General features: G+C 42.2%; 6 protein-coding genes across 9 annotated transcripts; 2 read left to right on the top strand and 4 right to left on the bottom strand.

Annotated features, from left to right (window-relative positions):
- Positions 1-2348: 2348 nt before the first annotated feature.
- her11 (hairy-related 11) lies at positions 2349-3503 on the bottom strand. Its single transcript, XM_027013013.2, has 4 exons — positions 3483-3503; positions 3294-3389; positions 3052-3145; positions 2349-2965 (listed from the first exon to the last, which is right to left on the bottom strand). Exons 1-4 carry the CDS (start codon positions 3501-3503, stop codon positions 2349-2351), a joined length of 828 nt encoding a protein of 275 aa, XP_026868814.1.
- Positions 3504-5890: 2387 nt separating this feature from the next.
- her5 (hairy-related 5) lies at positions 5891-6927 on the top strand. Its single transcript, XM_027013050.2, has 3 exons — positions 5891-5941; positions 6172-6267; positions 6385-6927. The coding sequence occupies exons 1-3, from the start codon at positions 5891-5893 to the stop codon at positions 6925-6927; spliced, it is 690 nt and encodes a 229-aa protein (XP_026868851.2).
- Positions 6928-12828: 5901 nt separating this feature from the next.
- Positions 12829-14328, bottom strand: pfdn6 (prefoldin subunit 6). Its single transcript, XM_027013011.2, has 4 exons — positions 14156-14328; positions 13625-13695; positions 13356-13480; positions 12829-13107 (listed from the first exon to the last, which is right to left on the bottom strand). The coding sequence occupies exons 1-4, from the start codon at positions 14217-14219 to the stop codon at positions 12987-12989; spliced, it is 381 nt and encodes a 126-aa protein (XP_026868812.1). The 5' UTR covers positions 14220-14328; the 3' UTR covers positions 12829-12986.
- A 371-nt stretch (positions 14329-14699) lies between these two features.
- Positions 14700-48512, top strand: mrpl11 (mitochondrial ribosomal protein L11). 2 transcript variants are annotated; one of them, XM_027013041.2, is made up of 6 exons: positions 14700-14797; positions 24695-24859; positions 38906-39001; positions 44217-44310; positions 45063-45222; positions 48366-48512. In XM_027013041.2, the coding sequence occupies exons 2-6, from the start codon at positions 24737-24739 to the stop codon at positions 48448-48450; spliced, it is 558 nt and encodes a 185-aa protein (XP_026868842.1). In that variant the 5' UTR covers positions 14700-14797; positions 24695-24736; the 3' UTR covers positions 48451-48512. The 2 variants fall into 2 exon arrangements, with proteins under 2 accessions (XP_026868842.1, XP_026868841.1); XM_027013040.2 differs by lacking the exon at positions 48366-48512 and adding an exon at positions 46917-47182.
- On the bottom strand, positions 26699-31538 carry tmem265 (transmembrane protein 265). 3 transcript variants are annotated; one of them, XM_027013038.2, is made up of 2 exons: positions 31178-31538; positions 26699-28088 (listed from the first exon to the last, which is right to left on the bottom strand). In XM_027013038.2, exon 2 carries the CDS (start codon positions 28084-28086, stop codon positions 27040-27042), a length of 1047 nt encoding a protein of 348 aa, XP_026868839.2. In that variant the 5' UTR covers positions 28087-28088; positions 31178-31538; the 3' UTR covers positions 26699-27039. The 3 variants fall into 3 exon arrangements, 2 of the variants coding, with proteins under 2 accessions (XP_026868839.2, XP_026868840.2); XM_027013039.2 differs by lacking the exon at positions 31178-31538 and adding an exon at positions 31158-31169; XR_003410848.2 differs by lacking the exon at positions 26699-28088 and adding an exon at positions 28107-29368.
- Positions 48513-51183: 2671 nt separating the features above from the next.
- On the bottom strand, positions 51184-57314 carry npas4a (neuronal PAS domain protein 4a). Its single transcript, XM_027012969.2, has 8 exons — positions 56852-57314; positions 56216-56379; positions 55976-56078; positions 55550-55850; positions 55334-55443; positions 54936-55071; positions 53065-54824; positions 51184-52951 (listed from the first exon to the last, which is right to left on the bottom strand). Exons 1-8 carry the CDS (start codon positions 57024-57026, stop codon positions 52923-52925), a joined length of 2778 nt encoding a protein of 925 aa, XP_026868770.2. The 5' UTR covers positions 57027-57314; the 3' UTR covers positions 51184-52922.
- Between the last annotated feature and the right edge of the window lie 10048 nt (positions 57315-67362).

Consider the following 67362-nt stretch of genomic DNA (forward strand, 5'->3'; position numbering starts at 1 on the left):
TGCAAATGTAGAATTTGAAACTTAATCTCCCCTAATTTAAGAAGGTTCTTCTAGGCTGGCATGTATTTGGTACGTAAAAAATGTCAGGACTATCAAAAATGTATTAGTTCTTTAAATTATAGTAGGTGTTCACTAATATGGCCAAGCAGCCAGAAAGTAGATGGATTTTTATTTTATACATTTTTTAGTTATATACATTTTTATATCAATTATTCTTTTCATTTTTATGCAAAGACAATATTTTTTAGTGTGTGTGGATTAGGTTCAAAATGTACCTTATGGGCCAGAACAACAACAACAAACTAATAAAGTATGTGGATACACCAACTAATTATTGTATAAAATCAAACACGTACCCACACTGTCTCCATAGGTAAACATTGGTAATAAAATTGGTTGTAATAAAGAGTTTGGTAGCATTTAAACATGCCACTTTTGTAAGATATCTTTATTGCTACAAGTCAGTTTGTTCAATATTTTGCTAGGTGTGCCCTGGTTGATGGCATTACTATTGTGCTATAATATTATTGTGAAACTGACGAGTCTAGGAGCAACAAAACCTCATCCCTGTAGATGTAGACCTCACAAATTCACAAAGCAGAACTGCTGAGTGCATAAGCACATAGAGCAAAAGAACTGAAAATTCTCTGCTGCATCACTTACTGAAGAGTTCTAAACTGCCTCTGGAAACGTCAACACGAGAGTTGTGTATTCGTGGCTAAATGGGTAGCCATGGCCATGGAGCTGCACACGAGTCTAAGATCACTATGCAAAATGTCATACATCGGCTGGAATGCTGTGCAGAACACCCACTGCTGGACTATAGTGGAAACATGTTCTCTGGAGTGATTAATCATGCTTCACTGCCTTGCAGTCTGATGGACAAATCTGAGTTTGAAGGGTGCCAAGAATATTCTACATATTGGACAGTGCCAACAATAAACTGTGGTGGAGGAGGGATGAGGGCTCGGGGCTGTATCAGGGTTGGGCTAGGCCCCTTAGTTCCAGTGAAGGTTACTGTTGATGCTACATCATACAAAAGCATTTGTATGATGAGCCAATTATATGCTTTGTGGCAATAGTGTGGGGAAGGCCCTTTACTGTTACAGGATCACTATGCCCCATAGCACAAACCTTTGTAGACTTGTCCAAGACATGGTTGAACAGGTTTGGTGTGGAGGAACTTCAATGGCCCTGACCCCACTGATCACCTTTAGGAACGTTTGTGAGCCAGGCCTTCTCGTCCAACATCAGTGTCTGACCTCACAAATGCTCTTATGACTGAATGGGCAACAATTCCAACAGACACTTTACATTTTTGGCACATCCCAGAATACTGGAGGCTGTTACAGTTGTGAGGTGGGGAAACTCCATTAATACCTATAGTCTTTGGAATGGAATGGTGAGCAGAACATATATTTGGACTTTATGGTGTAGGTTGCTATACTTAATGACCTACCTGCATTGATGTAAGTTCCCTTATGTAATGACCACTTATCACATTAGACTTGCCCCACTTGTTTTGGCACTATATCTTTTTTGTAGATAAATCAGCATTAGCATGACACAAATTGCAAGCTAGAAGTGAAACAACTAAGTCTGATAGTAAACACAAAGTGCCAGTAAATATCAATCCTACATGATTACTAGACACTAGATTTATGGTTCGCATCAGCATGATTTGCTCAGGCAACCTGTGTTGCTATGATGTAAGAGCAGGATTTGATGGAAAGGTATTTATTTCCAGCTGTGTTAAGAAAATTGCATTAAAAAACTGAACTGATCGCTTGAAATTGAAAAGTCAAACATCCAACACCTTGACTAATAGCTTTGTTTCAAACTGTAACTATTTTATTGTCATTTTAGATGTATAGGGTATGTTTCAAAATAATCTGATCATGAGATTTACAAGAAAAGGACAGACTCCTCAGATCCTCAGAGTTTAATCGATTATGTTTATAAATATAACATTTTGTAAAGGAGCAACCTATAACTAATACTGTTTTGAAAAACATTTAAATATTTATAAAACATACACTGAATTATAAAACAGGGGTTCCAGATGAACAAAGGGGTAGTAAAAATTATGCAATATGCAATACATATAGAAGAATCCACATTTACATTATAAATAGATATTGTAAGTACATGAATCAGTAAAATGTCTTTTGGTGGCACTTGCTCCCATTGCTGTTAAAAAAAGAATGGAAGGTTGGTCACAAACATTCCTCCTTGGTGTTCTGCACATGTCTACAAGGGGTCTCTAAAAGAACCGTGTTTTTCTGGCTTCTTAGGATGCGAACGTTTAAAGTTGTGAGTGTTATTTAAAGTAAAGCGTGCCAAAGGCTTCAGCTCCATGGTCTCCATGTCAACTTGGCTGGGAGAAGAACAGCCTCTGCTCTCGTATCCAGGAAGGTACAGGGTGCTGACAGGTGACCTCCAGAGATGTGATGCTGCCATAATTGAGGCCATTTTACAGAGTTACTGATAGAAAATGGCACAGCGAAAAGAGAGGGTGGAGACAGAGAAGAAACAAAAGGTATGTGATGGGTGACAGACAATGAAGGAGGTGTGGAGGGGGAGGGGAGCAGTGGAGACAGTGTGGGTGAGAGGTGGTTCAGTGAAGCTGAGTGAGTAAGAAGAATGGGGTTTTGGTGGGTAGATGTACAACTCTGTAAAGTTGACTCTGGGAAGGATAGATCTCGCTTATAAGCATGGTATGATGGTGAACAGGGCTTAGTCCCACGGGTGGCAAGCTTAGCGTCTGTTTCTCCCCCCGCCCTGGAAGTACGGCCATGGTGACTATCCAGGTAGTATTCCAGGCTTTGAAGTAACATCTCCCTCTCGGATGGGTGCATGTCACCTATAAAGGAAGCGACGTCTGCAATACACTGGTGGTGTGGAGCACAAATGGACTTTGGTGCCACCTTGAGCTGAATTTGTGCAGTATCAAGAGTAGTGGACCCTAGAAGAGTGGAAGTTATATATGAAATTATGCATAATTATGGTGATACGTCCACATAATATATGAATATATAATATATGAATTACCTTGCTTATCTGTACTACTGCATGTGTTCTTGCGTATATACTGAACGGCCAAATCTAAAATTTCAGCTTTCTCTAGTTTAGGGTTTTGTAAACGCTGAGAGAGAGAGAGAGAGAGAGAGAGAGAGAGAGAGAGAGAGAGAGAGAGAGAGAGAGAGAGAGAGAGAATGTAATAACTGACTTTTCGTTAAATACATTTATGCAAGAAGCGTAGCTGTTGGGTTCCACAGAATCCGTCTGCCTACCGTATCTCTGGTGTTCCTGAACAGCAGCGCTCTGAGCGCGTCTAGGTTGCGATTGATTCGGTCTCTTCTCTTCTTCTCCATCACAGGCTTCAACTTCTAACAATAAGTGAGAAAATAGAAAATATAATTTGAAATACTGTTAATAGTGTTGCTAAGGAAAATGAAATTAAGAGAATAAATAAAACTTACTCTTCGCACGGTTTCTGCCATGGTGGACGTTCAAATGTTATTTTGAATGCTCCCTAAGTCCTTAGTAAAGCAAAGTGAAGAAAACACACGAGAACCTAATTTATATGGGACAATGATGTCGCTCCCGATTGGTGGAGAAAAGATGGTGACGTTAACAGCATGACCAAAACTTTACACCCTCCACCCTCTGAGCACGGGTCCTACTAAAAAGAGATTTAAGATAAATCACATTATAATAAACAGATCTGTTGTTGGAAGTTATTAAGTAACGGTTACATTTAGTTTCGAGTGAAACTAATGGTATATTTAATGGAAAATTAATGAAATATTTTATTATGGGTTTGGGCCTAATCGGTGTTTGGGAAAACAAGTCGAGGCCTCTGTTTTGCATATTTGATTAGTTTGTTTGATTTGTTATTTACGAGAGTCTATAAAAGGTTTACGGGAATTGTTTATAACATCTGGGAAAGTCTGCTGTCAGTGCCATTAGGTTATTCTGAACATTCGATTCAGAATTTTTACATAGTCTACCTAGCATGCTAAAATAGCTAACAAACCCGTCTCTTCAAATTCAAAGCCATTTTATTGTTATCCGTGAAATCTTAACCGTAAAATCTTCAACCGCTCCTACAGTAGGCTAATTTGAGGCGAGTAATTGGAATTTTTTGGACGCGTCACGCAAGGACGTGAGAATTTCGTGCGTGACCCCAAGGAAAGGATCAGTCTAGTCTCGGCAAGAGCTCTACTAACTGTTTACACTGGAGAAGGGATATACAAGAGGTGTAATGTCCAAGCATTTGGCACCAGTCTGTTAAGTGTGCTTCTATGTGAATAAATTGTTTTAAGAAAGCCGTGGTGACACGTTGGAGTGCCATTAATTTCCGGGTTTAAAAAACATAGTATGCTAGCAATCTACTTTAGAGAAAATACTTATTTTTATAAAATATTTCTCATTAAACAATTCCTTAAAAATCGCATTTTTTTTTTTGTCATGGGCACGGCTACGCTGAGAAGTGTTGCCAACACCATGTAGGCTACATATTTATTACGTGCTAAAGCACCTACATTGGTGTGGTGGGAATACGTACTCTTGGTGAACGTTATGCGACCAGTTGTGCAGCGAAAATTGCGCCAAAAGCGAGACTAGGTCAAAAGTTCAAAGATTAACAATTAATTACGTGTAGCCTATATCAGAAACCACACAAGGCCTGCATCAGAAATAAACAATACGCCTACCTCCTTTGCAAACCCTAAATTTATCGTGTGTGTTGTTCACAAACTGATAAACAACAGAACATTGTTTCTTTAATGCAGAAAGTGAGTCAAGTCAAAGGCCGAAGTGTGAAGTGTGGTATGTGTATTTAACCTCTATTGATGTGAGAAATCGGTGATTGGCGCCGTTAAATGATGGCCTATTAACACGTCTACGCATGTTTCATTAAAACAAGCTCAGCGTCTGCGTTTATTGGTCTGCCTCAATAATAATAATAATAATAATAATAATAATAATAATAATAATAATAATAATAATAATAATAATAATAGCCTTAGTATGTCCTCCTGAATTGTTTTTTTTTTCTTTTCGTTTATTTTATATAGTAGGCTGTAAGATGGCCACTTGACACAAGCAGAACCCAGACAACGAACACCCCGGTCCGTTTATCAAAGAGCAGGCGAACACGAGTTCAAAGACTATTCATCGGTTTTCTAATCACGCTCCAGCGAATAAGCCAAGGATAAATACAAAGAAAACGCTCCTCTCTCCTTTGTTGCAAAAAAGCGCTTAGTTCTGTGAACTGATGTGATATATTCACGTCAGATAATGTCCAAGAGGTGAAATACTTTCCAATGACAGTGATGGAAGCTTGTGCATGTTATAAGCTTGTTATATTGTTATATAATATTTGTTCATAAAGTTTCTTTTATATTTACTTTTATGTCACACCTTAAATTATTTTATTAGTCATTTGATTATATGTTCTTAATAAACAAATCTACAATATTTGCTATATGAAAATGTTTGAATAATCAAAACATTTTGTTCCCCTAAGAACTATCGAAATACTTTTTAAACCATATTAGATAAAAGAGAATTTGGGAATTGCTCTTCAGGTTGTTTTTTTTTTTTTTAGACATACATAAATAAAACGGCTAACTAAACTGAAGAAATGTATTGCCACACTTCCAGAGTGATCAAGGTTCAACGTGTCAGCATGTGGATGAATAATAATGAAAGGGTGTGGCCTTGCGTAATAGATTTACTTCAGGGACGCGATTTCTACAGGCCTAGAAGGCCCATGGGCGGACCCTGGGTGTGGTCCCATAGTATAATAAAACCTACAATTTCAAGGTGTTCTTAGAGATTTGATGGTGAAGTAAGGCTGCTGGCCTGCTAATTGTGTGCCGACATGAGTAAGATGTCTACGGATATACCTGATCAAAAGGATATGATGAGACGGGTAAGAAGCTGCAAAAACTAGATTTGCAAAAAAAAAACAAACACTTTTTTGAATGTTCATGGACGCCTGCTATATGCAGTCTGTCCACATCCAACGCCGTTCCTGACACCACTCACCGTTTATCATGGGTTCTTTGTTATTTAGCATTTAGTTACTAACTGTAGCCTACACTCAAGGTACCCATGTTGGCCATACTTATAGTGATTTGAGGTTTTTTCTCAATTCTCAAGGTTCCCAAACCTCTCATGGAGAAACGGAGGCGAGACCGTATCAACCAAAGTTTGGAAACTTTGAGGCTTCTGTTACTGGAGCACACATGCAATGAGGTATGTTCTGAGCTTATTGCTATGTTCCTATAAATGAATACTTTCCAACTGTGATAAGAAAATGCATTTGTTTGTATCTTAACATTAATGTGAATCTGCCTCTGCTTTTCTGTTAAGAAACTAAAAAATCCCAAAGTGGAAAAAGCTGAAATCTTGGAAAGTGTTGTTAATTTCCTCAAGGCTGAGCAACACTCAGGACATCACCCATATTCAATGAGAAGAGGGAAAAAACCACACACAGAGTATGAGGATGATACGGTGTCTCCTTGCAAGCGTCAGAAAAACTACCATGATGGTATGAGAGCCTGTCTACTCAGGGTCAGCCATTTCATTTCAAGCAAAAACCAAGAGTTAGATGAAGGGTTGGAGACCATGTGTGGCACCTTGAAACAGAACATACAGGATAATTCCATTCAGAGTCATGTAGTGCCTACAACCCAGCTTCAAAGTGGAAACCAACTGCACCTCAAGCATGACTGCATGTCCATTTCAGGGCAGCCATCATTCAGTCATGGGGGGCCAGCCAGTCCCTGCACAACCCTGGGTCAGCTTGAGCTTTCTCCAAGCATTGCCATGTATGAGCCTGCAAAGAAGATAGGTTCCAATTCTAAAGATCCTTTGATGTGCAGTGATTGTGTATGGAGGCCTTGGCCACAGTAGAGTCACTGATGATTATGCCAGCCAAAAATCTAACCATGAAGGAGTTCAGATCTGTACACAATATTTTAATAGATTGGATTATCAGCAGTCCATGATGCCAGTGAGTCAATTGGCCCTCAGGGAGCAATGACTGCACTGCATGCCAAACTGGGGCAAAAAAAAAAAAGAAAAAAGGGTGAAAGACTGCCAATTTTGTAATTGTGCAGCATCTGTAAATATATGGACTTTGTATCTATCACAAATGTGTCATGATCTCAAATGCATGCTAATACATTTTTACTGAGATGTATATATTTTTGTAAAAAGAATAACCCAATTGTGTCAAGTGATTTAGGAGAATCTAAGAATTTGGTCTGGTCCCACCTTTTGAACACTAAAAATCTTGTAAATGACTCAGGAAGCATGAACTCCATATTTAAATGTACAGGTCTGCTGTTTGTGGGGGTTTTTTCCTAATGAGACATATCCACAAAAAAATGCTTCTTTTAATATTGGTTTGTTTTTCCACATATGATGTTAGGGACACCTGTGCACTATATGTGTACTGTGGTAATTTCTTGGTAGGATTTTTTTTGTTGTTGTTTTGGGTTTTTTTTTTAACTTTGTCATTGCAAGTTAATTTTTTTTTTCCAGTCAAATGTGGACCATGTAATCCATGCGTGTGTGGGTTTTGGGTTTGGTTTTTTTTTCATATTGATGGAATAAACCTCTCTAAGGATATATTCTCGATGTGATTTTCTCTTACTGGTTCACACTGCTATCCATTTCCTGAGGTATTTTTCTGTGTTCAGGTTTTGTATAAATGTTTAGAGGTATTTACCTGCAAATGGGCCAAACATTTGCAGGCTTTCAATGATCTAATGCTCCATTCTAACTCATTGTTATCTCAGTAATATGCTCAAAAGGCTGTAAATGCCTGGACCACAGAAAACACGCATATGCAATTAACTGATTAGGCTTTCTGTTCTCATCTGAACTGCAGCCACTTCCCACAGCAATTACACATTCAAGTATTCATGTATAGTCCACATTCCATGACTATTCTAAAACATTCCATTCCAGTGATTTTTATAGAGAAAGTTATGTTTTCACTTGAGATTGGGCATGGTGTACCACTTTAAGCACACAGACTAAATAGGGTTTAACCTATTGCAGCATCCAGATTAATGAATATACAGATTCATTAACATAGAATACATTTTTGCATGTGTTTCGGCTAATAATAACTTTAAAATTGATTACATTTTGCAGTTCTGATATATTATGCCATGCATATACCCATTTTCCCTCTTTGGTATTAACATTATCTATCCTAGGAGGACTACACCTCATGCACTGTATAGACTCGCCTGGTGTTAGTGGAGCACCCTAGTAGGCTTAAGAGAGCTCAAAACCCATGTGGAAATTTCATTTCTATGGTAACGGTCTTTGGATCAAAGAAAATGGCTTAGTCTAACTAAGGCGAAGCCTAAACAAAACCAGCTTTTATGTGTTGCCTTGCCTGGTATTGTCACTTTAGGATTATCTTTCCAATAAAAAGAGTTTCAATAGAAATCAGATTAGAAGGAAGGAACAGAAGGAAGACTCCTGGCAAACAAGTGTCTGATGATTAAACTAACCATTACTGAGGGATAATTCTCCTAAATGCAATTACTAGTTTGGTCGTAAATGGATTAGATTTGCAAAAGACTTAAGTTTCCACACCGGATGTGTCCTCTTAGCCGCCGGCCAATCCGAACGAACAATAGAATAGCCTATATTTACTGAGCAGTTCAACACGGTGCCTACCAAACTATTTTAATAATTTTAAAGTAAGTTATTTTTAAACACTTTTCATTTTATCATATTACTTTTGTTTTAACTGGATTAACTCCCAAAGGACAAATCTCATAGTACTTTAGGATTGTTTGCGTTTATCTTCTTACTGTGTGTTTGAAGATTTAATTATATTACCACTTATTATTTTATTGGGAAGCAAGGTATAAATGTATAAATAAAGCAATTTTTAAAAACCAATAAAACAAATTTGGCGGACCTAACAGTGTGCCGTGGACTGGCTCGGAATAGCGCGTGCTGAGATGGTGTCACGCAGGTGTAAATCCATTACGGAGGCTTTTCGCGTTTGTCCCGTAAAGAGGTGCGTGAAAGACACGCGTCCATGCACCCGTGGCCCTCTCGTGCCTTCACGGGAAAGACCAAACACAGGTCTATTTTGCTGTCATCTCAATTTAGCTCCTTGTGATGGCTTGGAATATATTTTTAATTTTGCATGGTGGGCTAACAGTTCAGATTGGATACGTTCGCTTATTCTTTACAGGGTTAGAAATAAAGTTAGTTAAATGTGAAATTAGCGGTTTACCATTATGTGGCTTTCCACTATGACATAGTAAAGCCCGCTTAAATCTGCGAGGCTTCCCAATTAACATGTTTATCTTGTCGCAGTACTTTCTGTGGGATATGAAGTAGGGATTGGTTCTGATGGATATTTTTTAAATATTTTTTTGTCAGTAGCCTGTTCTGAATAAAGCTTGTTTCCGGGTGCTGTCTTCAATTGCTTAATCATTCTTTATGTGTAGCATGTTAGATCCTTCATAGATCCGGACATGTTCTCATTTTGGGACCTGAAAGCGTAAACGTTTTTGCCTTTCTTTGACCACCTTCTTGGGCATGATTATTGATCGATCATCAATTGTAACCACTTGGTTGGTTTGCTTTTCACATTTACGGCATTTAACTGACGCTTTTATCCAAAGCGATTTACAATTCTGATTGAATACAAGTTGAGCAATTGAGGCCTTACTGAGGGGCCCTAACAGCGACAACTTGGTGGTGGTTGGTCTTAAACCAGCAACCTTCTGATTACAAGTCAAGTACCTTAACCACTGAGCTAACACTGCCCGACTCTGGTGCAATTCTCACCACGTGTGGATTGCAAGTCTACCTTGTTAAAACGGTGTTTCGTACCTAAAATAGATTGATGTTCAGGAAAGTATACATGGATACAGCAGAGCTACTGAAAAGTGTCTATTGAAGTAGTGGTTATGTATGGGAACTGTATGGCAATTAATTTATCTCCCTCCACCACCCTATGTTGGCCATTTGTGGTGCCCAAAGTGTTAATCGTTTCCGCTATAAATCCTTGGTTGTTGAAACTAAAGCTGGTCATAGAAAACTTCGTCTAGTGATTTTCAAAGCCCATTAACCTGGATATCAATAAACCTGGGTAGCTATAATCAAAGCAAGCAAGTTCAAGTTGTAATTCGTGGGTGTTTTGCAAAACGTCGTCGTTTTTGGTACGGCCATTTGATTGTGTATTCCCGAACACTTGGTGTATCTCTGCAGCATTTATACTATGGTTCTTTACACAGCTGACCCACACACATAGTACCTAAAACAACAACCTTTGAGACTTAAAACTTGATTCATTTTAATTATATTCCTGTTGCTTCTTTGGTTTCTTGAATCGTTCATCCTTATACAGGCTTTTCGCTACAACTGAGGATGCTGGGTTTTTTGGGGGTGATCACCCTTTGAAAACGCAGTCCTTTAAAATGGCTTTTATTCATGTCTGTTTAAGTCCCCGCGGGAGGGAAATGGAGGAGGACAAGTCCCCTTCTACGGGATATTAATTAGAGGTGCGCGTCAACAATACGGGCGTATGTGCCTCAACAGTTCCTCATTCTCCATCTAATGGCCTGTTGCGTAGGGGCGGTGGCAGAGCCTTTAGGACGGGGACAAACCCTATTGACTGCGCGCAATACCTGCGCGGCCTGAATGACATTACTTGGTGAACAGCTGGCCCCATGCACCACTTGCCTGCCTCTGTAATTAGACCAAACGGCCCCACATCCTTGATTTAATGTGTGCCTAGTTCACTCACTACTCTTAAGACGAGCAGAGCACAAATGTTAGCTCAGAGGTTTATTCAAAGGAGTTTTAGTCTATCGCGTAGCTCAGCTGCATTATTTATAGGCCTATAAAATACTAATATTTTTACTCTCCGCGTTTTGTCTTTAGGCTTCAACAGCTCTTCTTTAAATCAATTTACACTTGGTATTTCATCTGTCTTGTACAGGCTATGAACTGTATCCTGATAAGATTTCCGTCACGTGCATTTACATATGTAGTCAGATAGGTCCTCGGTTAGACGGATTGAATCTGTTTAGCGCAAAAAGATGCAAATTCTCTCAATCTGACAACCAACGTTCTGTATTAATCATCTTTTATTGTTACGCTTTAAGCAGTTAACCGCTTTGGAAACCGCAATTGGTGTTTTTTATTTTTCCTAAAGTTAGAGGGAAACGCCATCTTTCACATTTAAATTGAGCTGGTTCCTGGATGGTGTGGGTGGGAGTCTGGGTTGTTAATCGTGGCTCGCACCGTTTCAATCGCCCCCAGTTTTCCGCAATGTTAGGATCCGTCAGTGTTCCCATCTGTTGTAGATGAGACATATTATTGCAACATACACCACTGCTGACTCTGATTTGCGTCTCTTATTTGCAGGAAACGATAACGGTAACGTCAATACATACATTTGCGCTGAAATTACAGTTGTATAAATAAATAATATTTTACTAAAAGTGTCAGTAATTGTATGAAGTGGAAACAAACATTTTTGGTTAAAATGAGACAATTTGCGTTAGCTATCATAGTTACATGGAAAGTCAATTAGACACACAATCTTGCAGAGTCCAAAAAAGGTCACGGGGATATTCCACTAACGTTGATGTTTTTATATTTCTTGATATTTGTTAGATATCCCACATTAAGTCTCAGTAAAGTGTCAGTCATTGTAGTGATGCACGTGAACATGTTCATGATAAAGGGCATTAGTGTTTGATTGTGAAGTGAAAGCTGTTTTTTTATTAGTCAGCTTTTTTCAGCTTTCATTCACAGTAAGTCGTGAGCAAGAGGAAGGGTGGCAATGACCTTCAGCATTTATTGGGGAAACCTCAGGGAAAAAAAAGAAAATTAATTTGTAAGAAAATAAATACTAGTCAAAAAAATTGAGTCAGCGTTTACTGACATAATTATCAATCCTAACATATTGAATAATGTGTTGACAGTAAGAAATGGTCATTAATCTATTCATGAACATCATGGCAAGAAATATCAATTGTTTATAATATTTCTTTCATGTTCACTCTGGATTATTCAGATAAAAGAGAGAGGAGTGTATGAGGATGCGGACAGATCAGGCAGAGTAGGTGACTTAGCGGTGAGAATAGGAGCAAAGTTTGATAGTGCAGCTCACATATGCCATTATAAGTCTCATCCTAACACGCAGACTCCTGTTAGCTTTCATATATGTATCAAGATGCTTTGCTGTCACTCATTTAGTGATGATAAACTATGGTTCATTCAGAGTAAAGGGAGAGTGTGAGAATACAGGTCAGGGAAAACAGCAGACATAGAACTGAGGGAGTAAAAAAAGGAAATATGGATGGTTAAGACCAAGTAGTGAGGATGGATGGGAATAATAAAGGAGAGAAGATGGTACCAGAATAGAGGATGAAAGATATGTAGAGCAGAGAAGAGGAGAGACCTGGAGAGGAGAATGGAGATTAGAATATCAGAGGAGAGAGGGCTGGAGAAGATAAGAGAGGAGAGCAGATGTCCCTGATGCACACCTAAGGATACTAGTAAGTAAATAAAAACTAATTTCTTAAACCTTTGTCAAAACATCTAGACTTGTCTTCAGATAACAATGCATAGATTTCTGTTTATTTGATTATGATCATAACCCATATTTCATCTAAATAATTAGCAAATCATTTATTTAAAGCATAACCGGTTATTTTTGATCACCCAGAAAGGTGTGCTAAGATATCTTGCCTGTCAATCAAGTGATTTATCAAAATTAAGGATATAACATGCTACACATAAAGAGTGATTAAGCAATTGAAGACAGCACCAGGAAACAAACTTTATTCACAACAGGCTACTGACAAAGAATGCAAACATTTTTTTTTGGTGAATGATGAAAAGCATCTGTCTGTGAGGGTGGGAGGAGTGACGCAGCAAACTGGACCAAATAATGTGTAAATATAATTAATCAGTCAGACTTTCCCAGCAGGAATACCCTGGGCACGCTGATACTCCTGCTGCAGGCTGGCGAGAATTTCACGATGTTGTTCAGACTTTCTCTCCAGATCCTTTAGTAACGTCTCATGACGCTGGCTGAAAGCCAAGAAGGGTTTCCCCAGACACAGATTAAATCTGTTTATGGACTACATTTCTCTCCTAATGGTTCTTTGCAAACAAAAACAGCTTTCAACCCACATAATCTATACTTGTTTAGAAAACCAAAAGGACCATAACTGAGTTTGTAGCTCTATTTGCTCATGTTATTGAGAGGACTAATTTTAATGCTGATTGACTTAAAACTTTTAGCAGTAGCTTACACAAAAAACTTTTGTAATACTTACATTTCACCATTTATATACTCCAGCCTCTTAGTCACTGTTGCCTTGGCTTCATCTAGCTCTTGCTTCACGAGTACTGGTCCGATTAACTTGTAAACTGTATTTTGACTGTCCAACAAGTCTAGCTCCTGAGGAACAAATTAAATATATGGGATATACCATATTATAGCCACTACAGCTCTAGACCCACAATTTATTCCAATAACTGAGTAGTCCATACACGGAACACCCAATTGCATATATTCAAGTTGATTCCACGTTATTTTTCTTACCTCTTTAACTATATTATTCTCCGTCAGCTGAGCCTCGAGTTTCTGTCGAGCCGACATGCTTTTATTGACATCTGCAATGTGAGGCGTTCACAGATCATCTACAAATGGTTCAGTGATCTCTGTATCTTTAAAACTACGTTTTGAGCTCCAAAGGCAAAGAATACATATCAAGTTTTGAAATAGCTGTAAATGACAAAGTTAAACAGCAATGCCTAGTGTGACTGTTGTGTTGTCTAGTAGGTAGGTTAGACAATAAAGGTAACACTTGGGTGTTCCAATACTTGACTAGCTAAAAGCTCAATGAACCGTGCAGTTATAAGCTAGTTATTCAAGCTATAACTAGCTAATCACACACCATACCGCTAGAATGCGCACGTTGATAGACGAGATATCAATTATATTTCAATCCATAACAAACATTTAATACAGTGTCCACATAAAATCACTCCCTGCTAGGATACCTCGGGTACGTCTAGGAGTGCCACAGCGGGGATAGTGCATTTACGTTCACCTTTTTAACGTTTAGGTTACCTTTTTGCATCTGTTGGTATTTTTCCAACTCAGACTGCAATTTCCTTTGAATCGCTTCTGCCATGCCAGTGCTTTCGTAACCCAAATATAAGTGTTTGAATTCACAAAATAACGCAGCCCACCGATCTAGCTAGTTCGCTAACTCCACTCCATGCAGACAATCCTGGCGCAGCGAAAATGACGAAATCGGTTTGCGACCAGAGAATCATAGCGCCACCTACTGTTCTCATGCAGTAAATGCAACCTGTAAATGCAATATCAGATATGCACAACTTGCATCTAGACGTGTACTTTAACCCAGACATGTTCAATTACATTCAACTTTATGCTACATATATCCCACCACTGTTGTGCAAGAGATTTAAAAATCACTTAAATGAGTTACATAAATTAAACATTTTTGAGAATTGGTCTGTATGAGCAAAGAAACCGCGCGGTTCTTCGTAAGTATTTCGTAAGATTGCTCGTTTTTTAAAAACTCATGCAGTTTCTCCTCCTGTCCGCTCGGGGCATTTGGTTTAAGGACAACCAACAAATGCAGGGTAAGAGTAATTTAGCAATATGGCAGCGCACATGGGTAGACTAGAAAGCTAACGTGAAGGTCTTTTAGCGTTTGTATTAAAACGGATTTCGTCCTGCCAGGTAACGATAAACTTATTGCATCTTTACAGAATAAAATGCATAGCATGTATTACTGTGTCAGTAGTTATCTAGCCAGCCGTGCAGGTGAGATACACACACACACACACACACACACACACACACACGCCTGCTGATAGAGGACTGTTATAGGTTAGCTAATACGATGGCTCTGTTTGTGCCACACGTGGATTACTACATGTTCAATGGCAGTACAAATGTATTTGTGTGTGAGTGTGAGAGAGAGAGAGAGAGAGAGAGAGAGAGAGAGAGAGAGAGAGAGAGAAAGAAAGAAAGGGGATAACTGAACAACCGAGGTTTCCAGACTGTTCTGTATGAGGAGTAAAACAGCTGTTCAGTAGACTAATGGGGTTGTGCTGACACACATCACTATCTTGAACCAGCATCGTTATCGGTCCGTGTACGTTTTGGTCTTTTGATTTTCGTTTCAAAATAAGATGGGAAATGCATAAGGTCACGTTATCCGATTTTTTGTTTCCAAATAAGAACGTGGAAAACGGGAAACCACGTGTTATGCGACTTCTGATTTGGCTTAGAAAGACGGAGAATGAGTTACACGCAATGTTTTCCGATTTCCGATGGTCTGGATGCGAAGGAGAGTGACAATTTTTTTAAACATCACATTACGCTATTTTTACATAATGTTTGGCTACCATTGATGACGATAAATTGGATGTATTGCACTAAATCATAGTTGATACGTTCTGGCTGGGAATGTGCCACCAGCTCTTTGGAATCCTGTAGAAGCAGCAGGGAGTGAATTAAGCAGAAAAGGGTCACCAGCGCTGGTGAAAGTACTGAAAAATATTTACATTTACGGCATTTAGCAGACGCTCTTATCCAGAGCGACTTACAAAAGTGCTCTGTCATTTACTCATAGAATATATCCAAGTACAGTATAGCAGATTACAATTAAACATACCAATGAACTAGAATACTATAGAATACAGGGATGAATGCTGATACCTAGAAGTGCAAAAAACATACGGTCTATCTTAAGCAGATATTTTGTAGCACTTATCATTGTTTAAGTCCCAGTAGAATGCTAAAATATGTCAAAAAATGCATCTGTATTCGGTATGAAATGTGTATATATTACAGTAGTCTCCGCTCTCATCCATGAGTGGATCCAGTAGCCCACATTTCAGCAGATTGCCCTGGTTCCACAGCATCTGACACAGACACTCACAGCATTTAGCTGACACTTTTGTCCAAAGCGACTTACAACTATGAGAGTACAACTTGAGCAATTGAGGGTTAAGGGCCTTGCTCAGGGCCCCAACAGTGGCAACTTGGCAGTGGTGGGGCTTGAACCAGCAACCTTCCAATTACAATACCTTCACCACTGAGCTACCAAAACCAGTATGACTCTTCTTTCAAACTCTCATTGTTAGTGAGGTCGGCAGGTAGCATCAAGGACTTTGCATAAGGGACCAAGCTGGAGACACCCTAATTCAATCCCCAAACTCCTCTGTCAAAGGCAACAGTGTAACCCATTGAGCTATCCAGCTGCTCTGTGGTAAGTGTTTTCCATAATAATCAGACCACTAGGGGCTGTGGTCTACACACCTACAGCAGGGCTCTTGCTATAATTCGAGTCTCTTCTATAATGTAGAAAACTGTATTACTCATTATTTACTCAAAAACCAAGCTGTAGAACTGATGGAGATGTATAGTAATATGTAGTCTTTAGTCTTTTCAGTGATCCACACCACCTTTTTGTGTAATCAGCTTTTTTTTTTTTTTTGTGCAACCTCATTAAAAGTCTACAATATTCTTTATTAGACTTATCCTTCATTCATGTATAGGAATTTGAAACTAATACTTATAATATTGCTTTACATTATTGTTGTTCATTTTATAGAATGTATAATTCTAGTACAGAAATCAATTTGTGGCACCAAAGATAAGGTTTTTCCATGTGAGCATGCATTTAAATACATTTAATTTAAATGCCTAATGAATGGGGAAAAAAATGCTTTATTGTGACAGCATCAAGCTGTGTCATGCTAGGTTTAACTGACTTTTACAAAAATGTCACATGGTTGGTCATTGCAAGGGCTCAATGTCTTAATTAAATAGTCATTGAGGAAAAGTGTAAAAGAGTCTTACAAAGGTAAGACTAACACCCCTCCGCTCCCCCACCCGGCCCATGGTGTCATCGTCTATGTGTTTCCCCATAGACATTGTCGTATGCCAGTTAGGTAGACATCCAAATTTTATATATATATATAATTTTTTTTTTTTTTTTTTTTAAATTATTATTATTATTTTTTTTTATATATATATATATATATATATATATATATATATATATATATATATATATATACACACACATGACATGCCAACCCCAGCCCCCTCCACGCTCACTTTTAAACCAGGCCACACCTCTTCAGCACTTCGCCACTAGCAAACACAAAATGTATACACCCAGAGATAAAGTTCATTGTCATGCTTGAAATCTGTGGCAAGTTGGACTGAAGATATGGAGGTGTATTTATATGCCGTTTTGTTGTGGACAGCTCAATGGCATCACTTCAGTCTTGAAAAGTAAACAAAGGTGCATGAAGCGTGTACACACTGAGGCAAGTTGGCATGCCAATGTCTAACCCAGCCTCTTTCCTTGACCCCAAAAATCTTTTTGACAAGGTTGAGCTTGCCAACCTTAAGAAGGGAAGGCATTTGGACAATTTAGAATTCATGGAGCTAAGACAATTGTTTGTTGACACAGCCATCTTATCTGTGATCTTGCAGTTTTTTTTTCTAAAGATAGGTCAGTGTGGTGGTGGTGTTTTTTTCCCCAGATTAATGCTTGCAGTTTTCCACATGCTTGAAGTTGCTTTGTTTTTGTGTCAGGATTTAGGCTAGGCATACCTGATTGAATCAGGCTTCACAATGCTCCCCGCAGGTAGAGTTAATCTGATCCATGTATTCAAAAGGATCCCATTAGCTAGGTCTGCCATTCTGTTCAGTCAGAGTGTGAAATTCGTTTGAGCTTTTCCACCATCACATCCAGGAGCTTAGTGAGGTTAAATCTTGTCTTATCCAGTTGTACTGCCAAAACTGTTAGATTTCTGAGGCACCATGGCTATTTCAGGTATAGTCAAGACCACAGGTAGCTTGATCATGCTGTGATGTCTGGAGTGTGTTCTTTTTTTATCTTTAATAAAAACTTGTCTTGAGAATGCTAGGTGAATATGGGCATTGACTGACTAACTGACTGACATCCTATCATTCGGTTTTTTTGGTGTAATATTTGATCTCAGCCAGAGAGTATCAAGGGCTACTAGTGTCACTTGCTAGTGTTGCAGTAATCTAGACAACTGGCACGACCACATATACATTGGCTTTGTTTTGTGATGCTCCCTGGTGTTTTGACTTGGTCTCAAACATCGGGGAATCAAAGTTTCTTTGATCCATCAAGACCACAAAGTAGTTGTAGTAGTACTAAAGTTAAAGGTAAAATAAAGTATTAGAAGTAGAATTCATGTCTAGTTAATGCCAAGATTATGATTTGATGGAATTAATTCTTTTCTTTTTCTTTTTTTTTTTCCATTGTTGCTTGGAGTTTGATATTTTTTCTTAGTTGTGAAAGGAAAATAATCTCATAGAATGGCTTTGTGCTGTAAGCAGTGGTCAGTTTATAGCTGGCATCTAAATTCATTTGTGGTCTTGAAAAGGGTCTTGTTCTGGTCTTGTCTCTGCCTTGCCACTCTCTTGGTCTTGGTATTGACTTGTCTCAGAATTGATTAGTTAAGGTCTCTTTCACTCTGTTTTGATTAAAGAGGTCCAAACACAACACTAAGTCTGGTCCTGGATTCATGCTTGGGTGTGTAATGCCAGTGGTTTTTCTAGAGCTATGTTAATATGTTAATTGAGTACGCAGTGAGTTGGTTGTGTTTGTAGTAACAGTACAGATAAACAGGATGAGAAGTTATGAATACATTCATAACTTCTGCTGTTACAAATTCATTTTCATTGACTCTAACTGATCAGGTTGAACAATTTAACTCCTTTTATCAGTTAAGAGCTTTTATTTAGATGCCTGCAACTCTCCTATTACAGTATCTCCACTGATTTTAAATGGATGAATGCACTACTTGTTCCAGATTGGACTTCAAATTAACTCTTCTTGATGCTACAGTGTTAGTTTAATTGGCTGTGCTCAGAGTAGATTGGCAGCATAAAATTGATTGTGCTGGTGATTTAGCGCAAGCATTACCTTATATAAATGGGTTTTTTTTTTTTCTTTTTTCTTTTGGCCTCCAGACTGACTTTTCCTCAGTCCTGTCGCCATCAATATCTATCTTCAGCGTGTTTGCAGCAGATGGACAGAATACATATGAATGCTCCCTGAATCCTGATGTTCCTATAGACTGTGTAACTTTTGAATGCTAATCTTTGGATGGCACAGTGGGGAGTGAGAGCAAAGCAGGAAAAATGGTTCTTCTGAAGCATCACGGTGTGTTCTGTTTTTCTTTTGGTCTAGGATGGTGGCAGAACTATATTGCATATTGTCAATCACCGTGCCGTTTAGTGGCAATAGAGCTGCACGGTCATCTCCTGCCGTGAGAGAGCAGGCAGAGGTAAAAGGGGTGCAGTCTAGCCTTTCCTGTAGTCAGCCTTAAAAAGGGTAGGAAGTGTGATTAAAACAATAGCAATGGCACTCTTATAAGGGATGTATTGCACTGTTAAAAGGCTGGCTCATTCCATATCAGCTCTGAAGCTCTGAGCGGCCAGGCTACAAATAAAAAAAAACACATTTGTGCACCAGAGCAATTTTTGATGTTTCCTTCACTTGCTTCATAACCATGACTCCTTCTATAGAGTCATAGGGATTCTGAGTTTCAAGCTTCCAGACTTGCATGTTTTTTAGCATTTAGCATTTTATTTCCTTAGGGACATGGCGCTTCTGTATTAAATTTTCTAGGATATGCTTCTTCTCTGAAACTTGCATGGTTATTTTTCCAATTAATGGCTTAAATCTTGAAGAATATCTCAGCTAGCAGCTGCTAGGCCTGAACATATTGCAGTACAGTGGGTGAACCTTCAAAATTTAAGCTTGTATTATGTGAGTCATTTCACCCAGAGACAAATATTGAGACAAGTGGCTGTTTCTGAGATTAGAAAGGGATAGTTTCTGGTTTAATGATATAGCACAGCATAAAGTCCCATGATAAATATCAAAGTCATATTTATTTATATATCACTTTTTACAACAGCTGTTGTCACAAAGCAGCTTTACGCATGTCCGAGCCCAAGCCCCCAGTGAGCAAGCCAAGTGCCGCAGTGGTAAGGGCAATCTCCCTAGAGCACGGGGAAGAAACCCTGAGAGGAACCAAGACTCAAACGGGGGACCATCCTCCTCTGGCTGACAACAGGCACTACAATGGTAACAATATAAACCATAAAGAATAGTATAAGTAGTGAAGGAGCCATGGCACCTGAGAAAGGTCAAGGCTCAGTAACATGACATCAGGAGTAGGTGCACCTTGGCAGAAAGAGAGAGTAGATTATTAGGCATGTCCAGGTATGAGGGTGTGTAAATTAGGGAACTATAATGTGCAAAGATGGACTCCGGCAGATCTAGCTATGGCAGCACAGCTAAAAGGAAGGAGCCAGAAGGAAACACAGGCATGAGGGCACCCTGGAACGTCGGCAATCTGCCGCTCTCAGTCAACAAACGTGAGTGACAAAAGAGAGGTGAAGTAACAGCATTATAACATCCCAGTTTACCATAACTCTCAATGCCCATGGACCCCCAGATCTGCACCTTTACCTAAGATAAGAAGTATTTAAAATGCCTGACTGTACAGATAGATTTTTGGCCTAGCCTTAAATATTGAGACTGTTTCTGAGTGTCAAATATTTACAGGATAGTTTGGGAGCTTTATAGGGAAAGGCTCTGCCCCCTGCAATAGATTTTCTTATTTTTGGTACTAGTAAAAAGAGCCTGCACCTTTTGATCTAATTGGACGCAGTGGGTTGTAATGCACTAGGAGTTCACTAAGGTACTGTGTGGCAAGGTCCTTAGAAGTTTTTTATAATCAATGCAAAATTTTCCTGGGAGCCAATGTAATGTAGCTATGATAGGAGTAATGTGATCAAACTTTTATAGTTCTAATGAGAACTGTGGCTGCTGCATTTTGAACAAGCCGGAGCATGTTTAGACACTTAGGGGTACAGCCAGATAGTAAGGCATTACAGTAGTCCAATATTGAAGTGATAAATGCATGGACTACCTTTTGTTCCTGAGGTGGAGAGAGGCTGTCCTAGAAATATTTACATGAGCTACGGATGAGAGACTGGGATCCACAATCACTCCAAGATCTTTAACTGTTGAAGAAAATGTGATTTGGATACCATTGAGGTTCATTAAATAATTAGAGTGCAAGGTCCTAGCTGCCTGTGGGCCTAATAGAAGCACTTCTGTGTTGGGATTAAGTGAGAGTTTCTCAACATCCAGTGTCTGACGTCCTTTTCACCCTTCCCAATAATACCAAGATGATATGTGTCCTCTGGTTTGGCTGAGACATATCTGAGTATCATCAGCGTAGCAGTGGAACCTAGCACAATGTTTATGTGTAATGTCACATAGATATGTATAAAGAAAAAAGCGGAGACACTAGAACACATCCTTTTGGGACACCATAGCTAACCTTGTTGTATGCTGAAAAGTCTCCATTTCTGTTGACAAGCTGATTGGCTAGATAAGATTTAAACCAGGAAAGGGCAGTTCCCCTAATCCCAACAATATTTTCGAGTCTATATAGTATATCTGCACTCGGATTATTGCATATTTATATGCAATTAATATGCAGGTTAAAATTTTAAGAATTCTCACAAATATGTCTGATTTGCCATCTAAAATGTCATTGTGGAAGTAAAAAAAAAATTTAGGTGCCTTACTATAACAAGTCATTAAATCAATTAAATTGTATTTTGATGCCTTTTAAACATTTTCAGTAAATTTATATACCGATTACAATGCAGAAAATATTTATATTTAATTTTTTTCAGGCACTCTTATCGAGAGCAGGTCACACATACTTTATTATTATTATGGAACCTTTCTGCACCTACTCCATTGGAGATGCAAGAGAATAACACCAGAATAATTATAGTCAAACATCAGGGGTATGTATAGCGCTTAACTAATGATTATTCAGGGGAAGTGGCAGTTTATTTAGGTCACTGAAAAATATTTTTTTAAAACATGATGTCAAAAGGGTTAGTAAAGCTAGTAAAGTATGCCTGAGATGAGGTTGGCACAATTTAGATTTAAAATAATTCTGCAGAACATTAAGAAACAAGAACACCCCATTGAGTTTGGCAATGAAATCAGCCTAGCACATAATGGAGTCTTTACAGCCTCATAAAATGGAAAGATGTGGCACAACCAATAATGGATACCCTTGGATTAAAACTTCCATTCTGCACTTTAACCTGATAGTCATTGTTTCACTCGAAATCAGATGTAAGGGTCGGTGTACCGTTACTTGGAGACTACATTGTCGTGTGTGTTTGTTTCCTTTCTCCACGAGCCATTCATTTCCACTCTGCTGTAAGTGAATTCTGTAAGAAATTTAAAATATCCTAATGTCTATAATTGTCACCTTGGCTATTATTCCTAAACTGGGTTTGGAGTACTTTGCCAGGATTGTTTCTTGTTGCTTTCCAAGAGTACACGAAAGAAGCCAGACCATGACTGCAGTGGCTTCTACATGACCTTTGGTGTACTTCTGTGCCTCCTGCACCATTAATATAATGGTAAACCTATCACAATGCACTTTTTGATATGCAGATATAGTCTATTTTCATAATTGTTCATTTACCATTTATTTTCAGCCCGTTTTGTAATAAAATGAAACTGCTTGCTCAGCGGTTCTTGCAGATTGGTTATTTTTGCGTCTCAACAAAGATGTGTACCCGTGTGTGCAGCTTCAATTTGTCTCAAACTAAAAATAAATATATCAATAGGAGGAGAAACCTGATGAACTGGCTGGCTTTCAAAATGTCCTGCTGTAAATCTATATATGCAAATGTGTAGGTGCGCTGGGACTGATTTTGAGCCTTTTAAATTACTTCATAGGGAGAGTGCTTTCAATGTTTGTCATCCTTGGACTACAAGCTTATCGATCAAATATCAAGGACTGTGCTTAATACCATAGATTAATTTAAACATTAATATTTTTGCCCATTTAAAACGTTTTGATCAACTGAGAAAAATTTACTGCAATTTCAGTCAAAGCATTTGTCGAACGGTGCAATGTTGCTTGCGCCTGGCTAAAAGCTGTCGTCATGTCTAGAATATTCTGTAAGACTAAATCCGGCTGCAAACAGTGGCCCTGTACCTTTTATAGTATGCCAGACTTTAAGAGATTATTCTAATAAAATCTTGATCACATAGAAGACTATATGAGATTTGTTTAATATCATTGCTGTCCTCCTGTGCTGTGTTAGATTATAAGATATAATACTTTAATTATAGCACTACAGTGCGAGAAAATAATGGCATTCTGCTTGGGCCATCCTTTTGAGATTTATTTATTTATTTATTTTTGTCGTTCAAAACTTCCTGCCACTTCACAACTTTCATAGGCGCTCTCTGATTACAAAGGCACTGAATTGGGTAAAGTGGTAAACAGGTAAACTGCGCCTCTTAACCTGTAGCAATGCTGATTGGCCTCTTGGGTTCTGCGTATACATAAAGGCAGAGACAGCAAGCTCTCGCTCTCTGACTGACTCATTTAAATTGATTCAAACTGCACAATACCTCTTAAAGAGTGCAAATGTGTTAGTAGAGCAGCGTAAAACAGAAATGGAAATAAATTCCCCAACGTGTCGAGCATTTTTAGTTGGAGACAAATTTCAGACACCGTCCACGTCCCAGTGGTATGCAGTATACACACTCTGCCTAGCTGCAGTTCTTCGTCTCGCCCGTGAACCCTGCGCCGCAAGGTGCTTGTGCCGCCTCGGTGCTCTTGAGAGGTTTAGTTTGCTCATGTCTCTTCATTTTGTGTGTGCTTGCCTGTGTGGACACACTTGAAACTTTAAAACGGACAGCATTCTGCCTGTGTCATCTCCTCAGCATGCTCCTGTGATCCAAGTTCAGGCCAGTAACTAGACTGTGATAAAGAAGCTGTATTGAAACCTTTTAAAGCCCTCTAGCGATGAGAGCATTTCACTTTGAAGTGAAAGTTAGCTATTGGGTGAAGTCTCCCATTGGTCGTAATGACCCATTGGCATTGCTTTAATGTGCCCATTCCATGGATTAAAGGGAGGGGAACTTCCCGTTGGCCTAATTATGAAGTCCCTGTTCTGTTCTGATTAGGTAAAGGTTTTTTATGACTTGTGCAGGACCATCACATCACACTGAATCGATCAATCGAATCTGTTACTTAATTCAGTCTTGAATGAACCCCCAGGTGTCGTTCCACCTCCACAACCTCAGCACCCTCACGTACGATACTGTAGAACCTTGACGCTGCAACATCACTGCGCCTTCCTGTGACCCTCACTGAACGGAGGGCACTGAGCTATGCTATGCAATGCGCGATTGTTCAGCCAAGCATGAGAGATCAGTGTGCACTGGAGCAGTATGAAGCAGCCCCACAAGAACACACGTGCGCGCGTGCACACACACACACACACACGTTTCTTTTCTATCCATTATCTCTATAGCCCAAAAGGTTTCACTGCTATTTACCTCAATGTGATATACACACAGAGAGCTTCAGATAGCATTAACACGCACGCTTAAGTGGGGGCAGCTGAGACTGTGATACGCTCTCCTGTGCCTCCAGACATGTATTGATTGTGCAGCAATGAATTTTTAATGCCTTAAAAGAAGACAATAATTCCCTTTCTGAACAGGGAGGCCCACAAGCAGGTGTGGTCCGACAGCACTCACTGAGGATGTCGAAGATATCCAGGGCTGCCAAGGCGGTCAAAAAGGTGGATGTGGGCGGTGTGATCAGAGCAATCGTGCGATCGGGACAGGCAGCCCCAGGACCTCCACTGGGACCCATCTTGGGACAGGTAGGTGTTTGTCTCTCTCCATGTGAGAGAGTGTCTTTTAAAACACAAGCAATCTTTTTGTTTTTTCCCCCTGCTCATCATGAGCAGTTGATGTTTCAATGGACAGGGTGTTGACACAGGCTTACCTCTGTTTACCTGTGCATCACCCTTTATAATGAAGAGTGTAATTGATGCCATAATGATGCTGTTAGTCCACTGTCTGTCCTAATGATAACGAACGATGTCAGTGTTCCTCTGTAAAGGCACGGCTGCCAGGGCTCCTGGGTGGGGTTTTTTTCCCCTGCTTAAGCAGGCTGTTAAGGCTTGGAAAGGCAAAGAAATGCACAGCAGTCAAGCAAGCCGTGTGTGTGTGTGTGTGTGTGTGTGTGTGTGTGTGCACCAGTATTTCAGAATGGTCACTGGATCTGTTTAATGCCTTTTATGCTGATCCTTGGTCTCTGCTGCCACGACACCGTGTATGCAAGTGTGCGTGTGGAGTAAACTGGAAATAAATTGCACTCAGCAGCCTTTGGCTTTAGGTGCTGGACCCTTTAATCTTACCCCCCTCTCATTTTTTTTTTTGCTCCTCTGCCTAACCAGCCCTGACAGTGTAAGCATGAGGAGTTAGGCTGCCTGTCGGCCAGGGGGCAAATTTAAACAAACGAGAGAAATAAAAGCTCACAAGAAAACAAGCAGGAACCGACAGCTTCAGCCGAGGAGAATTATTACGCTCCGGACCAAAATTGGCACGGGTGGGTGGGAGAGAGGAGCAAAAGGCAGACGAAACCGGGAGGATGAGAGATGGTTCAGTCCAGGTGTCTGACACACCGTGACCTAGCGTACTGCTGGGTTATCTTAGGTAAGCAGGAACGCTGTGCATGACGGTGCTCCGGAAGAAGCAAGGGTTCTGCTACTATCACGTTTTTTTTTCTTCTCCTGTTTCCTTTCCTTGGACATGGAAGTTGCCTGCCAGGGTGGTGCATCTCTCCGAGTATTTGAAATGGAGAAAAGGGCAAAGATGAAAGCTGGAAAGATGGCCAGTTTATACATCTAATTTCTCTGAAATCTCTCTGAAGTGAGCAGCTGCTCTTGGGGGAAGTGCTCGGCAAAGTGCTGCAATGAATAGCCCCCTGCTCTCTGGAAAGGCGTCGGGTCGGTTTGCCGCCTTTTAAATCTGGCCCGTAAATACTCCCTCTTAAATCACACATGAAATCATGACTGAACTCTCACATAAGCACTCAAGCCTTTGATGAATGAGTCCCATTTCAATTAATAAGAGTAATAATGGTTTTCGGGTTAGGGGGGGGTGGTGATGATTGGCGAGTGCATTAATGGCAGCTGATGGAGACTGAATCAAATCCCTGACTGTTCTCCAGAACACACTGTCACCACCTCCTAGAGTTCGGCGTTCCTGGCCCTGCAGACTGACAAGCTCGTGTGATAATTGCACGTGTGCTTGAGCTGCTCTTTGTATGCTGTGTAATTGTGATATAGGAGAAAGTTTAAGTGAATTGGCCGTCGTTTTCTTCATCATTTTATCCAACCCAGAGATTTGTCTCATGCCCTTTTGTGTACAGTAATATGGTGTACTATGGATACTTATGGTGTGCGCTCTGAAAGTGTTTAGCCCACAGTAGAAGTTCCCTTAAAGTAAACAGCAGAATCTGTTTTTAAATACCAGTTCGACTAACTGCGTTTTGAAGGAAATTCTCAAGCAGTATGTAAATAACATGTGGACAGTCTCTGTATTCTTTAGGTATGGTGGTTAACATAATGTGCCCATGACCATATCTAACAGTGAGCAAACAATGTTAGACACCCTTTTTTTTTTTTTTTTAATCAAACATTTTATTGAAGTCGGGTACTAATGGAGGTCATGCATCACAGTACATGGCAGAGGATAAAATTCATGATGAAAAGAATCAGGGGGGAGGGGCAACAACTTTAGTTTTAATTGTTGCTCTTAAAAGAAGGCACTTAGTTAATACACTCTCAGGTGTACCCTACTCATCCTTTTATATAGAAATCATACAAGGTGTATCAACACTCATTACAACAAAGTGTGCTAACAAGAAGAGAAAGGGAGCCCCCCTGTTTTGGCCAGAACACAGACTGCAGGAATTGGCAGTCTGTTGTTGTTGTTGCTGCTGTTGTCATTCATCTCAGGAAGTGGATGGCGGAACACGCATCCCTCTGTCTGTCTAGAGCTCATGGGAAATGTAGGCAGGTGCCAAGGAAGTGTCAACGGGGTCCAGGCTCACTTGGGAGAGAGAATGGCTATGACTATGAGACCGGGAGAGGGTGTGGTACCGGGAGGACTGAGGCAGCGTTGATGTGCATGCCTCTCCACGCTTCTCCGCTTGCTCCGCAGCGGCCCCTGGACTCTGGCTTCCGGCTCCAGCCCCGAGCCCCGCCCCTTCTCCAGCCCCGCCCTCCTGCCTGCGCATGTCCCATGCAGAGCTCAGCTTCACAGCCAGGGCCAAGAGGTTCTTCCCTAGGAACACAGTGGACACTCGCGGGTCCCTGTACCACAGCATGCCCACTCCCCTAAGCACCAGTGTGAGCACGTTGATGGTGACCAGGCTGAGCCAAGGGTAGACGGCCTCCCTGCGGGGTGCTCTCTGGGTCGGCATTGCCGCCACGCCCAGTTCCGCCAGCGACACGCAGGGTAGCAGCAGCAGCAGCACGTAGCAGTAGAAGAACACGATGCCGTCCACCCAGAGCGGCACGCCCGCGCCACCCTGCGCCTCCCACAGCCCCGCCTGCAGGTCCAGCACGTCTAGTAGGTCCACCACAACCCAGAGAAGGCGGCCGCGCAGCTCCTGCTTCCTACGCAGCGGCGTTACTTGGTCAGCGCCCGTCAGGATGAGGAAGAGTGAGGGCAGACACACAGACAGCAGGAGTGTGAGGGTCTTGCGGGCCAGCGGGTCAGGTGGTCGCCGCTCCTGCCTGTAGTTCTGGCACACGAAGAAAAGCTTGAGCTGCAGCAGCGACAGGAAGAGGAACCAGAGAGCGCTGGCGAAGCCGCGGCGTGGCGAGCGCGCCTCCGAGACCACGCCGGCGGAGACGAAGCGCAACGCCAGCAGGAAGCACAGGTCGCCCAGCGCCACGGCAACGCACGGCCACGCCGCCAGCCGCGCGCTGCCCCGTGGTCCCAGCATGCTCTGCTCCAGCAGGTAGAGGTCAACCACTGCCATGGTGCTCACGGTCACCAGGGCAGACACGCACACCTGGGGCGAGAGCAACATGCCTGGCACAGAAGGAGAGACAAGGGCACTGTGAGAATGTGCTTGTGTGTTAAGAACTGCATTGAGGGATATTTTTGGAGGCTATACAGTTCATACTCTCATGGCTCCACAGACCTAATTGGTTCTAGCATGAAATTACAATAACCAGTTAAAAGAGGGGTTCTTATCTTTTCAGCTTGGTCCTTTGGTGGTTAACATCCCTTTTCATTAAAATGTATTCATTGTGTGTAGCACAGCTATTAATTACATCGTGGTTAATTTAGTAATTAAATATTTATGTTCTGCTTGTGGCCACGTTTTTTCATACAGCGGTGTATGGACAGGAGTTCATAAGCTTTCAGATGCTCACCTACAAAGTGGACTTGGCAAACTGATCATGTGTGTAATCTCTGAGGAGAAAAGATGGCAATTCTGGTCAAGTCTAATATTTTAATGGGTACCTGACAGTTTACTGCACCCTAAATTGTAGCCTTCAAAATGTCATCTGTGTTATTTCCCATGTATTATATGAATGGCTAAAGGAGATCAAATGTGTGTGCTGAATTGTTTGTTTTAAGATGAAGGCCTAATTTTGGATTGGGTTAGATCCCCAGAAAGGCTCTGCAACTGCTTAAATCATTCAGATTACGTGGGCACATGCTTCCCCATCCCAGTGCAACTGTATATTTCCCAGGAGGTCACCTAGTTATGAGTTTGTCTTGCTCTCCAGTAATGAAAGTGAGTGCTTGAGTGCTTGTGTTTTTGCAAGTTTGCCAGGTTTTCTGGAAAGGGCCAATACACTAGTTATCACCTTATCACCTTATTTATTATGGATGATTTTGTGATAAAGTGAAGCCAGGCAGTCCATCAACTTGTTTTTGTTTGTTTGTTGGTCAGCCATTTTGATTTTCAGACATCACAACAGTGATTGATTTTCTCTTTTTTATGGTCTTTCACTTGCAGTATCATTTTCAACAGAAGCTTGTGTGTTTGTAAAGTGCTGCAGCTGTTTCTTTGGCATTCATATTTACAACAAACTACAGCATGGTACAAATTCAGAATGTCAAGTCCCATAGCCATACGATGTGTATACAGTGTGAACTCGTACGTTCTCCTTTCAAGAAATATTTCTGCTCAAGACAGTATAAAACTCTCCTATTGATTAGTGGGGAGAAATGATTGCAAGCTTTACGGTCCAATCGAAAGCGTGCCTCCTCAGTCCATTGAGCCCGTCATCTTACAGTCTCCAGCGAGCAGCTTGTATTCGCTGTGGGTGTCGTCAGGACTTGCCAGGATCGATGGCCTTTATAATATGAAAGTCATTAGCATTTAGGAAGTGCGGTAATGGCAACATTTTCAATCTGTGATCAAATCTGGAAAATGGTGCACTTGAAGTATTTAATTAACGCCGCTTGATGATGAGAGCTACGTTATTCAGAATCGCGATGAAATCCGCCGAAGACGTATGTGCGGCTTTAAGGAAGAGTGCTACGTGGGTGTGGGGTGTGCTGAAAAGTGAGAGAACTACGTAGTGAGACTGAAATGGGGCAGGGATGACGATCCATTACCTCGACTGTTTACAGACCTAATAAAGTATTAGCACATGATGGTAATAGTTAGTAAATAACCCCAGGGAAACGAGGGACACACGTGATAAGAGATGAGTGAGAGCACTGAAGGTCTGCTGGAGTGGAGATGTGGACCTCCAGAACACGAGATGGAAATGGATAAGAACACACTCACTGCTGGGGAACTGCAGAAATTAAATGCATTAATACATAGTGAAGAGGAAATTAAGGAAATGTGTTTGGTAAATGATCTAGAATGATTAATCCCCTCAGTGCTCACTGGTGGGAAAAAAGTGTTTGGGAGTACAGTTTGCTAATATCTGATTAAAACCAGACAACTTTTTTTAAACCCACAACCAATTTCCAGTGCTGAAATTAAATGGGCTCAAAAAGTGCCATCTGTGAAGATTGGATGTTAAAGTGGCATATCTTCTCTAATGCCGAATGCTGTAGCACTGGGACAAGCGCGTTCTCATTCAGGGCTGATAATTATTGTTATCCAGCTGAAACCTTGCATTTCTCTTAAATTGCCTTGTTGGGCCAGAACTCATCTGTCTGACGTGAGTGTCAATCCATAATTCATTTGAATATGCGAAGACAGTTGGATGGATGAGAGGGTTCCTGTCCTCGAGGCATATTAATAATGACTTGACTTTATCATCCAGTGACTATCAAGTGTCACTGCCATCACACATTGCATCCTGTTTTAGCATAAGTATGAGTAATGGCTCAGAAAGATGCACAGGGGTCTGTGTGTGTGTGTGTGTGTGTGTGTGTGTGTGTGTGTGTGTGTGTGTGTGTGAGAGAGAGAGAGACAGCGAGCGAGAGAGAGCACATACATGCATTATTCAAGCACAAATATCTTGATGGCCTTCCCCTCTATACCGAGAGGGTTGCCACAGACTGCTGAATATTAAGGAATTACCACTAATAACCTACAAGGAATGTATTCTGTGATTTTTAAAGGTATTTTTTGTTTTAATCCTCGTGTATCCGCAGTTGATTGGCAAATGGTGTGCGCGTACCATGCCTTCAGTTGGTTAGATGAGGTTATGCATTAGAAGTATAATATACATCAACAGTTTACGTTTTAGGTTATAGCAATAATCTTGCACATTAAATTACGGCTATTAAAAGCCAAAAGTTAAATGCCAGAAGACACGGGTCACGACATGCGCTATTTCTTACAGGTCAGATTTTGAGTAGTCACATTTTCGAACACACTTAAAAGAAATGCTCACCCTGTGCAATCTAGTTCTGCTTTGCTTAGGAACTTTTAGTACGTGGTTTCGAAATTAGGGATCCACACCAAAGTGACTTTACGTAAGTTTTTAAGCAAATAAAGACGCAACCTGTAGGCTGTAATGAAAGAGCAAGCCACACAATTAAAATCAAGTTTATGGAACAGGGGTATGAATAGTCGGGCTGTATTTAGGCTGCCAAAACGCATGCAGTTATCGCTCGACCTGACCTAAGCGAGCAGTCTCAACCGCTTAAGTACTGACCAGTGGAAAAACTGCATACCAATTTTTTCTTTCCGTTACCTCAAGTTGAAATGATCAGATCCAGGGTTTTTAGTCGCATTCGTCCAAAATCCCTCAGCGGGTTGGATAAATCGATGCGGTTGCTGCACCTCAACCTCACCAGATATTTGTAAATCCAAAGAAGCCATTTAGGCTCCGTGAAGCTCAATAGCTACATTGTCCAAAAGACGCCCCGCTGTTCTAATCGGGGTGGATGAAACTGTCGAATTGGTCTTTTCTTTCTTTCCTGTTCGGCGACTCCTGGAAAATGTTCAGTAAAAAAAGTCTCGCAAGGACGCCGGGGGTGTTTTATTTAGACGGGCGAGCAGAGGCGCGCGGGTAGCCCGTGTCGTCCCGCGCCGCCTTTCCAGATCGTGCTCCGTTCGCGAGCGCGGGCGCGGGCTCTGGCGACTACTGCTCGCGCGGGGGAGCTTTGCGGCGCTGAGGAGCCCAAGTCTGCCAGAAGTGCCGCGGAATCGTGTTATGCGTCGCCTCCCTTTTTTATGAGTTAATTTACATAACAAGACCGTTAATACCTGGTCAAGAGAATGTGCGCAACCCAAATGAGCACATCGCTACACAGAGTTTATGATTGCGGTGTGATTTGTAGGCAGCATACGTGCCCCTCGCACTCCTCCTCCCGCTACCTCACCGATTCGCCCATTTAGTTTTCTTTTTTTTTTCACCCCATTTTATTTTATTACTGTTCGCAATACCACTTCAGATTGCGTGTGGGGTTTTTTTTTGTTGTTGTTGTTTTTTTTAACGGTCTATTATCGCACCCGGTCGTGTAATTACAGTGATACTGGTTTAGTTACAGTTTTAACTGTATTCCACTAAAGGCCACTAAATCCCAGATTACGTTTCCATTAATAATGAATGATTGTGTCTAGATGGAAAGCGGATGGTGTTCTGTGGTGTTTTGATGTTGCTAAGATGTCACCTTATCGTTCTCTTACTATTTCATAAACCTTCATCCTTCCCCGTTCTAACTCCTAGAAATCCCGCCTCACGTGCATAGTCTGTCCGTTCAGCACAGTATTTCTTTCCTTCTTCCCAGAGCAGCATTTGATTCTCTTTGCTGGCATCCTGTTTTCTTTACATGTTTCCTGCAGCTATAGAAGACGGATGGCTGCAAAATGCTATCAAAATGGTGTTGTATTCATGAGCAGAGGTATTTCAGTTTGAGGAGTGGTGGTGGCATGTATACTAGCATACAATCATGGCAGGAGATTAGGGGAGCTGTGGATAGTCTTATGATTTTTCTTTGCATGCCAGTCATCATTTTCACATGACATGGAAATTAAAAGGCACCCTCTTGCACACGTGCCTGCTTTCTCTTCGGTTTTCGTTTTCTTTTACAACCTTCCCCCTCCACCTCCTGCTATCCTAGCGGGGGTCATCTTTGTGCAGTTTATTCAGACCCATGAGAGAGGCAGAAGAAAGGGAACCAGTCATCTGTCTTGTCACAATCATCTGTGTGCTCTGCTGGTTTTCAGAGAGAGATTTTCCATTGCCTGATTCCAATATATATATAAATATATATATATATTTGGTCGCCTGTCTCTTCCTCTGTTGCACCCTCCCCCTGTCTCACTCTCTGACTTTAGTCCCAGTGGGTGTGGTTGAAGGTCAGTTGGTTTCTGGATCTCCCTCAGTATAGCAAAGGGGATGAGGAAATCAATGTGCGGAGACATGCAATCGAGGGATTTGTGATCGTCCAGCAGCGCGCAGTTGTCACACGCGCCTATACGGGAAAGTCACGCACCATAAGGGACCAAGCTTTGGAAGGACGTGAAGGATACTCCTGGTGTGTTGAGGGCCCGATTGTTGCCCAAATGTCCCTTCCCCTCCCACACAAATGAGTCCCAATCCAGCATAGTACTTTTCCTCCACACCCCCCACGGCCATCTGTCACACACAAACTGTGAGCTGTCGCCACACACACCTCGTTTACCGATAGACAGGCCTACGCTGAAAATAAAGAATTCCTAGCCAAGACCGCTGCTAAGCGAGCCTCATTCCTTAAGTGAGCGGTTCCTAGGTTCACGCCCACATCTTCTGATCTGCATGTTTTTGATACAGCCAAGATGATACAGTCAGAGAAATGTGGCACTGGGCAAGGAAGCCAAGTCTTTAATGGTCCTTGAATAGTAATTTGGTGGTGCTTCCTCTTTGCATAGGGTAAACATCGTCAGTCCGGTTGTCCATGTGCCCAGTGGTTTCTCTCCGTCAGCCTGAGACTCTTCTGTCAGATCCAGTGTGATTGATTAGATAACCTCTAAGAGATTCAGGGCTCTTTCAGGCAAGATTTACACTTTGCTAAAGCAGATTTAAGTCCTAGCTTAGCTTTGAAAAGACGCCAATAAAATTACAGTGACGGATGAATGTCCTAGATGCCACGCTTTACAATACAGCATTAACACAAGTAAAAAAAAAACCTTCTGTGTATCTTATTATTATTATGATGATGATGAGGTGTGTGAGTGTGAGTGTGTGTGTGTGTGTGTGTGTGTGTGTGTGTGTGTGTGTGTGTGAGGGAGAGAAAAAGAACTCTATGAATTGGACTGAGGCCAGAGAAGATGTTGGGACCAGAATAGATTATGCCATTAAGAAGAGGAAGCCCTGTCATGACATTCTGCACAGCCCTACATCCATCCTTATATCATCCCTCACTACGGAGAGAGGCGCCCCTGGTTTTCATCGCATGCGGCAGAACATGTCCCTCACCCCTGCCGCCCCCATTCTGCTTTTGAAGCTTTGCCCAGCGTAGAGGGTTTGTGTTCACTGAAGCCAAAAGGCTAAAGTTAATCAGCTGCATGATGCCCTGATGGAAAGGAATGCGATAAAACAAGGAAGATGGCAGCAGATTAAATTAGGAAAGGGAGAATAGGGGGTAATTAATGAGTGTCTCACGCCGCAGAGTTTAATTAACCCCAAGTCCCCACCCGCCTGTGCCTGCACCTTGCTGCCCTCTGCCAGGGCGATGAATTGCCCATCTACGCGTGCCAGGGGGCAATTAATTCACTTTCCTGCCCCAAGGCCATGTCCTCGGTCAAACCTGTGCGCGCACACACCCGTGTGCACGCTGTCCCGTACACAGACTGCATTCCTTTCCCATCACCGTTGCACATGGCTGCGCTGGAGGAGAGAACACACTGCCTTGCGTCTCTTTAAATTTTCCCCTGTGAAAGTTTACTTTAAAAAAAAAAAAAATTATATATCGACTTTCCTCCCTCTCTCACCCTTCCGTTCACTCTGGTGCTTCCACACTTTGATCGCTGCCTGTATTTCCAGAACTGGCTCTTTTGTGATTTAAATGCCATCCTTTTCTCCTTTAGGATTTGCCCTTTTAAACTCTCATACAATGCTCTGTGCTTCAAAGTATTTCAAATACTAATTGAATATACAGAAGCCTTTATTCAGACACTTAATTGCACATTCTTTCATATATACAGACAAGTGGCATTGTCCTTCAAAAGCAATCCTTGGGAAGCTCTGTTCTAAAGCGATATTAAACCTTTTGAACCTCCCATCATCTCTCTCTTGCTCTCTCCATCCTCTCCATCTCTGTAATGGAATGAACCTGTAATCCGTATCCACATGCTTTATTCATGCAGGTTCTGTATGGTCCCTCCACAGACCAGGTCCTCAATACCCCTTCAGCTGCCTTTGTCAAATGTGCTTCCTTAGTGTTCGTATTGATCCTCGTTATGGTCCTCGAAAGGGACATGCCTCAACCACAGAGCATCGTTCTTCTCAGACCAGAGCCAGTACAGTTGAGAGACACACACACGCACACACACACGCGCGCACACACACACACACACACACACACACACACACGTGCGCGCACACACACACGTGCGCGCACACACACACACGGTCCTTCATGCTGACCCCCATTCCTTTTCCAGCCTGTTCTTTCACATGTGTCTTTTATCCACCTCAGAGCTTCATTTCGTTAAAAAGAATTACTGGAGCTGAAAGGCCAGCGATGTTAGTGAAGCGACTGCAAGAAAAAAAATGGATGGCTGTGAATTGTAATGAAATACGAACAATGGCCTGTAAGATCCTCTGTGGTTAATGCACTGAGCTCAGTTCCACTCACATTCCCTGAATGGTTTCTAGAAGAGTTTCAGTTAAAAAAAAGTGTTCATGGAAGCATGTTGTCATTAGGCAATAAATAAAACTAGTTACAGGAAAAAATTGCTTTCTTACTCACTGAAGACACAGGCATTAAAGAACTCCCAAATTAGATGCATTCCATGTGACTTGAAAACTGCTTCCATATGAGCAAACCCAGAGCCATGCATGGTCTACATTTATTGATGAGTAATCACAGGCAAAAATTCTTTATACATACTGATACAGACAAACACTATGTTTCAGTTTTAACAGATTCAGAAAATTGGCAACTGGAAGATCAAAGCAGTTTCTGTGATAAATTCACTTAATAGTTTAGTTAAATCGATCATCCTACAAATGCTATTTTATCTGTCATGTATGTCTTTTTGCGGGCAGTAATGAACCTGTCATGGGGGAGGGTATACAACTTTTCATCCATATAAAACATCCCTATTTGGTCCCAAAACATTTTTTTAAAGCCATCCATGATTGGTGATCACTGCAAAGCATAACAGAGTTGTAACAGATTTGTGAAGAGTTTGATGACCTAACCTTGTCTCTGCACTTCTTCAAACAGCTTTTGACTGTGCATGCTTTGATCTGTAGCACAGAAGAACTCTTCTTGCTTTCTTAACATGATGCAGACAAACAGACTACACAGTCCTCGGTTTGTTCAAAAAGCTGCAAGGATTTTCCCAGGTGCTCATGTGATGGAGAGTCAAATAATTGTGACTTGCCATGGTGCTTCATTGGCTTTCATAGAGTTTCTTGTTGATTCCAAATTACTTTTTGTTTATAAAGCTCTTTTTGGATCAGCTCCATCTTATTTAACTGCCATTTTGAACTCATTTTCCTCGCACAAAATAATTTGGATCTTGGAGGACAGGGTTTGTTGTTCACTGCAGAGCTTCAAAGCAGTTAGCAGAGGGTAGATGGTTTAAAATGATGAAATTCTCATCTGATTATGAAATTGGTGTGTAAATTGGAGCTATTAATATGTGCTTTCCTCCTCTGAAGAGATCTTGCTGTTTAGTAAGGGCATTGCTACATTTCTTTGACATCCTTTCAAAAAACATAATAGAGCTTTTAAGTGGTGCATGTATTCCAGTGCAGTGACATGTCTGGTTTTTCAAATGGGATCATGCACAGCTGTGAACACTATTCTATTCTTTTAAGACCTTTTGTCATAAAAGATATATTATGAGAGAATCAATGTGATGAAGAGCTTTAATATTCTTCACAAGTGTTGAGTAAGTTGTCTTGTCCAGGAGAGTGCCCCCATTGAAGTGATGAACAGCAACCATTTGGTTCCCGACTACTCTGCTTTTATCAGTCACTGTAGGGAAAAGAAAGTATTTAATTGGACTACATGACTTCAGGGTGATTAAATCTATGAGCTTCAGTACGGTGTGCTGTCAATTCGGCCGGCACATCAAAGAGAATGCCTGTGCCCCTTTTATTCGACACAGCGTTGCGGCGAAGCACGTTCTCACCGCATTGCCAAGACTTGTGCTTTTGCTAGCAGGATTTTTTTTTTTTTCCAGTCTTATGGTGGCCTCACTTAGGATAATGAAACATGGAGACGAGGAGCATCGCCTCTCGCTCCTGCTTGGCCGTTGCTTGGTACTATTTGAGTGTCCCGTGCGGTGTGTCGAGCACTTCCACCACCTCCCATTACAGCTGCCCGTCCCCCCTCCCCCCGTGATGCGGCATCTCCTATGGATGTGTCTGCTATCTGTCGTCCACACACAGCAGGTCTCCTTGTTAGAAGTCCCTTCCAGTTCTCATTTTTTGTGCCATGAGGCGGAGTTGCTAAGTGAGTGCAGGATGGCGTGACACTCTGCCAGTGTTGCTCTGGAAGACGATGCTCCCCCAGATACCACTAATACTAATCCATATTTCATCAGGTGTTATGCTGCCCCATCTTCAATTCTACTCCACTCTGTTGTTTTCAACTAATTGATGACTAAGAGATGCCTGCAAGGTTGACATGACATGAATTTGTGAATAGTAGTTAAGAGCAAAAAGTAGGTTCATGGGCCACTGCTCGTCATACCATTAGTGAAATTTTTGATTGTGTGTTTCTTTCTCTGTGTGTGTGTGTGTGTGGGTGGGTGGGTGGGTGTTTGTGGTTGGTTGGTTGGTTGGATTTTTGTTTGTTTGTGTTTTCTAATTAAAATGATGCAACATGTCAGCACAATAGTCGCACCATCTGCCATGGGGAAGATTATTTGGTGCCTGCACCAAAGCATTTGACCCATCCAGACAAGCAATATTTCTTGATGTGTCGTTATCTTTCCCTGAATAAATTTCTCCTTAGGTGCATTATTGTAGTCCCCAAAGTCTGTGTTGATTGTGACCTATTCTGACGGAGAAATGTATTTACTGCACTTTTGAAGGATGAGTTCAGCATTTTGAACCCTACCACTTTGTATCATATCTTCAGCTGTCACCGGTTCCAGACACCTCAGTTTTACCGTCTGTGGGCATACTTTAAGCTCTCTACAAGAAGAGGTGCTTACAACAGAACATTTTTATAAATAAACTCTGCTTTAAACCTTTTCCCCTCGAGGGCCTCGGTGTACTACATTGTTATTTATACATAATGTATTTTTTCTGTTGCTCTAATAACCATGATGGAAGTCCTGAATCAGGAGCTGGGTAATTACCTGAGGGGCTAGAGCAGAGAAAACGCCATGTCATACTGGATTTGAGGAGTGTCACCCTAAACCTTTACACTCGACCCATATATGAGCATATTTTAATATAAAGGCAGTCGTTTCATATGGCCACACACTCAAGATGTAAGACTACATTTAGAGCTATGCTATGTTTTAAAAACAGTGGCACCTAAGGACTACTTCTAAGGGAGGGTCTGACCTTTCCGTTTTTCCTTTTGGGCAACAAATTCCATAGAAGAGTTCCTGTTCACTCAGACGAATGTCTGGGACAGGTGACCGCCTGCTATAGTGATGAGCAGTTTGGGTCAGAAATTCAGAACCTACATTAAAGGCAGATACCTTTCCCGGTAGCACAGTGCTCGTCTCGGTCTTGGTCGAGATGCTGCTTCCAGCAAGGTTTGCTAGCGAAAGGTCAGTGGAACTCTTCCAACTGTAATTAAATTACTGATTAGGAGGCTGCATTCGTGACATGCCCAAGGAACACAGGAGAAACGACACCCAGTACTCCCGTAAAGTGAGCCACACATATAGCGTGCTCTCTGGCTGATCCAGCATGGGCTCAGTCTCAAAAGCTTGATGACTAACACACGCACACGCACGCGCGCACGCACACATACACTTGGCTAAATAGGCTCTCCTCCAGGCTCGTAGTCTTGACACTAGCATGGGGAGCTGAGCATGCACAGGCCCTCGCAGTGCACCAATGAGTTATTGAATGATTGACACTTAGCATACAGCCCTTTAAATGGTCACTGGTATTCATCAAAGGAAATGTTGCTATGAATAGCAGCCTGATAAGTGTGTGCACACAGCTTTCTACTATATATATATATATATATATATAGATAGATAGATAGATAGATAGATAGATAGATAGATATAATGTGTGTGTGTGTTTGTTTGTTTGTTTATGAATCTGGCCGTCTGTTTGTTCTTCTAGAGGGGGATCCCGATTGGTGTGTTTTGTAAAGACTTCAATGAGAGAACAAAAGACCTTAAAGAAGGCATCCCTCTTCCCATCAAGATCTACGTCAAGGTAACATGAGTGGCCCTTTTTGGTTCAGTCACACGGTTAATTCCGTTCATTCCCTCTTACCAAGGCCACCCTTTACACTAGACAAAGGAGCAAATACAAATTACATTTATGCGTAGATGTTAAATCACTTATTCTTAAATATGTACGAATATATTTTCAAAATGCCTGTTATCTAGTAGCAGTTATGGTCAGTAATCTTGCAGGAGCAGCACCACTGGTCACAGTTATAATTCTGTTCCATTTTTTTTTTTTTTTTTTTATGCAATGATGGCTACAGCGTGGACAGGATGTGCTTCAAAGTGATTTCCTGAGTGCTGAGATGAAATAAAAATCAAAGTTATCTGAGCAGCGCAGAGAAATGCATAAAGAGGGAAGGTTTCGTTGATGTCGTGGCACTCCCGACATTTAACCAGTATTTTTCAGTCACTGGACATAATGTTAACGCTAAACTGGACATAATGCTAGCACTAAAGTCGCATAGATTCCCACTTTTCAATAAGTCATACTGGACAGCTTCCAAATGGCTTTTCATTATTTGCAGTGAGTCATTTTTAAAACTTGCCAATATTAATTTCATTACAGGTAATTGAAATGCGTGAGTTATAGAGACGTTACAGTGTTATTGCAAGATTTGAATCTATGTGTAATGGGCTTCCATTCCTGTTGTTCACAAAGGGTCCCAGAATCTCTAAACCAGCCTCTGCCCACTGTTGTGGTAGATTATCACTATTGATCTGTGTGAACTGACAGTCCTCGTTTATGCAGTTTTAACAAGTCATTTGGGATGCCCGTATAGGGTGCTGCCTTAGCCGCGTTACCGCAGCGACGTAAATGGTCTTAAGCGGCTCTTGGCAGCATGGCACTGGTGGTCGAACGGAAGCGCCGTCAACGCCGAATTCAGCGGGACTGCATCTGTGACTTTGACTATGACTTTGAAATTCAGCCGCCGCAGTGGTGCAGGGCGTCGAGGTTTCAGCAGCTGTCAGCTTGCCTGATCTTGTTTATTGTCCATACGTTTGCCAAAGACATTGTTAGCATTTCAGCTCCTGGAGTTAAACCTGTCCATGTACTCGGCTCAGTGATTTGTGGACTTTGTAGGCAACTGAAGGATTTGTCTCTGGGGCACATTAGAAGAGTTTTACCTGACACCTTCAATTTCTCGTTCCCTCTCTGTGCAGTCATTCCATCTCCTCTTCTCTCCCCATTTCTTACCCACCAGATAAAACTAAATGAGACCGGGTGTAGCCTGTCTTAATCTTTTAAATAAAGATGGATCCGTGGGCATTAGTACTGCTTGCAGAATCAATGCCAGTGCAGTAGGTTGAAAGCCCATTACAGAAGTTGTGAAGAATGTCTTTACATTGAACAGGGGTCATCGATGACTGATTGTAAAGCCTCTTGCATGACAATGTTAAGAAATTTAGTCCTGAAGGCAGGCATCAGTTTCAGTTTCTTCTGTTAGGCTTAAGTGCTCAAGTATTTATCTTGCATTGTAACCTTCTGTCCTCCTAAATCAACTGGAGGCATTTTAAAAGCAAACCCAGACATCGTGATCGAGTTTACTGACACGGCGATGGAGCCATCTACTCCTCCATGCATGCGTTTGCCTGGAGCAAAACCCAGAAAATGCTGTATTTTAAAACTAATGGGTTGTTGGTAGTGTTCTGCTGCAGTCAGAGTCTGGGGCTTCGAGCTAGGGCTACAGTTAGACCTTTGCAGCAGCACTGTCAACTTCGGGCTGAATCCCCTCACGGCAGCCTGTCGGCCCTGGCAGCCTGGAGGATGAACATGTCCCGCTCTGCTGTCTCTGCGGTGTTTGTGTTGCAGCATCGCTGCTCCCTGACCTAGCTGGGAGACGTTTTCAAAGAGACCAAGTGAGAACAGTCACTTTGCTACCGTTATGTATTCAGCTGCATTGCACTAGATTTAAAGGCACACATTGCAATTTTTACAGCACTGCAGTTCAATTTGCCAGACCCAAAGAATACTTTTGTAAGCTTTAGAAATTTCTAGAACCAACATGGTTTCTGGACCTGTCTAATGATGGAACAGAAATGTCACACTTCTCACTCACATAGCGAATCACAAAGATGGTAATTCTAAACATCACAAAAAGATATTTTTTTAAAAAAGCAAACATTTAAAAAAAAAAAAAAAAAAAAGGAATTGACAGTGGTTCTGCAAAGACAGCAGCCTTTAGAAAGCTAACCTTGAACTCTTCTCCCTAACTCAACATATTTCCAGAATATACTAAGTTCCTGTTTTATTAGAAACATTTACCTATTAGAGACACCTTGTACACAAGTAGACATTGGCTCGTTAATTGCAATGCAGAATGGTTGGCCAATTAAATTCCATGAGATAAATTACATTGACTTTTTATTATTGTATTTTATTTATTCATTTAATGTTTACAACATTTTTTTATTACCACCTTTGAACACTTATTAGTTGCTGTATTTAAAAAAAAAAAAAATTTAAATGAGTGCAGGTCGACTTAAGCAAACCAAGACAATGCAGGCAATAACGATGTTAAATAATTGTTCATTTAAACTCAGCAATTTTGTGTTTCATTTATTATTAAATTGTATTTTTTATAATATCCAAAAAATAATAACATATCGTCATTATATATCGGCTGCTCTAGTCTAATTATTGGCATCTGGTCCATATTGGTCAACCACTAATGCACAATTTGTGTTAGCCAGGACCACTTGTGGCTACTTTTGCATGGCAAATCAGCAGCTTGTTGCTCCAGCACACGTTACCATGCTACTACCATGTTGGCAACACTGTTGTATTAAGAATGGACCAACAACCATGCTGATCAATTATATCTTGTCAGCAGTGGTTCAGTGGTCAAGAATCTGACCTGTGATGAACAGAGTAGAAGCAGGCTCAAAGATTGTGGCGAAATGTAATCTATAGTGCCTGTAGGTGCAAGGAAGTAGTTTCTAAAGAGGTGGATGAGGAGCGTATGTGAAAGTGGTTCAAAACCTGGTTAAAATTTCCACATTAACTATTAGGTTAGTTCTATCCTATTCTCTCTTAAGGCTTTCAGTCATAACTATAATCGGTAAACTTCATTGTGTTTCTCTTCCTAGGCTAAGTTCAGAGCCTTCAATTTTCTTCTGTCCCTGTTATAAGGGAGTTCATTATTATAACAAACATTAAAAGCTTTTCTGTTTGATGTGACCATTATGCTTAAATATGCATGAGGTTGTGCCGTTCAGTTATAATGCACATTTTGCTGACAAAATATATGGGATTATTTTTCTAGTCCTCCAAGTGTGTTGAAAACTAGGCCAGCATTTTCACATTATGCATCCAACTCACGAATCTGGACTTCTCATCATGTTTTCATTGCTTAAATTATTTGAGCCTTTACAGCTAGCCGGTTAAAAGCAGTTTTTACACTTTGGGTCTTTAAACTCAGCCTGAAGAAGTCCTTGAATGTGCCCGAGTTTAATTTGGCGACTGTATAAATGCAAAAACCAATAATCAGTAACTCAACAAGAGGAAGGAGCGAACTGTTTTACTACATGTGCCAGTTTTGCTTTACCTGCTGGCCATGTGACTTTACGGCCTCGGTGAAGGCTGGTCACCAAGAACCAGGCACCACCTCTCTAATTGAGAACCATGATGGCTGAATTCAGTTTTACATACTGCACCACGTACTACCCCCACCTGCCGTTTCTTAGGGTACAGTCATGAATACTAAATTTATTCAAGGCAAAGAGCCTCTGGAATACAGGAAGATCTTCTAGGTGGTGGTGGTGGTTGTTGTTGTTGTTGTTATGCATTTGTGTTTTACTGCATGGGCCATTTCACACCTTGCTGGTATGAGGGACTTTGGCAGAACACCCTGTGCTGAGAAGATTTGCTGCTAGACCACATTTATTCTGTTTGGGCAGTATGACCGGTTCACAGGACCTCATAGAGCCTGGGGATACCATGGTGCTTGTATCCACCCTGATGGTCATAAAGAATATTTCACAGAGGTCCAACAAAAATGTTTTTGCATTATGCTTCCAGCAATGTTGTGCTGCCAACTTCACTATTGATTAGGGCCAAAGTTAGTCATTTTGTTTTATGTTGGGTAGGACTGGTCTAAAACTCAGCTGAAGGGTTACAATAGCATTGTAGCTGATGCCCTAAATTGCAAGTGATGCTTATTAAAAAAAAAAACAAAGTTAATGTGATTATGCAAACACAAGGCAAATATGTCGTTATATTGAGTTTCTCTGAGCTCTGTGGACTCAGTAAACAGCCTGCATTTAAACTGATCTGTAGCACTTTTCATTTCTGAGCACAGCAAAACTTCTAACCGAGTCATTTCACCTTGCTTGTGCCTTGAATGATGTGCCAGAAATCTGCTGCCAATCCAAACATGGCAAAGGGGGAAATCCTCATCAGGCTTAATGATAGTCAGTCTGCATTTCAAGGCATAGTTTAAAGTGATGGCCTTTTGCCCTCTGTGTTGAGCGAGAGATTAGCCCAGCCAGCCTCGCCTAAGCGGTGGCCAGAGTTCTGGGTGAGGGAATGTCTGGTTGATGGTGCTGCACAATACCAGCTTTAAGGTTTAGCCGGACGGCTGCGGCTATTTCGGCGGGCCCGTGTTGCCGGGTCAAACTCCCTGTGAAGTCCCGCTGGACCCATTAAGCTGTCTGCTGTGCTCTCATTGTCTTTGATCCTCTGTGTGACGCTTAATCCGCTCTGTAAAGCTTGTGTTGCAGAAAGCCAGACAGGGGCTGGGTGGGCTAGTGAGTGGGTGTGTGCGGCTCAGTTTTATCAGATACAGAGTCTGTGAAAGGCTGTCAGGGGCTGTGGATGCCAATTGGATTCTTGCAGGGTTCATAGCACTGGTGGAGGGAAAGGAATGTGGGCTCATCTTCCTACAGAGGCCAGTGTCACTAATAGCTAGAGGTTTCTGTGGAGAGACAGAAGCCTTGATTTTAGGGCAAGATAACAAGCCTTCCTTCTGAATGTGGATGCTTTTTTTATGCAGACCTGTATTCATTTAACATACAAGAGACATGCAAAAACAAAAATGCAGAATACTAAGTGTGTGTTTGAATAAAATATTTTATGACACCTGCTTTTGACTGTGTTTTCAGGCTATGCTAGATATTTCTTACTGCTACATTTCTCGAACTTACAATGGCCTCTTAAAGGAAGAAATCATGTTGAGTCAGTATCTCTCTCCTGCCTCCAGCCGGACAGGACCTATGACTTAAAGATTGGGCAGCCCACCGTGTCTTACTTCCTGAAACAGGCTGCAGGCATCGAGAAAGGTGCAAGCAAGACAGGTAAGGCAAGCGCACGTTACCCTACACTTCGCTCGGCAGCTCATTTGCACCGCTCAGTCCCAGGTTATGTTCCAGCTATGGACAGACCTGCCTCCATAGGCTGTTTGACTTCAGATTTCTTTTTCTTTTTTTTTTTTCTTTTTTTTTATCCTCCTTTGGATGATTTATTTGATGATATATTTATGGAAAATTCCTTTGCGGAAAGTGGGTGGAAAAGGGTCTGCGTGGATGAAAAGAGAATTATAGATTTTGCTTTATTTTCCCCCACATTCTGGTCCTTCTCAGTTATTCCCCCTTTTAACACCCACCCTTCACACCTTTTTCCCTACACACTCCTCTGAAGGTTTCCTGCTCACACTGTCTCACACTCTCACCTTCACGCCTGCACGCCCACCACCCCGCCTCTGCTCTCTGAATGAACGAGTGAATAAGGTTACACTCGCACAGTGCCATTCTCAGGGCCCAAGGACGCTTTACAGTCAACATGCAGCTTTTGCAACCAGTCACCACACCGGCATTGACTCTCTCTGCTGCCTCAAGTTCAAGTTCAAGTTCGGTTTATTCGTCACATACATAGTCATACACAGTATAATGTGCAGTGAAATGGTGGAGAGTGCTCTGTCCAAACTGAGGAAGAGAACCAGGGGTGCATAGAGAAAAAAATATATATATACAGATAAATATATATATATTCTCTCTGCCTCAGCCTCAGGTCTTCTTAGCAGCTGCACGATTTTTGACCCTCTTCCCAGGGCACGAGATAGCCGGGATGGTGTCCTTGCGGGCGGTGTACGAGATAGCGCAGGTCAAGGCGCAGGACGAATGTTTCCGGGTGCAGGACGCCTCTCTGCAGACGGTGGTGAAGAGCATCATCGGCTCAGCCAAGTCCCTTGGCATCCAAATTGTCAATGAGTAAGAACACATCATCAACCACTGGTCCCGAACCATAAACATGACATACAAGCCATTATATATAACATATACGATACATATGTGACATACAAGACATTATATACAACGTATGCAACACATATGCGACACACAATCCATTATATACAACGTATACAACACAAACGATATGCAAGACTAGATACACCAAACATACAAAATATATACAGCAAGTGGAGATGTTTTTAGTTTGTTTGTTTATTTAATAATTCATAACATCCATTTAAGCAAGCTGGAGTAGTACTGATGCAAAGGCTAAAAATCACAGGATTAAAACCACAATAAAACCCCAAGGCTTGCTTTCAAGTGGTCCTCGTCAAGCGTGGCGAAAATAGAGAAAGGGATTAAAGATTAACATTAAAAAATCCAATATTGTACAAAAAGCCAGTAAATAAACAGTAAATCAGAAAATTGGTATAAATCTGCATATATAAATTTGTATCCCCTTTTACATCTTGGATTTTACTTTCCTCTTATAATGTGAGATTCATGAAGAACTACTGAAGAAGCCTTACACATACGTTTACCTCCTCCTCTATCAGATTATTATAAACGATCTGCTGTCATGACCACTTGTTGATGACTGTACTCCAGCTGCTCCACTGCTGCCGGCTGCGTGTGTTTGGGTGGCAGCGAACATTCAGCCCACCAGCCCATTAGGTGCTACTAACTTGATGTGAACAACTTACTCCTCAGACTTAAGCCTTTGCTAAATAGAAAAGGCATACAAGTCTTGCTGATCGGATGCGGATGGGGTGTCTGTGTGTGGGTGGGTGGGTGGGTGGGGGGGGGGTTTAAATGAAGTAACGCTATGTTCAGACATGCAATGTACCCTTAATATTGCCATTAAAATTAAAATAGCATTTGCTTGATGCATGCTCACACATCTGCTGTTCCTCATGCATAACCTATATACTCCACACCACTTATCCGCAATCATCAAAACAGTGATAATGAATGTGCATAAATTGTAGTGCCATTTTTCCACACTGTCAGAGTACAACTTGAATTTATAAAATGGATCAAATGGATTTGTTTTTCAGGCTCAATTGGAATTTTCATCACTTCCTGTATGTGCAGCTTAGATTTAAACCAGACACACCTAGTTTAAAAATTCAACTCTATTTTTGTGTTTCTATAATCAGTGGTTAAATTAAGAAATCTCCAAGTTATGTAAAGCTTTACCTTTTTTTAAATCTCTATCCAGAGATGGCGTGGGAGAGTAGGTTTCCCTTTTTTTGTTACCTGACAAAGCTATTTTCAGTTAACTTGCTTACAACAACCGACAACCAGTTTTCAATGTCATTATGCCAGTGTGATTTATCAGCATTTGGACAGGTTACAAGGACAGGACCTCAATACAAAGGTGATTTGAGGCCTTGGGTCCCTCTCAAAGATAATATTGTTGTCCTGTGCCGAATGAACCATGTCACCACAACACAGGCAGCCAGTGTGCATGTGTGCATTTTATTTAAAAAAAAAAACCAAAAACGCCTGAAATATGCCTCTTCCAGCGTATTTCAGCGAACCGAAGAGAATTTTGAAATTCTAGTGTAACGCGGGTCTGTCTCTTTGTCTCTCTCATTTCTGTCACCTCCTCTTCCTGTGGTATGTCATTACTGTTCTTCCCCTCTGCTCTCCTGTCACTGCTCTGTCAGCCTGTCACCACAGGAGTATGGGGAGTTCCTCCAAGAGCGCGAGGAGAGGCTGAAGGAAGAAGCCGCCTCCATCGCAGAGGAGCCCGCTGGGAAGAAGACATGAAAGGGGAAAAATAAGCACACCGGATGTGCCGACTTCCTGTACTTGTGGAACTACCTGTCAGCACTGCCTTGCAGTCTTCCGAAACATCTTATTTCTGGATGAATGGAATTACACACTGTCTGTCTTTGGTCATAAAATACACTTGTTTTACACCCTGAACTGATTTCTTGGTGGTTATGCAGCCTCATTTTTTTAATTCTCTCTTGCTCGCTCTCATTCTTTCTCTCACTCATCCCCTCTCTCGGTTTCTGTCTCTCCGGTGTTTCTATCTGTCTTGCTTGTTCACTCAAGCACTTCCACTTTGTTCTTTTTCTATCTGTCTCCATCCTGTGCTTGCCGTTTCATTTGAATTCATGTACTTGAACAATGCTTCAGAAAGCTCAAATCTGACCTGAAAGAAATTACTTTTGCAGCTAGCACCTGTCTGATGGCTAAACACCATTTTAACAATATGTAGTGTCAAGACAATAGAGTCATCAGTCACGGAACATCTTTGCTGGGATTGTATGGGCTTTGTGAATAAGTAGTATAAAAAAGTTCATAAAAGTCAGTAGAAGTGGGTATGACTGCACTGCAGGTGTCTTGTCAGAAGTGAAGGTTGGAGTAACATAAAGGAAGGGTTGTTTCTGTTTGATAACAAAAGAGATTGCAGTGGTTCATTGGATCACCTCCATCCCACCTCTGTTGACTGACAGCTTGAATATGTTCAATATTGGTATCTGAAGCCCCTAAACGAGTAGCTACCTTCCCAAATTCCTTGAAATGGAGCAAGGAGGGATCAGTCATCCCTGGCCATTTCAAGGAACCTTGAAGCCAGTGACTGTTTGGCAGGTGTCATATTTTTTCTCTGCCTCCCTGTGGATGTGATGGGCAAGAAGACTGGTATGACTGGTCAGAAAAATATTAGCATGAGATTCATGACCATTGATGGCCATTCTATGAGGCAGAATTGCTGAACAGGGCAGTCTCATTGACATGCATTACCTAGCTTCCTGTGAGCTTCTGTTTTCCCTTTGGGAAGGCTTTGTGTCTCAAAAGCTTGCAGTGTTTGCAAACCTGAAGCTTTGCAAAACAAAATGAATAATACGGACACCATTTTAAATCACTACGATATTCACAGAAAATATGTTCTTCGGGGAAATATGTTGGATTTCATCCCTTTCCTTGAAGGTGATTCCCCCAGTAAACACGCAATGCATTTTATTCCCACCCACAACAGATTTTGTTGTTTCCTTGGTTTCTTGTTCCCTTTAGGACCCCAGGAGATCTGTCAGTTTTCTGCCTGCCTGCACAGTTTGTGATAGCCTTCCTCTAACTTTTCATTAATCGTCTCTTTATGATCACAGGACCTCTGTGAGGTGGATATCTTTGGGTAGCAGACTATTCTCAACTCAGCCACGACCCACCACCATACCACTACCACGGCGATGAAGTCCATGGGTTGGGAAGGGTCTATCGTCAAGATAATATTTGAGAATAAAGAATGAAACGCAGAGGATTAATTTTATGTATGTCCTTTCTTCCTCGGGAGAAGGGTATGATCATGTGAAACGGCCACAAGGTGGCACTGCACAAGCCAAGAGTTTTGGATAATCTATATGCTGAGGAAATATTAGGCATTATACTAAGTAGGCCTGTACTGAGTTTAACGTCTCTAAATACAAAAAAAAGTCAATTGATTCGATGTTCTATTCATTCGCTGTGTTATTACATACCGTTAACTGCATGAATAATGGAGGATACTAAGTCACCCGTGAATAACCAGAACCTTGGCGTTAGGTTACTTCCCCGCATTTAAGGTTCGAATGGTTGATGCTCGCAACATAACTCGTTAGTAAACAAATACGTCAAATGTGACACGCGCAGTTTTTCACCATTTCGGACGATCAAAGTGAATCGTGAACACGTCGGACACTTGGTGCTGGATATGTCTGGAAAATATTGTAGGCAGACGCTTTCGTGCCAGCTATCCTTATTCCCCGCTAACTTAAAAACTCACGCAAGATAATGAAATATACAGAGATTTATGCCATGTACGTGATCTGTACAGAGCCACGTCTAAGCATACCATTAACACCCACTGGTAGCAAAGAAGAGCTCGCCATCTAGCTTATATTGTCTACCATAGACTAGGTTATCAACATGATGAACCAAGATGTCTGGTGGTGTTTTATATCAGCATTGCTGTTGGCCGTTGCGTTGCGTTCACGGTTTGGTATAAGGAGCAGATATCTATCATTACACCCAGTTTAAAGGAGGTGGCCGTTTTGATGCTGAACGTGAGTATTGCATTCTCGATGGGCCTCTACGCACCTGAAGGAATTTGGCCAACATGCCACGTTCTTGCTATTTCACACATATCGAAGTACAGAAATGTTTGGGAGCACTTCTGCACCCATCGATCGTTTGTGGCTGTCTCGGTGTGTAGCTGCATAATTAGTACATTTAAGTCTATTTATTAGATACACATACTCCATGAGGATGAAACAGGACATTATACTGTGGATCTTTAGTTCTAAATCATTACAAAGATGATATAAAATCTAACCTAAATGCTGCTAAAAGAATGTCAAAAGGAACAATTGATTTAAGATCATGGGGTCAGGTTTATATTTCTAATAAGATGCCTTTTGTCCGGATGCCAACAGGAAGTGACTGAACTGTCCCTCAAATGGTAGCAGGTGTACTAGAGGGCAGGCTTTTTTGGTCTCTTACGTAAATGAGATGTAATCAAGTATCATAGCAGGGTAGCAAACACTCGAAATTAAGTTGATTTAACTGATAATTTATCAGTTATGTTTTATCATTTAAAAGATAATTTATCAAACGTATTAAATGGGGTTAATAAATATTGTCCTGGGTGATTGTTGCTAAACAACATCCCTGCATGTGCATCTGTTCAAGTTTGTTTTGATGAATACCATTCCACACTTATTTGCGTGTTCGCGTTTTTCCACCAGGGGGCAACCACTCTCTTCCAATGTTACACAAAAGGAACACGTCAAAAGCAAAGACAAGTATATGTCTTGGTAGGGCTGCTGTAGTATTGAGGGAACTTACAACTGAGAGGAGATTTGCCCCCAACGATTTTGATAAGCCTTAGTGTCAGGACTTCTCTCGTGTCGCAGCACTTGTGTGGTTTTTTGTTTTTGTTTGTTTTGGGTTTTTTTTTTTTACACTATTTAGTGGTTGAAATGCTGTCGTTATATTGTATGATATTTAAGATTTAGATATCACTTTCACAGCGATATTTTTAGTCTTTTCCTATTTGAGTAAAAATCAGTGTTACACTGTAAATTTTAATCGTACTAATCGTACATGTAAACTGCATCAGGCCGCTGTTTGTTTGTGTGACACGGTAGAACTTAACTTTCTGTGCCATAGGGTGGCGTCAGAGAGCTAAACTAGGTTTCTGTGGTGTTAGGCTTGTTTTCTCTCCACCATATGTCCTCATGTACAACTGAGGCTGGAACAAAATGTCCGGTCCCTTTGTCTCAGTTGCTTAGTTAGATCCTGTTCCTTGTTCAATTCCTGAAGACACATGCAGGCGAGGGAGAAAGACAGGACGCGGGAGGGAAGCAAAACATGCTATGGGAGAGGTCGTTTCATTCTAGGCTTGATGAAACTAAGGCCTTTCACTGGGAAACTGGGGTACATTAATGAGGTTTGTTTAAATGCCTTACTGGTGTCCTTGTGCATCATGACTGTTAGCTTTCTCTACCTCCCTCTCTCTTACTCGCTCTCTCCTTATTGGGAAAGTGGTGCCCCATAGCAGGAAAGTCCATATATGGAATCCAACGGTACTGTCGTCGTGTGACGTCTGCACAGCAGGTACGTTCAGTGTGGGCTGCTGAGGAGAGAGAGAGAGAGAGAAGCAGGAGGGGGAGGGCCTCATGCACGCGCACGTGGCATCCGGCGCACGAGTGCGTGTACGCGAGCCCCTCCGTGTCAAGCGTGTGCGTCACTCTGAGTCAGACAGTGTCTCATCATGAGTGTGCGTCAGTGCTGTTGCTGAGCAGTCTGTGCACCGGGGGGGGCGGCGGCACAGGAAGAAGGGACGCAAGGATGGGAACGAGAGGGAACCGGAGCAAAGAGTGGATGACGGAGAGCGGGGGGGGGGGGGGCGCTCAGAGAGACTGAAGACGATGACGCGAGAGGCACATGCAGCTTTAAGTGCACTTTAATATAAATGCATTTGTTTTTGACATCCAAATACACTTATCAGCGACACAAAAGAACACTGATCCACAATGTCCATTCTTCATAGATAGCATTATGTCAAGTATGTTTTTGTCATATACCATAAAAATGTCTCTGATATGTACAGATATCGGCTCTGTTCATACAAATGTACAAATGTGTACATCCTATTACCATACTGGAACTTTAGCACCTGCCTATCTAGAGGCATGTGCTCCAAGCTTCCATTCTGTATAACAGCACGCAAACAATATAATACTTTTTTAACTTAGCATGTAAATAGGTAGAATGTAGGAATCAATCCTTTACTTGACCGTAGACAACTCTACGTTAGCATGTCAACACAATGGGAATAGAACCATTCTCAACCCGTGTCGACTGGTAACTGAATAGAAATAGTATCACATCCCTATTGTCCGTTTCATTTTTTAAAACAAAACTTCACTTGTTCTTTTTTTTTTTTTGTGTGTGTGTGTGGATTTTTTAACCCCTCTCAAAAAAGAAGAATTGGCCATTCACACAGTTGTGCTCACCACTCCACACCGCACACAGTGAAGTTACGATGTCATCGTGGTATTCGCTGTATAAAAATGGCGCCTGGCTGGATTCAGCACACTTCGGCTCTGCCAAGCACACGAGAGGAACAGCAGATCACAGGCATTGCAAATATCGATGCCGCAAAGAAGTCCATTGTGTTTGTGTCTGGCTTTGCTCACACAAATGGCTGATCGAGGAGCCATTTAACCCTGGCTGGCCAAAGAGGCAGTCCAGTCAAGTTTATGTGCAATCCCACACAGTTTTCTGTTCTTCTCATTGTCAGCTAGTAGTTTCGTCTCCTGATTGCATCTGCTGGACCAGTTGAAATAGTGTCGAAAACCTTGACTTGTCTTGCACACAAACTGGGATTTGTTCACAGATTAAAGAAACATTTGCACAGCACACTGATACACAGATTTGGAAAAACAAAACTCTAGAAATGGCAGCCATAGACCCAAAGCTCAATGTGTTCTGGATTTTTAATGTTTAGTAGTGCTGTTGGTATTACTGTTTCCAATTAATAGATACACCATTAAAAAGGAATATAATATAGATAAGGAGATCACGGAAGGAACTGAGTACTACTAAGTCCTTGCAGCCTGTAGGAAAGTCCAGTTTTAGTGCTGCACAGTTAAGTTCATTCTCCACACTTTGGGCTTTGTGTGTATGTTGCTGCCATCACAAGCATTGAGCTGTAAGCTGGCTGATTGTTATCTTATTGAGATACGAAGGTAGTTTTGTTTCTCCCTTCATGTCAAGAGTTCACAACAGAGTTATTTTCACTACGAGTGAATACAAATGCAAGTCTGTAAGTCGAGTTGCGCTTACAAAGTCAGAGATCTTAGTCTCCAATAAAAGCTCATGTTACAGTAAAGCAGAGAATAAAACTGACCTCCAAGTCTTCACAACTTGGTTCGCACACAGCTAGTATATTGCATCATTGTTGTGATGTTGCACCATTATTGACATAAAAAGTTATGGATAAATACATGAACAAAATATGAATAATTGTTTTCTCAGTGGATATGAGGAAGTTTTAAGTGTTTTTGGCTTTATATACATTATGTATATATTTATACAATTAGATCATCTTCACTTTTCAGTAAAAGTAGCTCCATGAAATATGACAATATGCCATACTTAATGAAGTAAGTCACAGACTTATTTTAGAACGGAGGATCACTTCCACTCCCATCTGAAAGAAAATGAGAAAGAGCAAAAAATAGAGAGTTAGTAAATATTTCTAGCATGTTATAGAGGTCCAAGTAAATGCTAAAGACAGCAGGTGACCAGAAAAACTGCCCGTACCTTTGCGGAAGCACTGTTGCGGCAGGTGACTTTGGAGTTGATACAACTCAGGTTGTTGCCCCAGGCCAGGGGTGATCGAGGCACCTGCCCCAAACATGGGTTCCAGGGCGGCCAGCTCCTCGAGGAGGGACTGGGCGCAAGGCAGGCCACATGATGCGGGGCTGGCGGGCGAGGAGGCAGGTGCTGGAGAGACGAGCGAGGCAGTCAGGTGCAGCGGGGATGCTGGGATACCGGTGGACACTGGCGATGACACTGCCTCTGTCTCCATGGCAACTTCACCTGCCAACTTGACGTCCGCCATGTCGCCTGCGTCTACCGGCGACATTGTGGCCCCGCACCCGGCCGCGTGGTTACAGCGCGCCGATTGGACGCTACAGAAGTGGCCGGCACTCACGACAGAAACCCCGTCGAAGTGCAGGGTTGGGCGCCAGCACTCAGGAGTCAATGGGGAAGAGGGAGCACTGGAGGGAGAGGAAGGGGTGGGAGAGAGCGAAGGTGAGGAGAGGTCTTGAAGGAGGGACTCTAAGACACTCTCTTCAAACAGAGAGTCGTCGTCTGGGAAGAGGGGCAGGTCCAGGCCTCTCCAGGATTTAACTGGGTAAAATTCACCCAGACGTGGGACTGTCTCCAGCCCCTCTGAGTCCAAGGAAGGAGACGGAGATTGGGGAGAAATGGAAGAGGGCAACAGCTTGGAGAGGAGAGGGTCTAGGTAGAACCCTTCGGCTAGCGTACTTATGTGCTGGGCTAAAAGGGAGATCTCTGTTCTGTCTTTTTCTCTCTCCCGCTCTAGGGTAAAGAAAGACAGGTTGGACTGTTTTCCAGGTGAGGCTTCAGGTGTGAGTAGGCCTTCAGGTGGATATGGGAGCGGCCCATGGGGGACATCAACATAGAGTGGACCCCGAACCTCAGGCAGAGTCATGACAGTGCAGTCTCCATCTCCGGGACTGTCTGGAGTCGGAGGAAGCTTCTCATACAATGCACCACTGCAAGGTTCCACAGGAAAAAGAATCTCTGTGGATGGAGCTGGCAGAGTGAGAGGCAGCAAGGTGGAGAGTGTGGTAGTAGGTGGAGCAGGGCTGCCTTGAGGATTTGATGGAGCAGATGGAGACAAAGAGGGAGCTGCTGTCGTCGTAACCGTTGCGGTAGGGACAAGTGGCGGTGGCGTGGTGGCACCAGTGGGATCAAAGCTGAAGAGTGGCTCCCCAAAGGGAAAGCTGCTGCTCCCTAGCTGTGGTGTATATGGAGGGGTGCACACAAACTCCTTGGTCTGCTGGGACTGGGAGGTAGGTACAGGTGGTAGTGGAAGGGGCAGTGCAGGTAATGGGGGGTCTACCTGGAAAGCAGGGGGCAGTAGAATGTTCTGGGTGAGGAAGTCCAAGTCTGACACAGTTGCGACTGTATCAGGGGAAGAAGCGGCTGAAGGCCTGTCCACAGGCTCGCTAGGTGGTTGCTGGAAGAAGGTCTCCTCCTCCAAGGAGGAGAGACTGGAGCGTGGACCACTCTCCAGTGGCATGGGTTCCATGGCAGAGCTGCCAGCTTGCTCTTCTGTGGAGCCAGCGCTGCAAACTGCCGTGCTAAAGTCAAATGACTGAGCCGAGAGACCACTGCTCCCAGGCGTGAACACTTGGTCTGGGCTAGAGAGCGTTTCAGGACTTTGCAAGCTCAGAGTCTCCTGTTGGGAGGTGCTGGTGCTCAACACCCCAGAGAGCTGGGTCTCTTCAGAGCTTAGCTGCTGCCTCACAGACCAGGCCTCGGACTCACTATGGCATAGAGAAGAAAGTAAGAGGTTAATGATTTCCTCACCTTTTTTGAGTTCCATAGTCACAGGTGCAGAGTGATCTGCTTGTTACTGTATCAGATTTGTGCTTTACCTGATGATGTAATTGTTACTGCTGATAGGATTCTCGCCTGTTTCCAGCTGCAAGACCATATACAGCCAAACCCACGAGTGATCTGAAGCCTCCACACGAACCACCATCTCAGCCCTGCCTTCTCCTCCCTCTCTCACTGCGTGGGAAAATGAGGAAGAACGGCCCAACTCAAGACACGTTCCACCAAGCATGAGGCTTTGAGTCATGCAACATCTCTGTAGGTGTTCTGATGTACTCAGCTGCTACAGATATGTGTGGTAAGGAGCTGTTCATAGGAAGTGTCAAGGCAGTGATAGGGAGAGGTTTGTGAAAGATGTTACTGTATAGTCCCACTGTCCTGAACTGAGCTACTGTGCTTGAGTGAGACTTTTCAGTCAGTCAGGAGAAGGGACACTCACACAGGCTACAGTGCTGAGTTGAAGCATGTGTAAGGTCCTGTGGATGTAGAAGGCTATACCAGGAGCGAGAGCATAGAGTCGCCACGTCCATGCCAAGGTAAACACTCACACTGCAAGAGAACAAAATACTTCTGTTGAGACACTATAATCTACCAAACATGGATCACATCAGTGCCCAGTAGGCTTAACGGGGAGCCTGGTGAACATTAGCCTCACCTGTCCTGTGCTTCCTGGAGTCTCATGTCACGACTGTGCTGGGAGCGGAAACATGGAAGGAGGAAACTGCTCTCCAAGGACAGTGGCAAAGGTTGTTCTGCGGCAGTGCCAGGTCGAGGTGGGTGGGGCTCAAGAGGTGCGCAGAAGCAAACCCACACGGGGTTGGAAGTCCAGTAGGTTCCTGGAGAGGCTTGGTCCGGCGGTGGTGACAGACAGCGAGCCCGAATAAGAACAAGCTTATTGCCAGCACTCTGCCTGCGCACTGACTTGGAAGTGTTGAAACGGCAGCGGAACAATCGATCTAGAAGATGGTTGGGAGAAGATGGTTGGGAGAAGATGGTTGGCAAAAGAACACCTGCATTCCATGCATGAACAATTGAATCATGCTCAGATATTGAGGAATGTGTGGACATACAGGCATCTTACCTGTGTCAGGTGAAGTAGGAGGCACCAGGTTACTTCTCATGATAAAGTGGTCTGTAGGGTCTATTATGTCAAACACACTGTCCCCTTGAGCGACCAAATCTACCTGTAAATTTAACCAGAATGTCGCATGAGGAGAGGGCTTCTCATTCCACCTCATAGAGTTTCTGACATAAGTAGCATAAGAGCATATGTGAGGGTGCATAATAATGAGAATATCTGTCATCTGCCTGTCTAACTCACCATTGAGTGTCCGAGGTGCTCAGAGACACTGTCCGACAGGTAAAGGAGCTTTCCCTCCGCAGTCAGTAACATCAGAAATCCTGGCATCGCTTGCACGAACTCCGAGAGCTCGTGAAATGAGAGGAATCTCGCGCTTTCCTCAATACCACTAGCTGCAGCTACATCTGAAAGAATTGATGATCAGACAATGAAAAAAAAAACATGCAGTGTTTCTCCTGACATACCACAAGTGCATTTTAAATGTAGTCTGTTCACGCGCCATCGCTCGGTTCGTTTTCAGAACCATGGACAGCACCTGGGTTTTTCAGCACTGCGCAGAGCAACTCGCAAGTTTTGGAAGGCTATACAGCATGACGTTCTTTTCAGATACACATTTTTAAAAAGTGTCATATTTACCAATAATGTAATCATTTATTTAAATTCAACAAATTCAAAAAGTCATGTAACGAGATCCACCTGTTGCCATAGCTCGCTTAGTGTGCAGCTCGTGCCGAAACAGCGAGCGTGGATATCATATCTCAAAACGCTACAAAATTCTAGTATTCCTCCGTTCAAAATGCATAACGATGAAACGACTATAGGTAACAATAATAGCAGAACTGATATACAATGCATAATGAAGATAAGTCAACTTACCTTGATAGAAGAAGACGGATTTTCTTGTGTACATGCAAGCAAGGGACATGATGTGTAGATAGGAAAGGCGAGCCTTGTCCGCTTCGGAGATGGGCAACAAGTCTCTGAGGTTCCTTATCTCTGCGTTTATCTGGTCCCTTCGAGCTTTCGAAGCTCCTTTTGTGGAACGATACATTGTAGTCGGTAACTGAGGGGAAGCTAAATAGTAACAGTAAAGTTGTGTTCACTGCGGCGTGATTAAGGAAAGCGTAGATCTCTTTCCTTGAATGTGGACGGAGAGTCGAACTCTGTCACAGTACGTTCAATGAAGTGTCATCTCCGCACATGTCCAGAGTCAGGCTTCGCTCCTTTCTTCTGCCTCTCCCGGGTTTTCCTCTTCGGTTCCGCCACAGCGCCTGGCTCAGTTGCGGACCGGAGGCTGGATGGATTTCTCCTCCGGGTCGGAGTTTTAGTCTGTCGGCTGTTGTTGGAGCCGCCTCTCACCCAGATGTCTGCAGCCCGTAAATCTGGTGGAGTTACTCTGCTCGCAGGTAACTTATATAGGCTGGGACTCCGCTGGTGTAGGGGGGGGGTCCCAACGCGCCAACACCGACATAAAAAAGAGAGAGGAGGGGGAAGTAGAACGGAGGGGGGCTAGGTGATTTTATGTGTCTCAAATCAATGTTCTCAACGCTGAAACTCATTCCTCTCACCCCTCCCAACCTTTCTACTCTGACTCTGACTCTGCTACGACGTCAGCATCCCCTCTCCCCGTTGATGACGTGGGCTTGAAATCGGGAGCTCCGGCGACGCAAAAAGCCCGATTTGGACAAAACCGAGCAATGGGCGGAGTCAGCGTGTAAAACGTAGACGGAGTCACCGGGCTCCGGTGTACGGGGGGGGGAGGGGGGGAGGGGGGTCCTGTGACTGAGCTGCATACAAACTAGTTGGGCTACATATGTCTTGCTGTTTCCGAATCTTCAGCCGTTTCATTTTTAATGTATCTCTACTCCATAACTGCAACGTTCAGATATGACTGAGAACATGATTGCAATTTTCCTTCATTGCATGTTTGGAGATATTCGCAGACAGCTGCCTTATGAATGCATAGATCATTTCGTGATTTCTATGTATTTCTGATCGTATCTTTTCACCTAAGCAAATCCACGTACTTTGCACACTCGCTGTAAATTAGGAGCAATGCATTCGGGGGAAAGAGGAGGAATCCCTCACAGACGATCCTAGTGGTAGACTTAATTAAACTGCTCTTGATGCGAAAAAAAAGTGAACCCCAAATGGAATCAGATGATATCGCCAAGCACAATAACATTATCTTTTACACAAAATCTTGCTCTCTACCCTTATAAGGAAAAAGAGCGACGAACGGAGGGGAATATAGTTGATCTAAGCTCTGTCCAATTAGAAGGTGCGCGCAAAGCGACGCTCTGGGAAGTAGCCAATGGGTCCCTCTAAACGTGGCAGCGCTAGTAGTTAATAGTGTAGAGCATGATTGGTTACTTGACGGTGAACTTGAGACGTTCCTGATCGCTGTAGTAGTATGCAGAAGTCAAATTAGGCCGAGTACTGATGGATGTTCGCTGCACTGATATGACATGTCGGTTCTATGGCCGATGGCGATCTCACAGGGAATATTTCCTAGTCATCGACTCAACCAACAGTAGTTAATTAATGTCCGTGCACGGGCTCGATAGGCGTATCTTTTTAGCATGTTTCATTATCTCTGCCCTGCATAGCCATTGTTGCCCAGAATACCAGACAAACCAGCATGTAAGTAAACATCAGTCGTGTAAAAGGCGAAAAAATCCTACCATTCTATATGAATAGAATTCAAAATGAGCATCAGCCACCTTTAAGCGATCTATATTTGGGAACTTAGAGTGACTCTGTGGTCTTTCCTTTAGTTAAACTGCTTTCCAGAAAGCCTCGTGCGGTGCAAAATTACGTGTCGCACGAGAAAGTCAGGTGTTGCATAAAGACTGCAGGTTACTATTTAATCTTCATGACACTCATTCCGAAGTTTTGAGCTATTCAGTTCGCCAATGTTCAAATGTTTAGCGAAATAGCTCATGTTCTGCGTAAAATCCTATATTACAAATATTTTTAATAGATAATTTCTTCGAAAATCACCTGCGTGGAAGGCACGTGCGTGATGAAGACGTGTTTGAACCTCTTGCGATCCGAGCGTGCCAAAGCTTGCGCGCCGCTTTTCCTAAAAATAACCACCAGGGTACCTGGGACTGACACACTGCAATCGAAAAGATCTACAGCCTCATCAACAATAGGTTATCACTATTTAGACTTAATATTTTGTTGTGTAAAATAGAAAACTAGGGAGTCGGTGGTGTGTGGTGGTGAATTATAGGGTATGATGTTTATGTTAAAGTGATCTTTAGACTGTACAATGGAGCTGAAACGATTATATTGTCTACAGTAGTTTAATTGAGGAGCACATGAAAATATTTATGTAAGCACAAATGCAACTCTCAACAAGTTGCCTAATCAAGCTGGGGTTTTTTTAGTTGTTGTTTGTTTGTTTGTTTTTAGCTTTGTTTTTGTTTGTTTTTTTGCATGAATGTAAGAACCCTAAGATAGTGTGTTATAAGAACGCTAAAATATTGTGTAAGGACACATTATTTTAAGAAGTCAGTGCAGGATGTCTTAAGTTCTTGTTGAGCTCCTTTGGACAGAGAGCTTAAGATTTGTCTCAGACATATTTCAAACTAAGAAAAACTTTTAATTTACTTTTTTTTGTCATTGATTTACAGAGACCACAGATATTATGAAAATGATACATAACATGAAACCATTCAGGTACAATTCATGCAACCTTATGAATAGTCATAGTTTATAATGAAATCTACATACATTTCTAAATGTGCTGCTATATTTTCTATAGACAGCCCATACAATACTGACAAAACCAGTTTGCCATATTAGCGTATATATAAAACATAGCATGTAAGCATATATATAAAAAAGCATGTAAATAGAGCAGCTTAAACGTCATGCCAGCAGCAGTTTACCAGTCAGCCTCTGTTTGGCTGTGATGCTTATGGAAAAGCAGGCCAGTGTGGTGCTGGCCCATGTAGTGGGTCGACTGGACAAAAAAAAAAAAAAAAAAAAAAAAAAAAAAAAGGGTGCACCACTTGGAGTGGGGGAAGGTGAGTAGACGAGGAGCCTGGGACACAACGGGGAGTCTACTGTCACAGGATGGCTCTACTTCCTAACCTGGCCATCCCCGCTGACAGAAAGACCACAGCAGAGAACGGCTCCGGATGCAGCGCTGGACAAAGATTAGACATGGAGTCATGGAGTGTGTTGCGGTGTTGTTAATGGGGAAATCTTTTTTTTATTTACTCAAGCATTATGTACAGAAAGCTGACATTATGCATGTAGGGACGCCTATATAAGAATACCTCGATAAAAATGTAACACTGACCTGGATTATTGGGACCGAAGAACGCGATTAATCATAATCGCGATTCAATAATATTTTAAAAATCACCGGCAACCATTCGACTAATCGACAGCTAATCGGTATGTTGTGAAATACACAGAGATTTGTGCGCCGAACTAAAAGTACAATTGTGCATGAAGAATCACAGCGTAAACGAACAGCGTGCACCACCCTGCTCAAAATAGAAAACATTAGAATGGAGAAAAGGCCTCCAAAAGAAGCTTTACTGAGAAATGAAATGTTTGCAGCCTCTTCTGCACATGAAGCATACTTGTCCTCCATCTCCAGATTCTTCCATTAGGGCTGCTGTTTATTTTTTACCCAGAGAGAATCAAGGTCTTCACTCCACTTCTTGAAAGAAAAGAGCTAATCTGTCGCCTAGCAACACCTCCTACTCCTGCTGAAGCTGAGAGTGAGAGAAGAGCAGCGAAGTGACGAGGAGGTCTAGGAAAAGAAGTGAAAAGAAGTCTATGGCAAAGGCAGAGCTATGGGGGTTAATGGTGATGCAGGACACTTGTGGACGGTTGGATGGACGGATGACTTGGCTCAGTCTAACTGGTGTATCGTGTGGTCTAGCTTTCCAACAGGATGTATTAAAATATTTATCGTTTATGAATTGTAAACATATATGAACACACGTTGTTGTTTTTTTTCAGTGACTGAATTATTCAGTCATTTGTGTGCATCTAATTTGAAGTGCACTGTCCAGGCATATGTGCTGCAAGGTTCACAAAAATATATACTGATATAAGTGAGCACAAGCCCACACACACCCACACGCTGCCTCTCTCTCTTTCTCTCTCCCTCATTCTCTCTCTCTACCAATGATGCTTCTGCAGCCTGTAGCCTTGTGCATTTTCTCTTTTTTTTCCCCATGTATGGTCTATTTTTAGAACTTGGGGCACAGAACAGTGGGAATAGTTGGACTTTTGATACTGGTGTCAGCTTCTCCCCCTCTCTCTCCCCTTGTCTCTTTGTCTCCCTGGTCTCCCTGAGGCTTTCATGCTTTCCACATGAACTCACAAAAGATGATTTTAAAGTAGACACTGACTCAGAGGTCTGAATGGTGAATACCCATTCATAACTCTGCCAGGTATTTTCATTGAGGAATGTCAGGATATGTCTATCTCTCATTATAGCACAGTTATGAAAGGTTGTTTAGTCTATTTATAGGTCACCTAGAGTGTGACCTACGCATATAGTGTATATGATTGATAATATTGTTATTGATCATCAAACTAGTCATTGCAGATTTCCTCCTCTATTTATTTTTATTTTATTAAGCTAGCCTTACAATTGCAGCAGTATGTGCCAGAACATAGTGCTCTCTCTCTCTCTCTCTCTCTCTCTCATGCTCCCCCTCTCTGCCTTGGTAAGTTGGTGCTGATGCAAGGTTGCCATGGCGATGTGATGTGGATATGTGACATCACAACAGACCTCCTAGCAGCAGAGTTTTGTCCCCTCTCTGTCTGTCAGTCTCTCTGCTCTCCAATCTCATTTAACACCAAGCCAAAGGCACTGCAAGGCAAAACACCTATGATGTAAAATGACTACATGCATTTATAACAGATGTTCTTGCATCACTCAGCCTGCAGTACTTTCTTACTCTAACCATTTGCCATTCTTAACTTTTTTCACTCTGACTCAGGTGACACCACAACTCCTTACAGAGAATCAAGTATTCAGTGTATTGATGCTTTCAATATGTCATGTGCCCTGTCTCTATATGTATATAAATGCCATTTTGCACTATGCTGTATCTCTAGCTTCTCTAATAGAATCCACATTTTTATACATAGATCATATTATTTAGGTCTAACTAAATTGACATAATTGACATAAATGTGACATTTGACAGTGTAATGGTTACCATATTAACAACGTTTTGATCCTGTCACTGTGTACCTATACAATATCGCCCCCCCTCCCCCCTTACTTTTTTAAAATCAGGCTATTGCTATTTTTAGTCATAACATTTGTTCTTTTGTTGTGTAAATTAGAAAACTGGGCAGTCAGGTGAGGTCTATGTCAGATAGTCAATATCCTATGAAGAACAGGCTATAGTGCTAAATCGTGGGGTGCAAGTTTGACATTTGACATTGGCATAGAGATTCAAATATTTCTTGACTCTGTCTCTAGTTATATATATTCCGTCACCCTTGATCCATAATAGGCTTACTGTTGTTAAATTAGCGGAGAACTGATCAACAGACAAACTACAACAGAGGGCTGGTGGAATGGTGCTTAACTCTCAGAGGAGGCCAGGGAGTGGACAGGGACAGATAGACAAATGAAAAGAATGAGAGAGAGAGAGAGAGAGAGAGAGAGAGAGAGAGAGAGAGAGAGAGAGAGAGAGAGAGAGAGAAACAGGTACTTCAGTGCCTCTTTTAGCTGCAGGCTGGTTTATAATTATAGCTTTTATCTCCCTCAATTTCCCTCAGGCTCCCTCTCATTGAAACCAAAGATTTTTTTCCCCCAGGTACCAACGTTTCTTATTGATCTGCAGTCATTTCCACAGCCCAACCCATTTCAGAGAGGTGACACTTGTGGAGCGTTGCAGGTGTATGTGTCATTAGCACCCCTGTTGGATTTGATGTTGCTCACTACAATTTTCAGTGTAATGATAGAAAAATCATTGTACGTATTTAGAAAGTCTGAGATCCAAACTAGAAACTACAAGCAAAATGAATAAGAAGAATGTGTATTGGTGATTAAGTGCATAAGAGCAAAGAAATGAAAGAAGTGAAAAGGATGTATGAACAGAGGGTTGATTGCATGACTGACAGATCGTCATCACTGACTCATCCAGTGTGAAGTACAGTACTGGAATTCTCTTTTTCCCCTCTACACTACCCACCCATTTAATTAACAATGAAAGTTGTGTCAAAGGAAAAGAGCACACTGAGTGGACACACAGGCACGGTGTCACGCTGGATGAGGGAAAGAGAGAACACACTTTAGCAGTTTGTCTGGCCTTGGTGGGCATTCGCATGGCTGAAGGATACCAGTGCCAACACTGTGATAAAGAAGTGTGGTCAAATGAACAATTCTTTGACACCTTATGTTCGCAGACAGCTTCATTCGTGGTGACAGTCTGTGACACGTGCTGCTCATTTATTCACCATCAGGACATTTGGTCATCTCTCACTCCTTCTTTATATGCATGATTGACACGATTCTATATACTGCCTTTATTTTTCCAGCTGTCCAAAGCTAATAATGAACGTGGATGCAGAGAATCCAGTGGGGGACCAGTGAGCGTAATCTGATGTGCATAACGCTAACCGCCACTGATTAGCTTTCATTTGTTATTACAGATTGTGACGACATGTTTAGTGATGTGACGTGTGATGTCGTGCTTGGCGATGTGTTGAGTGCAGGCATGTGTTCAGTGATGTTTTGTGATGTGTCCAGTGACGTGTTCAGCGCAGGCATGTGGTCATTGCAGGGATGTATTCAGGGATGTGTTCAATGCTGCCCTGTGCTTACACTGCTTATGCTATATGTTCTGCCTGTGTTCCAAGCTTCCTCCCATTGGAGTGGCTGGTATTCCACTGCAAACCCCTCTCCTTGTCTGCCTAGTCGTCCATGGCAACATGCTGCCGTATCATGGTAACCACATTTATGCAGAAGAAACTTATGAAGGTTCGTATATGTATAACATATATGCATATATGTACCTGAAAAGATATGGTGAGCTATATTTTGTAGTTGTGATGGTGGAATTACAAAGGTCCACTGCATCAGAAGAAAACTGGCCTCAGTGTTGACCCATAAGACAAGAGGCTGGACCACAGGGTTGTAGCTCACTAAACAAGCAGCATGGGCACTGAAAAATAATAACGTACCTGTACTGTGCAATGCGCCTCACAACTTGCAGCCTATTAACCAAAGAAAAGGTGGCGCTATTAATATGTACTTTGCAGCCTATCAGTGATTGTGCTGGTCATTGAATGTAGAAGCTTGTTGTGTTACATGTGAGACAAAAGCTCTCTGGCACATCATGTACTATTTTGGAAACCATGTTTCTTTCCCACCCAAACATGACTTCCAACATGAGCCTTAGGAAGCACTAGCTCCTTTGTTCAATTCCTCTCGAAGGGCAGTCAGTGATGAACAAGGCATGTGCCTCTCACCTCCTGCAATAGTCAAAAGACCTTACAATAGCTTCCATCATGGGTGGCCAGCATGGGTGACCAACACGGGTCCCTGATTGCTGGGTGGTTGGGTGGAAATGAAGTTGCAGACCTAATTAGGTATATTATCAGGGGCAAACACTGTCATCTCCAATGGTCCACTTCCTTGAGCACTAGCTTTGCACAGACCAACGGCTCTATGTCTTGCCATAACATAACGAGACAGGCACCTATATTTGGAATAGCTATTTGCAATCTTCCATTAGCCTTGTTTTATTTACCTATCATTTAAATTTGGGGTCACATCTATAAGCCAGATATCCCATCCCCCACAACATGAGTGCATTTTTATGAAATATTTATGAGCCTCGTAACTTCCTGTCTGTTGTGATATAATTAAAGCTGCTCATGTCACAGTTCTTTTTTTATTTATTGTTCAACTATTGGCATGAATGAGGGGGTGGAGACCATCAGCAATTTATGACTACAGACAGAGAGGTTATTTTCACCTTTTTATTTAAAAAATAAATAAATAAATAAATAAAAAAAAAAACACATGTTCAACCATTTAAGCATACTAATGCTATACCAGAAATTAGTATGGTTTCCAAAGAAAGCATGGAACTCCTTAGTGGTGTGACATTTTTCCATGTCAGTTAATATGATGACTTAAGCGTGCGTTAACGTGTGCCATTTGTGTATGAAGGAACTGAAACAACTGTGCTTATTAAAGCATTTTGTACCTGTTATCAGCCCTGTGCACCTGAAGGCAAAGTTTGGAACAACGATCGCTGAAACATTTCTTTCAGCATGCTTGTCCTCTTTTTCCAGTGCATACATCATCTTGGCCCTGCAGGCCAAACGGTTTGGGCCATGAAAAACAGCTCTGATTTTGTCCCTTTATTTGCAAGTAACAGCCAAGGTTACAGTTGCGGCCGGCAGCTGCTGGTGGCTAGAAACGCTGATTCTATTGTTAAAGGCAGAGATTAATCACATCAGCTTTTTTCAGTCCTTCTCGCTTCTGCCCGTGTGGGAGTCTGGCTGTGATCCGACTGCACTGGACGCTCATTATGTTTTCTGTAATATTCCCAATTTTCTGCCAATTTTATTATAGGCAATCCCCACTGAATTAGGTCTCTCTCCCATTACCCATCAGAAGTGTTGATGTGAGGCCAAGTGTTAGCACGCACCTCCTAATCATGAGCTGGGACTTGAACCTGACAGCTATTTGCACTTGTAGGTAACCATGTGAAAAGGTGAGTAGCATGGACTTGACTGTTTGAAAGAGCTCAGCTTCATTTTTTCATTGTACAATACAATATCAGTTTCATTGCACCATCTGTCCTGTTGGATTTAGTTCAGAACTCAACAGAAAAGGTAGACTAAGGCAGTCAGACACTAGATTAACTTTAAAATACTTAACAATACTTAGAAACAGCTAGGAATACTAGGAATACCTTGGAATAATAGGAGGGGTAAGCATATTAATTGGTTGTGCTCTATAGCTACTGCTGGACTGTGGTTTCATGGGTCTGGGACTGGAAATGTGGTGTTCCCCAGGCCTGAAGTTCAGTCCTCTCTGGTCCTCACTCACCCACCCACACACAGCAGGCACAGTCTGCCATGGACTGGCCCAAACGATGAAATCATACCTGGCACGAATGTTTTTTCCTTTCTCTCTCTCTCTCTCTCTCTCTCTCTCTCTTTCAATCTCTCTACCTCCCTCTCACTTTCTCTTGCTGTCTCTCCTTTTCTCCCCCTTGCATGCACACACACACACACACACACACACACACAAAATTCTGCACGCCTCTTAAATCGAGTCTCCACACAGTTTGCCACTAGAAGCCTCCTCCACATGCGGGGGCACGTTCGTGCCGCTCATCCGGCCCACCCCGCCATACGCCCATTGGGCGGGCTTTGCGCCGCCCGGGCACGGCTAGCCTCGCTCCCGCTGCTGTGCTGATGGTCAGGCGTGGGGATCAGGAAGCGGCGCAGGCACATCCCGTCCTCTCCAAACATCCTCACCACCCATCCACCCCCTCACCTCCAAATCTTTGTCATGATCTCTGCTAAGAGGCACTGATCTGCCTGACCTGCTTGTGGCATCTGTGAATGTATGTGTGTGTTTATGAAGGAGAGAGTCTAATCTGTCTACTACAACAATAATTATATGGGGTTAATGATTCCTAAGGATATGTTTGTGTTTCTGTCTCTTGGTCTGTCTGTCTGAGTGAGCCATTTGAACATGGCCAACATGTTCATGCGTTTATGTATCTATTAGCTACCAGTCCAGCACTGTGGCTTATGGAAAAAAGTAAGAGACGGGACAAAGAAGGTTCACTCATCACTTAGATTACAAAATCAGCAGCAAGATTCCATCACTTCAGGTTGTTCCTATTCTGGCCTGGACTTCGATTCTGTGTGCAATGCTGCCCCCCTGTGGCAGACAAATGTCAACCCTCCCTTATATAATTATGTAAGACTTTGCAGAGAATGAGTCATCAACGGTGCGAAGAGCGAATGTGTGTGTGTGTGTGTGTGTGTGTGTGTGTGTGTGTGTGTGTGTGTTGGCGTATACTAGGAGGATGCTGGAAACAGCGCGTGATGCTGGTAGGGCGATGAAGCATGAAGTCGGGGATTTTCCGGTGGGCTTTTTTTTTTCGGGACAGAGGTAGGCTACAATCTGGCATAGCACAGCTCCTGCCTCCATAAGAAGACGGAGCACAGAGAGGTTTGAAATGACACTACCCACTACTGCTGTAATTCAATATGGAAACTTCTGGAATTGTGTGCATATGTAGCTCTAACTTAAAAGCAACACCATTTATCTTCATCCATGGATTCCCATTCTTTCTTGCACTATCCTTTTATGGGGACAAACATGACATTTCCTGTCTTCAATTAATTGTTTGTTT

This window comes from Electrophorus electricus, chromosome 12 (genome assembly GCF_013358815.1).
Source record: "Electrophorus electricus isolate fEleEle1 chromosome 12, fEleEle1.pri, whole genome shotgun sequence".
Taxonomy (NCBI): Eukaryota; Metazoa; Chordata; class Actinopteri; order Gymnotiformes; family Gymnotidae; genus Electrophorus; species Electrophorus electricus.

Coding starts and splice junctions, on each gene's coding strand:
- her11 (XM_027013013.2), bottom strand. CDS start 3,503: ATGGCAGAAACCGTGCGAAGA. Junction 3,146..3,293: donor TCAGGAACACCAGAGATACG/GTAGGCAGACGG, acceptor TCTCTCTCTCAG/CGTTTACAAAACCCTAAACT. Junction 2,966..3,051: donor CAGTAGTACAGATAAGCAAG/GTAATTCATATA, acceptor CCACTCTTCTAG/GGTCCACTACTCTTGATACT.
- her5 (XM_027013050.2), top strand. CDS start 5,891: ATGAGTAAGATGTCTACGGATATACCTGATCAAAAGGATATGATGAGA. Junction 5,942..6,171: donor AAAAGGATATGATGAGACGG/GTAAGAAGCTGC, acceptor TCAATTCTCAAG/GTTCCCAAACCTCTCATGGA. Junction 6,268..6,384: donor TGGAGCACACATGCAATGAG/GTATGTTCTGAG, acceptor TTTTCTGTTAAG/AAACTAAAAAATCCCAAAGT.
- pfdn6 (XM_027013011.2), bottom strand. CDS start 14,219: ATGGCAGAAGCGATTCAAAGGAAATTGCAGTCTGAGTTGGAAAAATAC. Junction 13,696..14,155: donor ATACCAACAGATGCAAAAAG/GTAACCTAAACG, acceptor CTCACATTGCAG/ATGTCAATAAAAGCATGTCG. Junction 13,108..13,355: donor GAGTATATAAATGGTGAAAT/GTAAGTATTACA, acceptor CTTGGCTTTCAG/CCAGCGTCATGAGACGTTAC.
- mrpl11 (XM_027013040.2), top strand. CDS start 24,737: ATGTCGAAGATATCCAGGGCTGCCAAGGCGGTCAAAAAGGTGGATGTG. Junction 39,002..44,216: donor CCATCAAGATCTACGTCAAG/GTAACATGAGTG, acceptor TCCTGCCTCCAG/CCGGACAGGACCTATGACTT. Junction 44,311..45,062: donor GAAAGGTGCAAGCAAGACAG/GTAAGGCAAGCG, acceptor CCCTCTTCCCAG/GGCACGAGATAGCCGGGATG.
- tmem265 (XM_027013038.2), bottom strand. CDS start 28,086: ATGTTGCTCTCGCCCCAGGTGTGCGTGTCTGCCCTGGTGACCGTGAGC.
- npas4a (XM_027012969.2), bottom strand. CDS start 57,026: ATGTATCGTTCCACAAAAGGAGCTTCGAAAGCTCGAAGGGACCAGATA. Junction 56,380..56,851: donor ATCCGTCTTCTTCTATCAAG/GTAAGTTGACTT, acceptor CAATTCTTTCAG/ATGTAGCTGCAGCTAGTGGT. Junction 55,444..55,549: donor CTCCAGGAAGCACAGGACAG/GTGAGGCTAATG, acceptor GTTCTCTTGCAG/TGTGAGTGTTTACCTTGGCA.